The 69,513-nt window shown below is 61.0% G+C and overlaps 2 protein-coding genes across 2 annotated transcripts; both read right to left on the bottom strand.

Annotated features, from left to right (window-relative positions):
- Window positions 1-28,775: 28,775 nt before the first annotated feature.
- On the bottom strand, window positions 28,776-32,125 carry SMIM38 (small integral membrane protein 38). Its single transcript, XM_032594948.1, has one exon. It carries the CDS (start codon window positions 31,635-31,637, stop codon window positions 31,482-31,484), a length of 156 nt encoding a protein of 51 aa, XP_032450839.1. The 5' UTR covers window positions 31,638-32,125; the 3' UTR covers window positions 28,776-31,481.
- LOC115525129 lies at window positions 31,801-35,098 on the bottom strand. The gene is made up of 4 exons (XM_032595096.1): window positions 33,493-35,098; window positions 32,756-32,860; window positions 32,141-32,320; window positions 31,801-31,992 (listed from the first exon to the last, which is right to left on the bottom strand). Exons 1-4 carry the CDS (start codon window positions 33,925-33,927, stop codon window positions 31,801-31,803), a joined length of 912 nt encoding a protein of 303 aa, XP_032450987.1. The 5' UTR covers window positions 33,928-35,098.
- Between the last annotated feature and the right edge of the window lie 34,415 nt (window positions 35,099-69,513).

Here is a 69,513-nt window from a genome sequence, read left to right as displayed (position 1 = left end):
CCTGGGAGGAAACGAGATGCCTGCTACCAGGGCTGTCTGGATATAATTTGGGGGACAGGAGATCTCACAAGCCCGGGGCGGGGGTGCACGTGAGATGCGTTCCCCGCGAGGTCCCCGGAGAGGAAAAGGACCCGCGCAGGGTCTATGGAAGGACACGGTCCTGGAGCAAGGCGGGGAGCTGGGGGCTGGGGAGGAAAGCGTGAGGAGGGTCACCGACAGACAGCATCCCGGCTGAGGGGTCAGTGAGAGCATGGGTCCTGGCCGTCCCGAGGCCCCTCTCCCGACACCCGCCTTGGGGGACGTTGGGAGCCACAGCTGAGGAGGGGAGCGATGTGCCACGCATCGGAACGGTTAACCTGTCCCAAGCTCACGACCCAGAACTCCAGATGCTTCCTGTGGCCCGCGAGAGACCCCTGGAGGGGACGCTGTCTGCAGATGGGGAAACCGAGGTTCGGGGCGACCGCATCCGCCAAGGGAGGCCACAGCCCGGCAGGACCCTCCGGCCTCCACCTGGCCGCGGAGTCCAGAGGAGTCTAGAAGCGGCGAGCGGGCAGAGAAGCATCCCAGGCAGGCCGCTCGAAGACGGCGGCGAAGCGCGCGTGTGCCAATGTCTGAGCACATCTGCACATCCATGTACTAGTCGGGAAGCGCCTTTGAAGAAAAAAAAAGTAATGAAATGACTATGAGCAATAAGCCAGGTGCCTGGAAAGGAAACAGAGGGAAGATGAAAGGCAGGAGGCCCCCCCCCGCCCCCCCTCCGCCCCCCCCCCACCTCCACGCCCCCTTCCGGAAGCTTCCGTGGGGCCGAGGGCCTGCCGATGGCTCCCATTTGTGGAAGCCGGCCCACTGGAGCCGCCGCGGCAGAGGGGACACGTCGAGCGGGGGGCCCGTGACCCGGACGTGGCTATCTGGGCCCACGATCTGAGTACCAGATGGGCCCCGTCCCGCTCCCTACAAAACAGGAAATCCGTCTGAAAGGCAAGACGAGTGGCCGTGCCTGCCTCCTTCCCATCTGCCGCGGCGTGCGAGCACCTGGGCTGTCACCAGCGAGCGCTGATGATTCTGGGGTATTATGGCCGAGGGCCCGTTATCAGCTGTGCTATCAAAGGCTTGGGACCGGCTTGACCCCACCCAGCCATGTCAATATGCCGCGCCTCTGAGACATGTCCAAGCCTCTAATTCAAGGTGACGCGATACGATTTCGTGTCAGGCCCAAGAGAGACGGCTTCCTGTTTTGCCAACGAACTTGCGCTTCGGATTTCAAGGCAAATTCGAGATAACTCCCGGGAAACGTCGCCCCCCACCCCCCGCTCCACCTCCCGCTCGCAGGGCCAGAAGGGCCCACGGCAGGCCCGGCTCGTGGCCTGGGGTTTCCACTCCGAGGCCCCAGCTCAGATCGGAAGCTGTTGGAAGGCCGCCCCCCCACCCCCCGCCGCCCGTGCCGGGGGGAGACACCGAGTGACAAGCGGGCTTCCGTTCTCCCAATTTGCGTCCAGAGCGCTGTGTGATGGGGCAAAGCAGCTCGCCCTCTCTGTTCTTGTCTACCTTTTGGCCGTTACAAAAGCTCTTCTGTGCTGTGATTTAAGGTGACCCTCCTCAGCCCGGACTTCCAAAGCCCCAACAGCCTAACCTGGCCCCTTCCCACGCGCCTGCACCCCAACTGCCCCGAACACCTCGCTGGTCTCAGAGCCGGGCCCACACAGCGCCACCGCCCGGCCTCTCGTGGTACGACACTAACCCCTGACCCCATCTGTGGAGGGATGAGCACCGGCCAGGCCCCTCACCTGTGCATTCCCGTTTTACAGATGGGGAGACTGAGGCTCGGAGTCGTGCAGTGAGAGCAAGCTGGTGGTGCCGACAACCAAAGGCAGGTTCTGCTCGGCAGGCAGAGCCCTGTGAGTCTTACGAGAGGGTGTGGGAGAGACAGAGACAGGAGACAGAGATGCGGACCGGTGAGACCCTATCACAGCCGGACGGACGGACGGACGGGGCTCTGCGTCGGCGGCCGAGCACAGGCAGCAGCGGGGGAATCGTCCTCTGCGGCCCCAGACGTCGCAGACGAGGTTCCGAGCTGCAGGGCCAGCACGGGTGGTCCCGGACGGAAATGCAAGAAGGGGGACCCAAGTCCCCTGGAGGAACCAGCCCCCCTGACAGCCCGGACTCCGGCCTCCGGGGCTCCCACAAACCCCTACCCCCGACCACCTCCACGAAGGTGTCTCACCTCAATATCATGCGGCTGGTCAGGGCTGCGACTCGGCCAAGAACCCAGCTCTCGCCCCCGGGAAGAAGCCGGGGCCCGTTGTCCGTGGTTTCAAATCGGTTTCTGTAAAGGCTCCAGTGAAAAGTTTCTAGGATACGTCAATTTTATTTATTTATTTTTTTTTAATTTTTTTTTCAACGTTATTTATTTTTGGGACAGAGAGAGACAGAGCATGAACAGGGGAGGGGCAGAGAGAGAGGGAGACACAGAATCGGAAACAGGCTCCAGGCTCTGAGCCATCAGCCTAGAGCCCGATGCGGGGCTCGAACTCCCGGACCACGAGATCGTGACCTGGCTGAAGTCGGACGCTTAACCGACTGCGCCACCCAGGCGCCCCTTGGATACGTCAATTTTAAAGGTTATTCTGTTGACATTTGCAAACCACGGTGAATGGTGACGGTTCTCCCCGGAGGGGTCTGCTGGGGGGCCTCCTGCAAAGGCTGGGACGCTCACCTTCCCAGCTCCAGCCACGGCGCCCCAGCGTGCACTCCTAGACGGGCCCACAGGCCGGCTCGACCAGAAGGGCAGGCGGGGCTCCCAGGTCACCTGCAGGCGCGCACGCATCCATCCAAGCATTCGGCAAGCACCTACCTGCCAGGCACCGAGCAGACGGGGACAGCCCTCCCCCGTGCCCTCCCCTCCCGCCCCGCTGTACCCAGCCCGTGGTGTCACCTCCCAAGACGCCTCTGATGTTCGGCGTCAGGCTCCACAGCGGCCGGGCACCGACTCCTCGGGTGAGACCAGACAGGCAGCCTCCGCCCATGGTCCGCCTCGATCCCCAGCCTCCTGCCTTCTTTCCCACCCACCGGGGCTCGGGGACTTAGGGTCTGGGAAACGAGGTCCCTGCTGGAATCCGAGCCCATGTAGCCCTGTCTGTCTGTCCCAAACCCAAGCTTGGGCACTCGCTTTCATTCCCGCACGTACCTGGTCCACCCGCACCGACGAGAACGGGGCCGCGGAGCAGTGACGCTGGCTAATGCCACTGAGCTTCGTGACCCACCCATCACTGTTCAAAATACTCTCCAAGCACCGACTCTCAACCCAAGAAGGCAGATGCTGGGGCATCCGGGTGGCTCAGCTGGTTAAGTGTCCAACTTCGGCTCAGGTCATGATCTCTCGGTTCATGGGTTCGAGCCCCAGGTCGGGCCCTGTGCTGACGACTCGGAGCCTGGAGCCTGCTTCGGATTCTGTGTCTCCCTCTCTCTCTGCCCCTCCCCAACTTGTGCTCCGTCTCTCTGTCTCCCCGTCTCTCTCTCTCTCTCTCTCAAAAGCAAACATTAAAAAAAAGCACCAGGTGTTATGGCCTCCATTTTACAGATGGGTACACTGAGGCACAGAGAAGTTAAGGAACCAAGGTTACCCAAGTAACAGGCGCCCAGGCCAGGACTCAAACCCAGGGGTTCCTACGGCCCTGAGCTGCCTGTCAACAGTGGGCAGCGGGGCTCCAGGCATCTCCCAGCCCCCTTGCTGTCCCCCACCTCCTCTTCCACCTGCAAGCCGTGCTCCAGGCTCCCCTCCTCTCCCGGTCTCCCTCCTTCTCTGTGCTGGTGACCCCCGACCCAGTCTCCATCCGGGGCTTTTCCCCCCAGGGTGTGCTACGTCCAAGGCTTTCTCAGCTGGGGCTTCAGGGGACGTAGGGGGGCGGCCTTGACAAATGACCACAGGCTGGGGGCTTGAAACAACAGACAGGTGCTCTCTCTCAGTACTGGGGGCCAGAGTCTGAAATCAAGATGGCCCTGGGGTCGGGCTCCCTCCAGCCTCTGCCTCCGTCTCCACGTGGCCCCTCCCCTCCGTCTGGGTGCTCTCCTCTTCGGACAAGCACACTTGTCCCCCGATTGAGGGCCCCCCCAGTGCATCGAGGATGATCTCAAGGTCCTTCACTCAGTGACACCTGTAATGATCCTTTTCCATGGGGACTCGGACATATCTTTGGGGGCACAATTCAACGGGGGCCCAGTATTCACTCCGCTGGAGTTCTGAACCCTTTAGGAAGTGGCACAAGCTCTGCAGGCAAAAACTGAAGCGTGGCCTCCATCACTGAAAAGCTGGATTCAGATCGCCCAAGGTCATAGACATGAGGGGTCACAGGCCGATGAAACCCAGGCCCCCAGATCTGAGCAGGTCTACCCCTGGAAGGTCAAGGTTGCGCTGGGACAGCAGCCTTGCTGCCCACGGAGCAGACCCACATGATGCGAGGCGGAAAGAGAGAGGGGCCGGAGCCCCCCAGGTCTCCGTCACTTAAGCCCCCCGTTCCTCCCGGGGGGAGGAAGGAGGGACCCGCAGAGGCCAGCTACTGCCCTTCGTGTCCCTCACACAGGCACCGCCTCTTAGTATCGAATTCCATCTGTTCCAGGGTACATTTTGCATAACAAACTGTCCCCAAACCCGGTGGCTCAAACGACAATCACCTTGTATTTTTTCTCGCGGTTTCTGTGGGTCGGGGACTCAGGCAGGCACAGTAGGGACCATTGCCCTCTGCTCCGTGACATCCCGGGGGGATCGGCTGGCAGCTCAAAGGCAGGCTGGGGGTAGAATCATCTGGAAGTTCATTCCCTCCCACGTCTGGCGGCTGAGGCTGGTGTCCACTGGGGGCTTACGGGACTATGGGCCAGAATCACGGGGGTCGGCGGGGGTGGGGGGCCCCTCCGGGCGGCTTGGGCTCCCTGGCATCATGGGAGGCACGTCCCCAGGGCGAGCTCAAGAGGGAGAGCCACGCGGAAGCCACACCGCCTTTTCCGCCCCGGGCCGGGGAGTCACGGGGTGCCGCTCCTGCCACACACTCGGGGACAGATCCCTGCCGGGAAGGGCAGGTGGGCATCGGCCATACCGCGAGGGCAGGGCAGGGGGCACCGGTTCCCCGGCCCCCCCAGTCCGAACGTGGCCCAGGCAGAACTCTCCAGTTTTCCCCAAGCCCGATCATGTGTCCATGTCACTTGGGGGCCAAAGCCTCCCCTCGCCCTCCCGGTGGCAGGCCACACGCTGTGTCCTTCCCAGGGAAGCCGCCCCAGCCCCTGAGGATCCGGACGGGCCAGCAAGAGCTGCAGGCCCCACGGGCGGGGAGACAGTGAGGCAGATTCCCTCCCCCATTGCCTCATCCCCCAAAGGGCTTTGATAAATGGAGAGATAGGCCCACTCATTCTTGGGCGCCATAGGGAGGGATGCCCTGTCACTACCACGGGCCCGGACCCCTTATCATGCGGTCACTCCACAAATCACCAAAGACAGGCTGACGTCACCCCCTCGGAGGGGCTTCAGAGGGGCCGCTAATCCTAATGGATTTGCCCCAGTGGAGATAAAGAACCTTCTCGTTCCTCCTGTATTGTGGTAATTCACTTTACGAATAGATTCAAGGAAGGTGGCTGGGGGCGCCGGGGGCGGGGGGGGGGGGACACGGTCAGCCCCAGGAGACAGCATTCTGGAATAGTCTCCTCAGGCCGGCTGACGGTGCCGTTCCGGGGAGGCCAGAGTCAGGCCGGGCTGGCTGGAGCCCCGACACATCATCTGAGGGGCCCAGTGCAAAAGGAAAACGGCCCAGCCCCTAGTTCAAAATCTGTCAATAATTTCATGACAGCGACAGTGTTAAGCCAAGCCCGGGGCTCTTGCCTGAGAGCAGGGCCACGTACGGCTGCACATACTACACAAGCCACACATCCGGGACACCGGCCCTGCCCCCCGGTCCCCCTGGCGAGAGCTGCCAGCAACCCCACATGCTCAGGAAGGTCAGAGTGCACGCCGCTGGGCCCAGGGGGCCACTTCCGTGGCCTCGAGTTAGCCTGAGGCCACCAGAAAGGGGCCTGTAGTTCTGAGATCAAATCCCAGCTCTTCCCTCCTCTGAGCTATGCTGCCTTAAGTGTATCACTTGACCTCTCTGAGCCTCAGGTTCCCCACCTGTAAACTAAGGTGGCCATCACCCCCTCCAACAGGCTGATGCGGGAGTTCAGTGAAGGGGTGCATGTGAAGGGCGACGCCCAGCACTTAAAGAATGGGCGTGGGGGAGGGGCAGGCCTGTTTTGGGGAGGGGGGACACAGAGGGCAGAGGAGGATGGGGTCCAGTCACCAAGAGGGCCACCCCACCCCGTGGGAGGAAGTGGGAACACCACGGCGGACTCAGTCCCCCACTCCAGTAAAGCAGCCACACCCAGGTGGGGACGTGGAGGAGGGGTGAAGTCAGAGGCCACGGAGCAAATTCCCGCAAAATGGCGAACACAAAACTAGGCACGCACTTGAATGTGAGCTGGCGGGAGGGAAGAAATTCACCATGCCCGTGTTGCCAAGCGCCCAAAGATTGCCAACGGCACAAAACCCAGCAGAGTACCCGCGCTGTTCTGTCTGGCCCATTTCTGCGACACCTTTGTTCTGTGTTCGGGGCTGCGCACCGTTCTGTCGCCCCTCAACACGACCCTCCTTCGGCGATCGTATTGTCTTTTCCGTGAAGAGACTGGAAAGTCTTGCAGAATTGCTGCCGTGCGTGTAACCGGAATGTGTCTATTTTTGGCGGATTAGGACAGTTTCCTTCACGATTCCGACTGTCGGAGGTTTTGTTTCTGTTGTGACACAGGAAGAGGGGTTTTGTTTTTGGAGCTTCGGGGAGCCGACGCGTTTAGGCTTCTGCTAAGATTGTTCCTTCCCATCACAGTTAATTTTGGAATAATCGATAACTCGGAAAAAGCAGCAACGATGTGACCTCAAGGCGAATGCAGAAGGAATTCAAATGAACTTCTTATGTCTTTTTCATTGTGGTGAAACACACAGAACATAAAATCTACTGTCTCAGTCATTGTCACGTGCCCAGTTCAGTGGCATTAAATCCACTCACCTTGTTACGCGACAACCACCCCCCCATCCTCCTCCAGAGCCTTTTCATCTTGTGAAACTGAAACTCTGTCCCCATTAAACACCAGCTCCCCGGTCGGTCCTCCTCTCCAGCCCCGGCCACCATTTGACTTTCTGTCTAGCCTGACTGCTTCAGGTACCTCCTATAAATACCTCGGAATCACACAGCGTTTGTCGGTTTGCGTCTGGCCTGTTCCACTCGGCATAGTGTCCTCAGGGTTCATCCATGCTGTGACAGGTGTCAGAACATCCTTCCTTTTTAGGGCTAGAGAATAGTCCGTGGTGTGGATGGACCCCGTTTTGGGCATCCGTTCATCCATCAACGGACACTTAGGTGGCCTCCACGTCTTGGCTGTCGGGGATAACGCTACTCGGAATGTGGGTGTGCAAATATCTCGTCAAGACCCTGCTTTCAATTCTTTGGGGTATATGCACCCAGATGTGGGATTGTCAGATCATACGGTAATTCTGGTTCAGTTTTCAGGGAACCTCCGTATCGTTTTCCACAGCAGGAGCACCACGTTATATTACCTCGGGGGGAAGGCCTCCAATGTCTCCACATCCTCACCACCGCTCGTCATTTTCTGTTTTCTTTTTTATATATATATATAGTTTATTTATCTATTTTTGAGAGACAGCGAGTGCATGAGAGAGGGGCAGAGAGAGAGAGAGAGAGAGAGAGAGAGAGAATCCCAAGCAGGCTCCACGCTGTCAGCACAGAGCCTGACCCGGGGCTCAAACCCAAGAACCTCGAGATCCTGACCTGAGCCGAGATCAGGAGTTGGGCGCTTAACCTCCTGAGCCACCCGGGCGTCCCTGTTTCCTTGATACGAATCTTCCTAAGGGGCGTGGATGGGCTTTGACTCACAATTCCCTCATGGTTCAAATGCATTTTCACCTCGTCGTGACGTTCTACTGGACTACGTAGGTCCAACCCCTGCTTACTCTTCTGTACGACGCGTTAAGTTACTGATGGGCGTGTGTCCCAGTGTCTTTAGGCCTCTGTGCTGCACTGGGGCTCCCTCCTGCCCTCCACTACCGGGGAAGCACCAGGTTTCGTGAGGACGAGATGCATCCCGAGCTCTAAGAAGCAAGCTGATACCTTGAGAGGCACGAGGCGTGCTTCGTTCACACAGAGATATTCAGATGCACTATGCCGTGCCCTGCAAATCCAGGGGTCCTGCTCAGCGTGATTTTGCCAGGATTCCCATCCAAAAAAAAACGACAAAATGCCTATATGACAGCGTGGTCTGTTTAGAACCACAGAGCCCGCATTATCGAGAACATTCTTAAAGGAGAAACCTTTCGCTTTTACTAGATTTGCTAAGAACTGAATCCCCTCCTCACGACGTGACTCGTACCATAATTGAACAAATTTGCCAGAAACGAGCTCCTGGCTCCACGAATGTCGAGCTTCATTTCTCCCGCCCGCACACGCACACCCGGGGCCGAGGGGCCACAAGAAAGGCTGGCAACACAGTACAACCATCGCAAGGGATCGCCCCCCGTGGGCGCAGCTGGGTCCCCAGAATCCAACCTGAGCCTGGAGTCTGCGGTATCTCAGCTGTCTCGGGAAGGGGACACACCCCACCAAACCCGTTCTGCATCACCTGGACCCCACGCGGGGGCAAGTCGGAGAAGGAAGGAACGACAGGTATACCGGCTGTCATCAAAATATCTCACTCCTGCACGTATAAAGAAATACGGGTGATGGTGTGAGCCCATTGCGCGGGCCCTCGCGGTGAGGGCGCCCCTGGAAACGCGCTCACGGTAAACCACCAATGCAGGAAGACCTCCGTGTTCCGGGTGTGGATTCAAGCGGCTCGAATCCCAGGGTCCCTCCTGGTGAACACGGTCTGTGCTGTTAAGACCCAGAGGGTCCCCTTCCCAAGCCTCCCGATGGCCCTGGGCCAGATCACCTGAGGGGTCAGTGCAGGTCGAGATAAATATATGGCAGGCCCCCCCACCCCCGTTTCCCACCCAACCTGATGCCAAAACCCGGGGGCCGACCCCCGACACCTTGCCCGGACCATGGAAGTGCCAGGAAAGTTCTCACCTTCCCCTCGGCCAGCCCAAGCTTGATCGCGCAAGCCCACCCAAGCCACTTTCCCATGGCTTCCGGTTCCCGGCGCGATGAAGCCGCAGGCCTCCGTGGCCCCATCTGGCCACCCCCGCCCTGTCACCCCCTCACCCGCCCTGCCCCTGCCTCAAATTCCCGGCCTATCGGTTCGGAGGAGGTGAGAGACCAGAGGGCACTGCGCACCCCCACTTGCCAGAGGAAACCCCTTCCCCTCTCGCCCCCCGAATTGTCGGGAAGGCGGCAAAACCGTCACAACCGCTTTCCGTCGGGCCTGTAAAGTGCAGAACTTGGGTCAAGGTTCTCTCTGTTCCGCAGCAGGTGTAAACCTAGCCGAGTGTTCCTCGAGAGGGAACTTGAAACGAGGGCAGCCAGGACATTGGGTAACCAACGCTCAGCCGGCCGTGACCCTCCAGTGCTCCCAGCTCAAACCACCCTGCCTCCCCCACCCCCCGCCACCCCGCCCCCCCGCCAAGAACGCGCCAAGCCTTCCTGCAGAGTGCAGCCCGCCCGGGAGCCGAGGCTGAAGCAGCTGTGGGTCTCCTTATCATCGATAATGAATACGGGTACGTCTGGGGTCAACACGGATTCGGAGAAGGATACCCTTCTGGGTAGGAACCCCGCGCATGGTTTGAAATTGGAGAAAATGATTGGCGGACCGCGGCCGCCGCACCGTCCCTCCCAGAGAGAGAAGCCCAGGGCGGGCTCTGGCACTAGAAAGACTTTTCTCCCAAGTTCCCAGCGGCTGGAACCATCGTCCTTCCTGTCATCATCCCGGGAACAAAAACTCAGTCCTCAGGAAGCGTCGCCCGCGCCGCGAGGGGCTCCTCGTGACAGGAGCAGCTCTGGAAACGATCAGAAAACATTAAAGGAGCAAAACGCATTTGGCCGCGTCGCATCTGTGGGGCAAGATTCCACTCTGCCCCAGACTAAGCCTCCGCTCACTCAATTAGGTCGAGGAAAATGGACAAGGGCTCAAACTCATCGTCGAAAAGATCTCATTTCTTAGCAAATGCGGTTTACTGTTAAAAGGGGGAAGTGGTCTGCTTCTTCCGTGAATAAAGACAATTTGGGGAGATCCTGGGCACGGGAGCCAGAGATAAAAGGGAAGACATATCTTGACGTATGAGTTCACCGGCCGATGCCCGCACACACGCGGAGATCTGAGATGAAATCACGGAGCTAACGACGACTGAAATGTTGCAGGACATCGCGAATGACATCATGGGTCCCCGGCTTCGTCGCTAATGTGTAACGGGCCAGCTGATAATGCAATCAGAGACCGGCTGTCAGTCTGTGCGGTGAGATACGCTCACAAGACGTCTGCTGGGCCAGATTCAAGCTCCCCCGGGCCTCAGTAATGCCGCAGAAATGACAAGACCCACTTGCCGGCGGGGGGAGAAGCCGGGCGGGTGAAGAAAACTTACCTGCAGCGAACAAGGAGCCACACGGTTTGAAATGTGAGACCTCAGTCGGGTAGAGAGCACCATCCCAGGGACGGTCAGGCTGCTGCACAGTCCGAAAAGTTGGCCGGAGTTTCGGCAAATTTTACGAAGCACAGGCCGACCGAGAGCTTCGGAGGCACCATACCGGCGGTCGGTCCTTTGGGTGTTTTCGTAACGGGACCGCGTGGGGGGAAACAGAAGGGACCCCAGAACGCTTGCAATCTTGTCGACCCTCTGTGTTCCCGATGTGTGACTCAGGACACAACAGGGTGCTCTCCCCAGCGCTGCTGAGCAGGGCGAAGACAGACCGCGTGCGCCGCTGGGCAGTTTAGCAGAACCCCTTCGGGCCGGGCGGGGGGAAGAGGGAGCTTGGGTGGGTCTGGCAGGGAGGGTGGCCAGCGGGGAAGAAGAGGCAGGATGAGCAGAGTCACGGGAAGGGGCCCCGAGTATTCGGAGGGACCGTGAGGAACCGGGCTTGGCGGATGAAGGACGTGGTTCGGGAGAGCCCGATGTCACCGGGGCCCCGAGGGCAGAGAGGAGAAAGGGAAGGGCCCCGTACCTATCCAGCCGCCTGGACACCCGCGTCCCTGCTCGGCTGGGCTCGACACGCCCAGGGTGTCCCCAACGCCTGCTCACGTAACCTCAGCACCCCTGCCGGCAAGTGGGTCATTTCCTTCTCCCTGCCCCCTTCCCGGAAACGGCCCTGGCACTCATGCCCAGAGGGACGGAGGTCCTGGAGGGTCCGAGCTGCCAGCACGGTTCCTGGGAGTCTGAAGTATCCTGGCTTGGAGCTACTTCTCCCATAAGGGGTTCTCAGGAACCTCTCCGCCTCGTTGTAGAAAGTTACACTGGGCTTCTGAGCACAACTCAGAAGCTTCGAATAAGTATACTTTATTTTTTTACTGTTTATTTATTTTGAGAGAGAGAGAGAGAGAGAGAGAGAATCCCAGGCAGGCTCCAAAGCTTCGAATAAATATACTTTATTTTTTTACTGTTTATTTATTGAGACAGAATCCCAGGCAGGCTCCAAAGCTTCGAATAAATATACTTTATTTTTTTACTGTTTATTTATTTTGAGAGAGAGAGAGAGAGAATCCCAGGCAGGCTCCGCACTGTCATCGCAGAGCCCGACTCGGGGCTCAGACCCACAGACCGTGAGACCGTGACCTGAGCCGAATCAAGAATCGGAGGTTTAACCAACCGAGCCGCCCAGCTGCTCCCTGATAAATATACTTTAGTAAAATACCGTGCAAACATCCAGAAGGGGGAATGTCACTTGCCGCCTTTCCCACATGTGCCTGCCCAGGGAACCCTTCCGTGTGCAGAATCCCTCAGGGTGGGGATCCAAGGAACACACTTTGGGAAAAGTTCAGGAGAGCTTGGTCCCAGGATCCTGGCGACTTCTAGAATTCAACCTGCTATCATTTCCTCCCCAGGGCGCATGCCCGGGGCACAGGCTGCCCTCCTCCGCCCCTCAGTCGGGGTGACCGGGAAATGTAGTCGGGGGTTCAGCGCCACGTTGAATCAATCCTGAGCCCACGGAGCCCGGTTTAGCTTTTTTTCCTTGTTTTTGTACAGAACGTGAGTTCTCTTTTGGTTTCGCTGTGTATTTCGACACAACCTCAACGGTGCAGAAAAGCTGCAGAGATCATGACCCACCGTCACCCTGGGCATTTCGCCCGCTGGCTTTCTCGCTCAGCCTTTCTTTATACACATGCGTATCTTTGTCTCCGAACCACAACATTGCCGACAACCCGTGTCGCTGTGCCCGTCTGGTCGGCTCGCGGGACCCGAGGCCTTCACGTGGGAATCTGGGGCGGAGGGTGGGGGGGGAGGGGACTCCATTCCACTCATAGCAATCCTTAAATATTCTGGCGCATATCTTTTAATCACAAGGACGTTTTCTCACGTAGCCACAGCACAACCGTTCTTTTTAAGAATGAATGGGGCTTTTAGGGGCGCCTGGGTGGCTCAGTCACTTAAGCGTCCAACTTCGGCTCAGGTCCCCGATCTCCCTGCTCATGGGTTCGAGCCCTGTGTCGGGCTCTGCGCTGACGGCCCAGAGCCCGGAGCCTCCTTCGGATTCTGCGTCTCCCTCTCTCTCTGCCCCTCCCCTGCTCATGCTGTCTCTCTCGCTCTCAAAAATAAAATTAAAACATTAAAAAAAAATTTCTTTTTAAGAATGAATAGGGCTTTTAAGGAGGTTTACGGCAGCACAGTTATTAAATTCTGACAACTGGCCATTGAAACAATATCCTCCGATGCGTGATGCCCACTCAGATTTTTCCGGTCACCCCCAAAATGGTCTTTCACAGCACTGAATTTCAGAATACGACCAACCATGGCATTCAGCAGGATGCCTTTCTGAGTTTCCTTTATTGTGGACGCATCTTCCGTTTTTCCTTTGTCTCCGTGACGCTGGCACCTCGAGGGCAGCTACGGGACTGCGGCTGTGCCCGCGGTGCTGCCGTCGGGAGGCACACGCCGTCACTGGGTCCCCACGCTGGCGCCGTCGACGCGGATCCCTCGGTGAGGGTGGCCTTCTCCGGGTTTCTCCAATCGCCCCTTTGAATGGAGTTGAGTCCCTTCAAAGTGTCCCGTGGAAAGATGCCAAGAAGCTCGATCTACGCTCCACTTTCGCCCGAGGGTCTCATCTCCGTCGGTGAGCGTGCCGCTTGCCTCAACCACTCCCTGCTCCCATGGTTCCAAATTTGCAATTTCCGGAACCTACCATTGCGCCCACATTCGTCAGCTGGTGTTGCACCCTAAAGAGCTTTCTTTTCTCCGAGGTGGGTTTACCTATCCATCTACTAATCCACTCTCACGTGTGGACTCAGGGATCCCCACTCTCACGATGGGATGACGATCCGTTGCTGGCATTGTACTCTGTGATGCTGGAATGCTCGGCCTTGGGGAGCTCGAGTGGGTCCTGTCCTCGTACGTGTCCCTGGATAGGGGGGCTCATATATAAATGGTCTGCAGGGAGCACACGAGCTGCCTGAAACCACACCCGAGGATGGCTTGTCTGTGTGCTTTGCGAGGGGGGTGAAGGTCCAGTAGCTTCCATCACATGTGCAAAGGGGCCGTCACCTCCCCCAAAACGCAGAGAGGCTCCAGAACTGTCCATGTTACGGCAGCCGCCTCCGGGTCACAAATGAGCACAGGCCGTGCTCACGGTGTAGCGCTCACATGGGGGGGGTCCCCTGAAAGCCCCCACGCGCTTCAGCGTCACATGATGTCTACAAGGCAGAAGGTGGCTCTGTCGGGTCACAGGGGAGCTTCCCCGAGCGGGGAGGAGGAAAGTGGGGTCGTCACTGCCCCCGTCCCCTCGGAGCCAGTCAGTACGGGCCTGAGGGTGTCTGGGCAGCGAGCTATGAAATCGGAAGCTACCTGGGCAGGACTCTCAGAGCAAACCTCGGTTCTGGGGCCGCCACAGGGCAGAAACGGCTTCAGCCGTAGTGAGCAGGGAGGCCAGGGGCCCGCACGCCCTCTGGGCACGAACGTCCAAAGGTGTCACCGTGGAAGACGCCCCCGCATGGGGACCTTGCTGCAACACTCCCAGTGGTTGCCATGAGGCAGGCGCCTCCCCCCCACCCCGCCCGGCTCACTCAGCACTGGACACGAGCTCGGGTGTGGATGAACACCACCCCCATTCCACACCCCAGGAAACTGGGGCCCAGACAAGCTTCGCCCGCCATCCCACAGCTCGTAAGTGGCCCAACAGGCCTTGAACTCAAATCCGCCGTCCCGTCCGCACGGGCCAGACGCCCCGCTCAGGGCAGAGTTCAAGCTCGAAGCCCTGAGAAAGGGGCCGTGGTCGACCACAGGAAGCACCCCTAATTCCACCCCTTACCGGTGCCCCTCGCCACGTGACTGCAGTCCCCCCCCCCAGCCCTGCCCACGGCTGCGGGTTCAGCCACGTGACTCACTTGGACCAGGAGAATGTCAGCTGCACATGCAAACAAAGGCTTGAAAGATGCTTTGGGGGGGCGCCTGGGAGCTCAGTCGGCTGACCGTCCGACTTCAGCTCAGGTCACGATCTCGCGGTCTGTGAGTTCGAACCCCGCGTCGGCCTCTGTGGTGACAGCTCAGAGCCTGGAGCCTGCTTCTGATTCTGTGTCTCCCTCTCTCTCTGCCCCTCCCCCACTCGTGCGCACGCGCTCGCTCTCTCTCTCTCTTTCTCAAAAATACATAAATATTTTTTAAAAAGGATGCTTTGGGGACTGGGCTAATCACCTGCACCTCTGCTAGGGCTGCAAGAAGGCTATGCCCACAGGAGCCCTGTGGTCCCCGGAAGAGTGGACACACGGAGCATGTCCTGGCCCAGAGCCAAGCCCAGCCGAGTCCACTGCAGACCAGCCAAACGCCGGCCGGCCACAGACCCGCCCCTCGGACCAGGCAGCAAGGCAAGAAATACATTCTGACGGTTGTGTGCCCTGAGTTTGAAATGCTTTGTTACACAGCACTCCTGGGGCAATCGCTGACTGATACATCGATGTTACTGGGGACCCCCGATCTCACGTCACCCTCGCTTTCTACATCGGACCGATCGCCTTCCTATTTGTGAGTGCCTGCGTCTCTGAGCAGGAACCTCATGGTCTTCTCCTGTGGTGGGGGGAGTCCGGGGGAAACAGCTGGACGAAAGTCACAACCGTAGAAGACAGGATGCACTTTCCATCTGAGTAACGCGTCAGTCTGGCCCAGCGCCCGAGGCTAGAGAAAGGGACAGAGAAGGGCACCCAGGAAGAGCACATATAAGGGCTTTTGTGGAAACGGCCTCTGTGAAAGAAGCAGCCCCGGAAGACTGGGAGGTTAGGCCCTGATAAGGGCTGCAGCCATGCCGGAGCCAGCTGGGCCTCGTTATTGGTCTGATTCTCTGACTGGAGGCCTCCTGGGGACGACCAGGCCAATTACGGGATAGCGCTGAGAACAGAACAGGACAGAAATCCCTGGGACGCTCTCTGCTTCCCCAGGAGGGAGAGCGGCTTCCCAGAGAATGGGTTCCCAGTGACCTAAATGCAAACGAGGTGGCAGGTGTGGGCTTTCCTTAGGGCACCTTGGCCATCGTGCCCGGCTTCCGCCCTTCAAAGCATGCACGGTAATGAGGAAGGGCCGTGGTTCAGAGCTGGGAGTCTCACCCGGGCCCTCAAGGGGACCTCGGCATTCCGTTGACCTCCTTGGCTCCCCTGCGGCCATCTTTCATCGGGGGCTCTCGAGGGAAATACCACACGGGACTGCCCGTCTCTGAGTGCCAAGCTGGCATGTGGCTAACCCCGACAAGGGTGAGCCCTGATCGCTTCCCCATCGTCACTGGCACCTCCCACACCAGGGCCCCCGGGCCTCAGACGAACACACCCCAGCGATCCAAGAAAGGAGGTTCAGGCCGAGTCTGCAAAACCAACACTCCCAACTCAAGGACTTCGGAGAAAGATCTCTTGTTCTGAGAAGTCCCACAAAACGGCTGTGGGTTTGGGCGGGAGGAGAGCTCTTGCCAAGGGGCGCGTGGAAAAGTGGGAGCCCCGGGCCCACAAAGATGGCCCCGAGGGGCAGGGGAGCCGTGCCCCAGGCCTGTCGGAGTCTCCCGACTGGGAGCCCAGCGGGAATTTCCGGCCGAGGCCATCCCATTGTCTGGGGGATTCTTATCTGCAAAGGCAGACGGCCCCTTTCACAGACATCTGCCAACCCTCGTCCCAGTCTGGATCTTGGGTTTCCACAGGCAGGCGAAGGCCAGTGTCGGAAGATGGGGCCACACGAGAGGGGCAGGCTCTGTTTACACACAGCAGTGCTGGGCGCCAGCTCCCATGGGATCGTGTGTCTGTGCACACAGGTGGCCGGGAGGGCCATGCTCCGCTCAAATGGGGCCCGGGCAGCTGGCCTCCCTCCCTCCTTCTTTCCTTCCTTCCCTCCCTCCCTCCTTCCCTCCTTCCTTGCTTTCTTCCTTCCTTCCCTCCTTCCTTCCTTCTTTTATTCCTTCCTTCTTTTCTTCCTTCCTTCTTCTTCCTTCCTCCCTCCCTCTTTTCCTTCCTTCCTTCCTTCCTTCTTCCTTCCTTCCTTCTTCTCCTCCCTCCTTCCCTCCTTCCCTCCTTCCTTCCTTCTTTTATTCCTTCCTTCTTTTCTTCCTTCTATCTTCTTCTTCCTTCCTCCCTCCCTCTTTTCCTTCCTTCCTTCCTTCCTTCCTTCCCTCCTCCCTCCCTTCCTTCCTCCTTTTCTTCCAACAGATCAAGTGCCTTTTCTCTCCAAACCACAGTAGGATTTTACCAGTCAGTAGGACTCCCTTCCAGCCCACGGGTAGTTTGCCCGCCAGAGAAAGACTCAAGCAGGCAATTGTAATATATGACAACAGGTGATGTGACAGGAGCAGGGGACCATGGGAGCCCACAGGAATCATCTCACACAGCCCGGGCCCAGCGGCTCTTGAAACGGTCACCTGTGGGGCCCAAAGAGGACCCTTGCTACCGCTCTCCAGGAAATGACGGCAAGGCCGGAATCCCTTGGGAAGCACCGTGGCCTGACCATGTTGGTCTTTGAACGCACCCAGACCTTGGGATCGATTATAGCTGGAATTACAGTCCTTGGAATTATAGTCCTTGCGGTTACCCTTCTCAATCGCAAACCAGAGCCTCTTTTCGGGCACTCCTGCCACCATTGGACGGAACACGCCTGCGCAAAGAAAAGTGCTGTGTCGCCATGACGACCATCGTCGCGGGGACTCCCTAACAGCGCCGGAAGGTAACGCTGAATGGGGAAGAGCGACGTGGGCTCCTGAAGACCGACACGGACCATTGGTACCGGAGCTCGCTCCCAGGCTACGGCAGAGGGATTTAAGGGCACACACCCACGGGGATGCGGAGGGTGGAAAGGCGAGAACAGCAGCCACTTCCGGAAGGTACGCAGAGTTGGGAGGAGGCCCTGTCCCTGCAGAATGACCTAAGAAATTTGAGTCCCGCGGCCCCCGAGAATCGGGTGTAGAGAAGAGCTTACCGACCTGGCAGAACCCTCCAGAAGCCAGACTCTGACCCAGAGAGCCTCCTCAGCCTGCCTCTGCAGGTCATGCTTTCCCACGGTGCCTTCGGCTGTGGGGACAATATTATCTTTTCCTTCCTCCTTTTTTCAGAAGCAAACAGGGTGCTGCTAGGATTGTGGCAGATGTTGGCCAGAGGGTCACCAAACCTGTTTCCTCTTTCTCCCGGGCACCCAGAGGGACACGCTGTCCAGCCCTCTGCACAGGCATGTGACTGAGCCCCTCCCCGACGGAACATGCCGGAAACACTGCATGCCGCATCCAGGCAAGGCCTGTGCAACCCACCCTGCTCTTTCCTCCTGTTCGCCCTCTGCCAGCCCCCTGCGGGCTCCAAACGGAGGCCCCGAGGCTCTGGGAGGAGGGCAGAACCCCTGACGCGGAGAGGCCTGGGTCCCCGCGTGACCGCGTGGAACAGAGCCCCCTACCCCGCCTGCCCCGCGCAGTCTCGGACGACAAACACACCCTGGTTGGATTGGGTCACTGCAGTCGGGGACTGATGGCCACGACAGTCAACACCCCCTGATTAATACGGGGTCCTGACGTGAGTCGTGAAACCCAGGGAAACCTGAGCAATTATTTTTCGGAGCACAGCCCCTCATCCCGAGCAGGTAAGTAGTTAAGCGTCTGCTGAACAAATCAATGAACAAACAAGACTGCTTTTTGGCTGTGGTTTCAGTCATGTCTGCACGGGCAGATGGCCTGGAGAACAGGAGACCCGCACGGTTGATTCGTGAGGGTAACGGACGCGGGTGACGTCGTTCCTGTTATTCTTGGGATGAGGTTATTTTGTGAGAGACACATGGGGGGCGGGCCTCTCCCACGTTATACCCGGCACGCGTAAAAGCATCTACGCACACGACTTCCAGACAGAAGCTTCTTTTATTTTTCTAATTGTTTTTTTAACGTTTATTTATTTTTGAGAGACAGACGGCGTGAGCAGGGAAGGGGCAGAGAGAGAGGGAGACACAGAGTCTGAAGGAGGCTCCAGGCTCTGAGCCGTCAGCACAGAGCCCGACCCGGGGCTCGAACTCACGAACCGAAAGATCATGACCTGAGCCGAAGCCGGACGCTCAACCAACTGAGCCCCCCCCCCCCGGGTGCCCCCAGATGTTTTCTTGCAAACAAGAGATCATTTCTCCTTGAGCAGGCAGGATCCGGAGAGGGGACCTCCCCTCCCAGTGACCCAGCTCTGCAAACCCACCCTCCCCGCTCCCCACCTACTCAGCCCTGCTCCCCTTGGAAGGCACCCCTCCCACCCCACCGCCCACCGCAAACGCCCTCTGCAACCTTCAAGGCTGAGCTCAGATGTCACCAGGCCAGAATCCCCCACCCCTCCCGTGTCCCTCCAGGACTCCAGCACTGTGTTGTGGCATCTTCCCACTCTGCCTCACGGCGCCCAGAGGACAGCAGGCCTGGGGGGGAGGGGCTCAGCTCCCCTGCGACCGCCTGTGACCACCACCCAGATGCCCCCCCTTGCTAGCTGGGATGATAACAGCGCCCGCCCATAGGAGGTTTGTGAAGAGTAGAGTTAAGGATGCGTGGAAAGTTCTTAGAAAGGTGACCGATCCGTACGGGTCATTGAATAAGGCTTGGCTCTGCTGCAAAGGCCGTGCCCGCATCCGGATCTCACGATGCCTCGTGAGCCCCCGAGGGCAGTGCCCACAGAGCCTGGCACTTGACATCCTGCGCGTCGGACAGACCTGAGAGCTCGACCAGCTACCAGGGAGCCGTGACGAGGCCGTGTGTGCTGATGGAAACCGCACGGCCAGCTGGATTAGAGGCAGGATGTCCTGCGACCTCGGGACTGTCCCCGCCATCAGCCCAGCCTTGCCGAGAGCCCAGCCAGAAACTCAGGCCCGGGGGACGGCGGAAGGAAGCAGGGACCCGTAGCCGGAGAAGACTCAGGAGAAGGGTCAGCCCCCCCAGAAATGGGGGTGAAGCACCCACTAACCGCCAGGTGCCGCTCTCACGTGAACAGGGTAAGGAACTCCCTGCCCTCCTGGACTTGACGTCCAGACAAGCCAACACATAAAAACTAGAACCAACCCAGCCAATAAAGTAAGCACACAAAGCGACATCAGCGGGTCCTGAGTTCTAGCATGAAAACTAAAGGCCCGTACGCGGGGATGAGGTGCTGAGCCGGGCCGGGCGGGTGGGGGCGAGGGGCCGTTTTGGTGTCCGGGAACGTTTTCCTCAGCACGTGACTTCACGGCGGACGCACGAGTGGGGCGAGCAAGCCACCCTGTGGGTGTCTGATGCTTTGTTCTCAGGTCCACTGCCGACCTTGGATCACGTACGACGTTCCCCAGCACACATGCCACGTGCCTTTGGTTGTGTCTGGGGGGCCTACCCGGTCAGTCGGGGACTGCGCTTGCTGTGAAGACGGGACACGGCACCAACCATCGCTGCGATGGTTCATGTTAGGAGTCGACGTGGCTGGGCCACCGGGTGCCCAAGTAGTTGGTCACACGTTACCCTGGATGTTCCTACGAGGGTGTGTTTAGGTGGGGTTAACATTGGAACGGGTAGACTGAGTAAAGCAGACTGCTCTCCCGCTGTGGTGGGCCGCGTCCAATCCGTTGAAGGCCTGGGTAGAACAAACAAGCAAACAAACAAACGAAAAACAATTCCCCCGCAGGCTGCCCTCGGACTTCTCTGCGACATTAGCTCTCCCTCGTTCTACAGCAGACCGCTTTCCAACTTGAACTGGAAAATCGACTCCCTTGGGTCTCAGCCTGCCAGCCCAGCCCAGCCCAGAAATTTGGGACCCCCCAACCTCCGTGACTGTGCGAGCCAATTCCTGTAATAAACCTCCTTCTATATAAACACACATCATATCGGTTGTGTTTTTCTGGAGACCGCTGGCTGATACGATACTATATCGCCCAATAATTTGGAGGCGAAGCCCCTGGGAGCAATTTATTTTACAAATTAAGGGCTAAGGACTCATTTACTGTCCCTGGGGAGCAGTGTGCTTTCCCCAAGGACCATATGAACTCGAAACCTTTCCTTCTTTCCCTGCTCCCTTTGGCCGCCAGGAATTCGCGGTGCCATCCCAACAACCCTGGAGGACGTCATGGGCAGCAGAGGTTTTTCTAGTCCCACCTCGTCCACAGTTTCTCCTTCCCTATTTAATGTGTGCTTTCCCTTGACCCTGACTTCTTATTTTCGGGTGTCTGTTACTTCTGCAGAGTGCTGGGAGCCGATGATGGACGGCCGGGCCAGGGTTTTGTCTGGAGGGTTTTCTTCCCCTTCCCACTGGCCCCCAGACGATCCGCCGGGAAGGAGCGGGCTGACAATACGCACTCGGGGGCTGGCCAGACCACAATCGGACGGCCGTCCATACCGCCGTGGTGAGAACTCACCAGATAGTTTGGGAGGCCTGAAGACAGGGGTGAAGATAGCCTGGAAGGACGGCTTCCGCAGGCATCGTGAGCAACCTGCCGTTGGCTTTGGTTAAGGTCATCTGCCTAAGCTGCCCATCGCCAGGACCACCCGAGCCGCGGAAGGCCACGCACTCAGGCCCGAGACCTCGGGGAACCAAGGAAACATCTCGACCGCCCCAGCCCACCCCGGCGGTGAGCGCTCCTGCGAGCAAAAGGCTTTTACCGAAGGCAGATCCCAGAACACTCCACCACCCGAGAGGATGCCCCCCACACACATCAAATAGCAGCCATTCCCGCACGCGTCCCCGCTGAGCCCACCCCTACCCGTCCTGCTATCGCTGGTGATAAGAGAGTGGATGGGACGGGGCGGTCATTTCTCTCTGATTCTCCTGCTGCTTGATTTCCCTCTGAGGACACGACGAGGGCAGCTGAAGGCCAGAGGGTTCGTTTTCCTGACAGGCAGCAAATGCTCCGTCAGAGGCACGGGGTGAGGCCACGGTCTGGCCTCAGAGGGCTTACAGGGAGGTGGGGAGGGGGGCAGGCATTTAGGGAAAGGGGCAGCCCTGAGGCACACCGGGGGCATCTGCGCGTTCAGGCACCTCCCGGCTCTGCGCTGTAGGCGGGGCGGTCGGGGGTCTCTTTCACAAGTGAGAAGGTTGAATGTGACGGGTCCGTTGAAAGGGTGCACCAGGTAGGATACGGGCAAAGCTGTGTAACAAAGAGCCCCCAGACACGACGGCGGGCGCAAGATGGATGGTCACCTCTCCCTTTCGCGACAGCCTGCAGTTTGAGGGCGGTGCGGGGTGGGCCAGGGGCTCCCGGCCGCGGGACTGCCCAAGGAGCCGGGCTCTTCCCACCATGTCGCTCCCCCGTGCCCAAGGGCACCAGTGTCCTCTCCATTGTCTCCGCCAGCTTGCGGTCTAGCCCGACAGGGAGAAGCAGAGAGGGCCTCCTTCCCCAGGGCGCGGCTGACCGCTGCGCGCCTCCCTCCCTCCCACATCCCGGGGCCCGCAACTCAATCCCACGGCCACACCGGCCACAGGAGCGCTGAGGAAATGGCCTCTGGCTGGGTGGCCCTGCGCTCAGCTAAGCAGTTCGGGGTTCCGGCACTAGGGGGCCCGAGGGGGCAATGACCTGACCCTGTGGGAAAATCGGGAGCCTCTGCCAAGGTTACCCATACCCGAGGGGGCCGGCAGGTGGCCTCACGGCCCTGTTCTTCATTCCAGCCCCCAGCCCCCTGAGCTCACAGGGGAGAAGCAGGTACCAATCACCACGCCCAGGCACGACCACCAGGTCCAGGGAATCACAGCCAGGCTCCCAAGTCCTCTCCCGCCCACCGCGTTCTGGGCCCACAGACGCCCGCGGACCCCTCCGGACTCCGGGCTGGCCAGAGGAGAATCGTCTGCACTGCCGTGGCTGTCCCCTACGTGGGGACCCTCAGGCGCCCCTCCCCTTTCCCACTCCCATTCAGGCTGGAGGTGGATGATGGTGAGCCCGACAGGACCGGGAGGGCCACACCCCTTCACGACGCACGGCTCCTGTCCCCTCTCCTCCTCAGTTCTGTGGCTTCGGCCACACTCTTGGGAGGACCAGAAAAGTCCCATCCGACACGCTGATTCACGCGCCCCCCCCCCCCGCCCCCAGGGAAGCTTCAGGGCCTTCCTGCAACCCGGCTCTCTGTGCACGGGTTCTGCTCTTCAGGGCTTCGTGCGACGGCCATGCGGCCCCCGTCTTGCAGATGGGCGCCTGGGCCCCGGGGAGGTGGAAACGTGTGCCCGGGTCAGCGGGGAGGAGGAGAGGCTGTGGCAAACCCGGCAGGACGGCTGGCCCAGAACGCACACCCGGAACGGCCCCCTCAGCGGGGCGGGGTCCCCTCCCGCTCTCCCCGGGCACCTCCCGCACCCCGGCTGCTTCCTCCAGGATTTCCTCAAATGCCCCTCGGTCCCCCCAGCCTCAGTCTTTGCGCATGACCACTGGGGATCTCCAGAAACACTCCGCCCATGGCTTCTGCAGCCCCACACCTGCCCTCCTCCTCCCTCCCTTCCCTCCTCCTCCCTCCCCCTCCTCCCCCTCCTCCTCCTCTCTTCTTCCCCATCCTCCTTCTTTTCCTTCTCCCTCCTCCCCATCCCCCTCCTCCTCCTCCTCCTCCCTCCCTCTGCGGATCCTAAACTTGCCTTGAGCTTTCCAGCCGTGGGACCCTTGCTGTTCTTCCTGCCTGGAACGCCACTCCTCCCCTGTCTGCCGCTCAGAGCCCCTCCTAGTCCTACCTCTGGTGACACCTCCTCCGGGAAGCCTTCCCCAGACCCTGAGAGACGATTAATGCCCCTTCCCCTATGTGTATCCCTGGGGCGCTCTGCCCCCTTAGAGCCCTGAGGACCATCTGCCCGGTCGGGTATTATTTACACACGGCTCGTTTTCCCCGCTCAACCGGGAGCTGCCGGAGGCAGGGACCACGTCCTCGTCCATCTAGCCCTGTGCGGAGCCTGTGCAGGTGCAAATATCAGTGCGGGGGTGGAGGGGTGCGAATGGGGGGCAGGGGGTGGGGAACGGAGCCCCCAGCGACCCGTGCGGCGGAGGCTCCAGACCTCGTTGAGGCTCCTGGCCCTCCCCACAGCGCCAAACTGCTGGGGGTCCCTCGGCGGCCACATCTGGCTTAAAAAGGAAATACGCTGCTTCGGGACTTAACTCTTTTTATTTTTAGACCCGGTGACTCATCTCCGTCACGGGGGCCCTGCAGGCCGCTCTCGAGGGAGATGGCGGAGGCTGGGCGCCTGTTCCCCGGCCAAGAGGGGTTGGGGGGAGAGGGGCAGGGGCCGGGCTGTCCTGCCGCACCGGGGGGCCGATGTCCAGCTGAGAGGTGAGCGGTCACTCGCCTTCCACCTGCTCCTCTAAAACATCTAGTCTCAGGAGGCCGGGGACACCGGAGGGGGCGGCTGGGCAGAGGTAACGTGTGTCACGTCCCATCCGGGGAATGAAGTCAGGGCCGGTGAGCTGTCTGGGGGGGTCTCCCCTCTGTATCCTGTTCTCACACAGACCGGCCACGGAGGCTCCCCGGGGGTCAGGGCACCCGCCCGGCCGTGACCTCCTCAGTGACCCTCCTCCAGGGGAAAGAGCTGGGCGCCAATCCCCGGGGCGCGAAGAGTGAGCCAATTCCCACGCTGCGAGGCCTGGTGGGACGGGAGGCGGGACGGGAGAGCATCTCTGGTGACGGGATTAGCACACAGACCGCCTCCCTTGTGCTCCAGGCGTCCCTTCCTTCCCTACTCACCCCTGCCCCTATACACACAAAGACGGATCCTCCCCAAGTCTCTCCCCCCGGCCCCTCCCCTCACAGATTCTCACTCGCTGCCCTTTTCCAACTTGTATAACCTACTTGTTTCTTTAGTTCTTTCTTAAAAAAAAAAAATACATGCACCTCAGGGCACCTGGGGGGCTCCGTCGGTTAAGCATCCGGCTTCGGCTTAGGTCACCATCTCACAGTTTGTGGGTTCGAGCCTCGCGTCGGGCTCTGTGCTAACAGCCCAGAGCCTGGGGCCTGCTTCGGATTCTGTGTCTCCCTCTCTCTCTGCCCCTCCCCCACTCATTCTCTCTCTCTCTCTCTCTCTCTCTCTCTCTTAAAAATAAATAAAACATTTAAAAAAATTTTTTTGAATACACGCACTTTACAGAAAAAATAGAAAACCCACAAAAGCTGATGTGGAGCTCGAGAACAAGACAAGGAACGTGGGAGGGGAGACGGGAGAAGGTATTTGTGTTTTCTCGCAAGTACGCGGACGGGCTCCAGAGAAGACACAAGAAAGCACCACGGCCGCACTTGCTGGTGGGGGGGGGAGGTATGTGGCTGGGGGAGGTGGGGAGCAGGCTGGCTTTGGGGGGATGCCCTTCTGTGGTTGTCGGGGGGAAGGCGGCGGGCAGGGAAGGAAGGGGCAGGCGTCAGGAACATCCCCAAGGCCACCCTCACTGCTGACCCCAGCTGCACGTTCAGGGGTCCCCAGGCCACCCCGAGGTGCATCACTCCTTAGAAGGGCTCCTTACCCCCCGGGGGATCCATGCTCAGTGTGGTGGTTTATTGCAGCAAAAGGGCACAGCTCAAAATCAGCCAAGGGCAGAGGTGCGTGGGGCAGAGCCCGGGGAAGCTCCGTGCAGAGAGCTCCTGCGTCCTCTCCTGGTGGGACCACGGACAGTGCCAGCCCCACCCGCAAGCATGTGTAACACACACAGCCAACCAGGAAGCTCCCCCCTAAAGCGAGCTTGGTGTGCAGTTTTTGTCGGGCTCGACCCCCTAGATACGGCTGACCCCCCACCCGTCCAGTCTTCAGTCTCCCCGCCCCCTTCTGGAGATGGGGAGGAAACTGCGTGGCCAAAGCCCCTGTACGAAGTCACCTTGTTAGACCGACTGTCCCACGTGGCCCAAGGTCCCAGGCTGACAAGGACACTCAGAGCATTGCCAGGGCCTAAAGATCCCCTCCCAGGGCAGAGACCAGAACTCCCTGTGGGTACTTTATTCATTACTACCCAGCAATTCACGTAAAGGAGATGACTCGCCACGCCCACGACGCTCCTGATTGTGACACGACCAACCCCGTGGCACAGGGAACCCCTGATCCCAAGTAGATCCCGCCCCCCGTGACGATTAGCCACTCGACATGTGAGCAGCCTCCGTGCTCCCCACAAAGGCGGTGGCTGCGTTCTGTGCGTCTGGGCTAAGCTGCGGTGACATCTGTCAGAGCGCGTGGCCCAGAAGCTTGCTCCGGAGGGGGCCTCGGTGTCAGCTGTCTGAAGGTCCGAGCGGAGCGCCAGGACCTCCCGCAGGGTGTGGGGCATTGCAGCGGGAAGTGGGAGGGACAGACGTGGTCAGGTCTGCCCTCGGGGGTCCGGGTTGACCCTCGTCTGCCCCTGCCACGTTCCGTCCCCACGGCCGGCCTTGCGTGGGCGTCCCCACCGGCCCCTTCCCTCCCTCCCAGGGTCTCCCGTCCCCGGTCAGTCTCACCTGCGGCATCCAAAGTGCGCCCCGAAACCGACAGAAGGGAACAGAAGGGAAGGGAAGCTTCCGAGCGGCTGACACAGGTGTTCTGTTCGCTGCTCTTATAAATGGGGTTTTTCATGCCAACATGTGCCCGTGCAGTCGGTGGCTTAGAAACCAAGCCATCCATCTCACTGCCAGTGACCCGAGCGCGTCCTTCTCCTCCCCAGGGCTCCTACCCCTCCTGTACCTGCCACCTCTCTCCCAGTCCCTCAGGCGACGCCCCACCCCGGAACCACGTCCAGCCCCCGTGAACGTCTCCCCCTCGACTCCAGGGTTGGGTGATGATGCTGCTGGTACTTCCCTACCCATCAGGATAGAGAACAGCTCCCTGTTAGGAAAGAACTTCCTTTTCGGGTTAAAAACGTATCAATCTATTATCTACTTCTGTTTTTCATGAGTTTTGAGGTTGGATGCGCCTTTTATCCCAAGACCTTTGGAAATACCCCGAAGGAAACTATCAAGTTATGTTTCTCTTTGGAGCTATTACTGTGGTTAGTTGTATTAACTGACTTTCTGGTATTCAACCCTCCCTGCATTTCTGGAACCCACCCTACTCGGTCATGATGTTTTATCCCTCTGAGGTGATACTTAATTCAGCGATTCGTACTTTTGCATCAATATTTCTTTTTTTTTTTTTTAATTTTTTTTTCAACGTTTATTTATTTTTGGGACAGAGAGAGACAGAGCATGAACGGGGGAGGGGCAGAGAGAGAGGGAGACACAGAATCGGAAACAGGCTCCAGGCTCTGAGCCATCAGCCCAGAGCCCGACGCGGGGCTCGAACTCACGGACCGCGAGATCGTGACCTGGCTGAAGTCGGACGCTTAACCGACTGCGCCACCCAGGCGCCCCTGCGTCAATATTTCTAAGTGACATCGACAGGCATTTCCTCTTTCCGTGTGTCGTCGGGGGACTTGGGTCCCAGTGAGATGCTTACTCCATGGAACTGAGAGCACTCCTTCTTTTGTGAGCTACAGCACTTTAGTGTTGAGTATGGGCAGTGGTAGGGGTCCTCCGCTGAAACATCCTGGGCCTTCATGCCTTGTTTTGAAGGAGACGTTGCGCGTGGTCTCAGCCTGCCAGTAACCAAGGCTGTGGTTAGACCCGCCCCCGGCTTCCTATTGGGATTGTAAGATACTCTTCAGCAGCAACGTCAGGAGACTCTGAAGAAATGAAGGCTGGAGCCACAAATTACACGGCACACCTGGGGCCACACAGCAAGGTCGCAGCGGGAGAGACAGAGAGCATATGACCTTTCGTTCAGGTCAACGGTGGGGGGCTAGGGTTTCAAGAGTTCACTCTTTAGTGATGAATTTAAAACATAGGAATGGGATCGATTGTTAGGGGTTTTTTTCCCCTCTAAAATGCCACTGAGATACACACCTAAAAATGATTAAGATGGGGACACCCGGGTGGCTCGGTCGTTTAAGCCTCCAACTCTTGATTTCGGCTCAGGTCATGATCTCGAGGTTCGTGGAATCGAGCCCGGCATCGGGCTCTGCGCTGACAATGCAGAGCCTGCTTGGGATTCTCTCTCTCCCTCTCCACCCCTTCCCCGCTCTCTCTCAAAATAAATAAACATTTTTTTAATGGTTAAAATGGTAAATTTTACCTTGTGTGTATTTCAACACAATATTTAAAGAGAAAAAGGAGAAGGAAATACATAAGAAATGTTATTTTTAAAAAATCCAGGACTTGGGGACATTTGTTAATTCTATCACTTTGTTATTACACTAATTTCCTCTCTTCATTTCTGTCTTCCGTTTCTCTTTGCTTTGTTCTATTGTTCTCTTTTCAGTTTATTGAGTCATATACTTAATTCATTGATTTTCATTCTCTCTCATTTGTATAGTATTTACGGCAATGACTTTTCCTGTAAGAACAGCTTTGGCTGCATCTCATAAGCTCTGCTGTGTAGTACTGATGTTATAACCTCAAACCATACTCCAGAAAGCTCTCTTTCCGATGACACATGCGTTCCTATAACACACAGCACACCTGCCCACCAGGGCTCATTCTCTCTATTATGAAGTTCTGGCACAACGCTGGCAATATAAAAATAATGTGAGCTGCACATGCGCTTTAAGATTTTCTAGTAGCAACATTAAAACGCATTAAAAGAAACAGGTGAAATGAATTTTAGTATTTTATTGAACCCAGTCGTGTCCAAAATATTATTATCATTTCGGTAATGTATCATTTCAATCAGTATCTCTTCATTGGCACTGACCACCCTTCCAGTACTTAATAGCCACGTATGCCTAGCGCAGATCCAGCATCCGTGACCAGGGTCCAGGTTTCTCTGCCCACTTCTTAGCTCCCAGCCTGCAAGCCGCTGTGTTTTCTACGTTGTATCCACGGTGCTTTCACATCGTGAGGGCTGAACAATGCTTGCCGGGTTGAGCACAACATCTCCCCCTCCATTTATCCGTCTGCTGGCCCTCGTTATCATTTACCCATCAGCATTTCGTGTCCCAAATGAGGACAATTGCAACGAATGGCAAAGGGTCAGTGGCAGAGACGGCCAGTTGCCCATCTAATATCCACGTAGCCTTCCTTTATTTAATTTTTTTAATGTTTTATTTATTTTTGAGACAGAGAGAGACAGAGCATGAGCAGGGGAGGGACAGAGAGAGAGGGAGACACAGAAGCAGAAGCAGGCTCCAGGCTCTGAGCTGTCAGCCCAGAGCCCAACGTGGGGCTCAAACTCACGAACCGTGAGATCATGACCTGAGCCGAAGTCGGAGGCTTAACCGACTGAGCCACCCAGAAGCCCCTATGTAGCCTTCCTTTATAATAGAATCCTCACATGATCTAGGGTGGCAATGAGCCCCGCTAACAAACTCCACTTCTCAGCCGCCCCTGCATGTAGGGGTGTCATGTGACATGACTCCGGTTTATGAGATATAAACCTAAGGGTTTTAGGTGTCAGAGAATTGCCTCTCCCTCTCTATCACCCTTTTTTCTCTTCCTGCCTGGAACGTCACTCAGGATGCCTGGAGTAGCAGCAGCCTTTTTGTGACCGTGAAGACCGAAGCTGCACGTGAGAGCAGAAATATGGAAGGATCTGAGCCCGTGATAATATCATGGGGCTGCCATACCCCGGTCCGGGAATCCCAAGTGCCAGACCTCTTGCTACATGAGAAAATAAACATGAAGGGGGAACAAAAGGCTTCTCTCGTTTAAGTCACTGTTTACTCGTCTGTCACTTGCAGCTAGATGTGGTTGCTGCCTGATATCAGGCCAGGGCACATCCTGTCATTCACTCAGACGCCGCGGCTCGAGTGCCTGTTCTGAGCCGGGCAGGCGTCATAAGGCTGTAGATGGCTGGCCTGGTGCATCGCTGCAGAGACCCGCGCCCAGCAGAAAGTATCGGCTGTGAATCAAGACACAACGCAAACCGGCTTCGGCGGCGGGGGGAAGAAAGGTACCGACCAGTGTAACTCCAAAGGGGCTCAAACAGCCCTGGCAGAATCCGGTTTTCTTGCACGGTCCCACTTGGCAGGAGCCTCCGGCTTCTGTCCCCTCTGCCAGGCCACCCCAACAGCAGGGGCGGCGGTGAGAGCCCCAGCATCCCGGCTCACTGGACCAAACGGGGCACCTGAAGCATGGGCCGAAGCGCCATCACACGCACCCGTGTGCACACGCAGGCTGCACGCAGATTACACGCAAGTCCGCAACTGGTCCCGTTAACACGCTGTGTGCAGGGATTTTCCTCCCTCGGGTGGGGGCGGGGCCGGCTTTGCGCGAGGTAGAGGGGTCTCCCGGGACGGGGAACGTCGCGTTTTAAACCTGGGTCCCTCCCAGGCGAACCGGAATGAATGGCCACCCGCCCTCCTTTGATACCCGATCCTGAGAACACACGTGGTTCTTCTTAAAGAGACCAGTAAAACCACGCGTGATTTTAAAAGGGCATTGAACGCCGTTTTCCTTCAGGGCAACGAGAACACCTCCTCCCCTGACCCCTACCAGCAGGTTCTGGACGCGGTGGGGGCGTGAGTTCTGTTGCTCCCACAACCCCCCAGGACAGCCGCCCTCCAGCCCCTGATGAATCAACGCACACCAAGCCCCTCCCACCACCACCACCACCACCACCACGACCGCGCAGACTCTCTGGACCCTCATCCAGAAGAAAAGAGCCTCATCGGCCATCCGCCCCCAGACACCCCCCCATCAAAATCTCTTGTGTGGGTCAGCCCCGCCCCCAGAAGGTCCCCGCTTCCGCCAACCGGCTCCCCGGGCCCTGAGGTTGCCTGGAGCACGGCAGGTCCTTCGGGAGCAAATCAAGATCTCCTCGGTGCCGGTGAGTTCATCAGGTCCCGCCGCTCCCCCGGCTCGGGCCTGCGGTCCCTCTGCCAGGACGCCGCAAGGCAAGACGGGTGGCGCCGGGCCGGGCCTTCCCGAGTCTGCTCGCCCAGGTCAGCAACACCAGCTCCCTAAGACTCTGCTGTGACAGGTGTCCCCGGTCCTGTGCAACCAGGCGCCAGCCTCCCAAGGACATCTTGTCCCTGCCCCTGCTTCTCCGTCTGGGGAGCCCGGCCATCGTGTTTGCTAAAATCCGCAGGGTGATTAGAAGGAGCCACCAGGTCGAGAACCTCAGAGCCACCGGGTGCCGCTCCGAGGCGGGGTGTGACGGGCAGGCGCCGGCTCCTGGGGCCCGAGTCAACCCTCCCGCCTGCCCGCCTTCTGAGGCGTGTCTCAGCCACACGCTTCCAAGCACCGAGGGAGAGAGGCACTCTCTGGGTCCCTGGTTTCTCTCCTGCACTGTCCTCCACGAGTCCAGCAGGGTGCAGGCTGGGGGGGCTGCCGCCCCGCCCCTCGTCCAACCCTCCTCGTACCCTTCTGAGGAGGGAGGGATTATTGCGCCCATTTTAGAGACAGAGATTTCCTTCCCCGCGGCCAACCAGAGCCGGACTCGAACTCAGGTGTCGAGCCTGTCCTGAGACCCTCTGGGGGTCTGCTCTGGGGAAACCAAGGCAGCCGTCTGAACTTACTATTATCCCTCCGGGGGGCAGGAGGAAGCCGAGGGGCAAGGCAGCGTTGGGTGGCAGGGCTGGCTCGTGACGTGGCCACGTCTGTCCCCTCGGCGCCCACCCCAGCCCCTGTGGCTCATCCCCACCTCCTCCCGCAAACATACTTACGAGCCCCCCACGATCGCTCCCTCCAGCTGCGGACCCCAGACCCTGACGGACGGACAGACAGGGCGTGGTGGCCCCTCTATCCCGACATGGGACGGGCTGGTGACCAGGACAGCTCAGGGCCAGTGGGTGGGGCGCCACGGTCCATCTCTGCCCTGCGGGTAGGAGCCGGGGGTCTGTGGCCTGGCCCTCCCGGCACGCCCTCGGCTCAGGAGAGGACACCTCTGGGGCAGCGCCCTCCTGGAGGGGCTGGCGGGGGGAGGGTGACGCTCAGAGTCCCCGGCCGGCAGAGGCCCTAGTCCTCCTTGGGCTTCTGGGGGTGCCGCCGGGCCAACTTATAGTCTATGTAGGTCCCGAGGCAGGACCAGAGAATGAAACGGGCTAACAGGACAATGACCAGCAGGACCAGGAGCGGGTCAGGGCCCGTGCTTCCCTCCCACCAGGAGGCCATGCCGAGGGTGGGGGCCCCCCCTGGGGTGCGGGCTGTGCCTGGGGGGGGGAGGGGCCTGCTCCCCTGCTCCCCCCCCCCGATCGGAGCCCGGGCCTCCCCGGCGGCGAGTGACAGGCCAGAGCGCGAGGCTCGCGGCCTCCCCGGTCAAGAGGCCCGGCCGCATTCACGGGCCCACAATGGTCGCATTGTGGCGAGGCCGCGAGCGCCCCCCTCTCCGCCGGGCTCCCCGCTCGCCAGCGCTGACGTCACCCCCGGGCGGCTCCGGCGGCAGCTGCCGGGCGAGGCCGGCCACCTTCTCGGCGCTTCCAGCCGCCCACGCCCGCGCTTCCGGCGCGCAGACAATCGGGCCCTTTCTCTGCCCAATTAGCTATCGCTCGGCGGCAGGGGGGGGCGTGGCGCGGGGAAGGGGACGCGGGGAAGGGGAGGGGACGCGAGAGGACCCCCCTTCCCCCCCTCCGCCCGCGAGGGGGTCCGTGGGGGTCGGCGCACCCGCGCGCTGCCACCTGCGTGCGGCGGGACAGACCTGCTCGCTCCCCGCTCCCCCTGCGGAGGCCCTGGCCGAGCTGCCCCTCCCCCTCCCCCCTCCACCCCGCGGGTCCCTTCTCACCCTCACCGTGACCCTCGGCCTTGATCCAGCGGGCTCGCGGCTGACCTGGAGCCTCAGCCTGTCTGGGCACCGACCCCTGGAGGGAAAGTGAGGCAGGTGGCTGGGGCCTGACCCGAAGGGCGCGGTGAGTGCGGGTCAGGGGACCAGGACAGTGCTGGGTGCCCGGGCTCCAGATCCCCGACGGCCCTCCCGCCGCCAGAGAGGATGCCCCGAGAAATGTCCCCACACCATCACCGAAGGGACAGCCTCCACCTGCCGTTATCTGCCGGCCACACACACACACAAGCCCAGATGTGCACGCACCCACAGCCCCGCACCTCTGCACACCCTGCCCACCCCCCACCTCGGACCTTCCCCAGCCAAGCTCTGCCTGGGGGAAGAGACAGTGTGGGCACCTCCTCAGACCCTATGGTCTCATAAGGCAACGGGGCCCCACCTGGAGCTCAGAGGGCCCGGCGGCAGGAGCCGAGGTCTCTGAGAACGCGACCTGGGGGGCCCAGCGCGTACTCACCCCGGAAAGCGTGCCGTCCCCCCGCAGGTTCCTGGTCAGGGAGAAGGCTCGGGGGCCTCCGGGACTGCCGGCCACCTGACGCCCCTTCCTGAATTTCTTCTCTATCTGCAAAATAAGAATGTGCTCCTTCCAGCCCTCCCAGAAGGTTCTAAGGAGTAAATGCAAAGGCTCTGACAAGGAGCGCAGCCTAAGATGGGCAGTGGGGTAGGGAGGCAGCCCTCCCCTGTGGTTTTCCTCAATGAGAAGCCAAGCGAACGTGTGTCCCGTGCTCACCACGGGCCAGTCCCAGGATGAGTTCCACCGGCGCCCTCGCTCAGCGCTCACCCCCCACTGGCTCAGGTATCAGCCCCAGTGAAAGGGCACCGTGCCCTGCTTTGCTCTCTGGGTGGCAGATGACTTTCTCTGCCTCCGTCCACAGGGCGAGCGGCCACCAGCGGACCTGGCCAGGTGACCCAGCACATTTGCTGACCCCGACTGTCGCAGAGGTACGGACGTGGCTTCAAACCTACGTGAGAACTTAGCAGGAGCCCAGCGTGGAGGCAGGAAGCGCACAGGGCGTTCCGGAAGACGTGGCCACTTGGCAAGGGCTTCCAGAATGTTGCAGAAAGTCCTCAGGGGTGTTCAGGAGCCACCTGCCTGGACACACCCGTCTGCATCTGGAGCGAGGTCCCAGGGGGAAGCAGCCATGAACGCGGGGAGGGAGAAGGGACCGGTTCCTGAGCAGGCATTTTGCTCACCTGAGCGGTCAGCGTCTCCAGGTGGGTGTTCTGGGCGAACCCAAGGCACCGAGCGCACGCCAGCTCCCGACCTGGCAGGTGGGGACAGGGTGGCCTTGGGTAAATCCCTGTGTTTGCCAAGCACACCATGGGACCCGCAGAGTCAACAGCGTCCCGGTCACGTGGCATCCATGCACCCAGAAGCTCTGGGATCACGGAGGACTCCCAGATCCTGCTCAGATGCCCCCGGGCCCCAGAGTCAGCGAGGCCAAGGTCAGCACGCCCTTCGGGAGAGGAAGTGAATGTCCCCAGCCCCCGGACAGTGTCACGGCTGTGCCCCCCGCTGACTTCTCCCAAGAAGGGTGTACGTGACACACAGCAGGTGCAGCAGACCCTAGATGGATAAGGTGGCCGTCGCCCAGAAGGAGAAAATATTTCGGCGATGAGAAAGTGCATCAGACAGGCCAGCTCTGATGTCACGCAGTTCCCACCGTGTCCCGTGGGGTGGGCACCACGTGCTCCCCACTCTACTCATCTTACAACTAGCAGAGGTGATGGGCTTGGGGCACGGTCGGGGCTGCACCCTGGTCTCTGGGACCTTTTACCCACCTCTGTGCCCCCGACCCCTAGCTTCAGTAGCTCTTTACTCCTCCGGGGAACATGCCGTGGGGGCCGCCCAGCACCGCGACCCAGGACCGGCTGGGGGCAGGGGGGAACGAACGCCCAGCTCCCCTGCAGATCAGGACAAACCCAAAGGTCAAAACAGGCCCCAGAATTCCGCTCCAGATCACCGTGAACTTGGGACATCTTCCCGGCTTCCCCCTTCCCTCCTGCCCTCCCCCTGAACACAACCCGTGACAAAGATGACGAGTGTCCCCCTTAAAGGGAGTCAGAGTTTCCCACGACGCACAGAGCTGGGCAGGGGCGACCCCAGCCCGGGGGGGTCTGGGATGGAGGTGTGGCCCAGTCCGCCCCCCGCCCCCCCACCCAGACCAGCTCGCACTGCGGGTGACAGCACCGGAACCAGCCCCGGGGGCCCCATTTCAGTTGGCGGCTCTCATCGGGGCGTCCTGCGATGCCCCGGGCCTCGGCTGCCTCCTCCGTAAAAGGGGGCAATAGCCCCTTCCCCGTGTCTGCGGGTAAGGCCGGGGGTAAGCCTGCTTTGCCGGGGAAGTACATCACTGCTCAAAGGTGGCAGGCGGCCAGCGGGCTTCAGGGACTCCAGGGGAGGAGCTGGTCAGTGACGCTGGCCCCTCTCCCCCCGGGGTCCATCCGGCATATCACCCTGGTTTCGGTCGGTCGGTTGATTCTGTTTTCCACTTTGACCACGGCGCTGACGTCCTCTGAAATCTCCGACGTGCGTCTAGCCCGCGAGCTCCCACCAGATCCCCCCCGTCCTGGCACCTAGAAGGCGCTCAGCAGGAAGGTGTCCCGTGTACCGGGGCCAAGAGCCCAAAGGGAAGGAGGCCCCTGTGTCCATGAGATCGGCTTCCGCCCAAAGTATAAAACCAGCAGCCACAACTGTGCCGAGAGCGAGGCACTCGGAGGTGTTGGCGGCTGACCGATCAAGATCATCATTTTTCCTTTGTATCCAAGCAAGACACGCTTGCGCTCACCAAAAGGAAACGTGCGAACCCCACAGAAATACGTGAGTTAGGAGAGAATGAGCGTCAACCACTTCTGCACGACAGACACGAGGCGGGAGAGACGCGAGGACCGGTGCGCAGCGGGGGCGAGCACCCTGGGACGGATTGAGGCCGGTTTACCTCTCCCCCCCCCCCCCCCCCCCCCCGGAAGACTGCGTCTCAAACCCCTCAAGCCAACAGAACACGCATTTCGAAACCGGGTTTCCCCTGAAACGCACCGTTCTGAACTCACAGACGGGCGGAAATTAATTTTCTTTCCTCCTGCACCACAAAAGCAGATTCGAATCCCAAACAGAGGGACGAGTGGGGGGAGGGGGCAAGTGGCCAAAGCCGCCTCCTCCCTGGAGGGGCACTGGGGGGGGGGGGGGGGCCGCGCCGGCCGCCTTGTCTCCCGAACCGGGGATGGCCCCGGCCGTTTGAAACGTCCCGGCTGCAGGCAGGAAGCTGGGCCCGGGGAGAACGCACTTGAGCTGAGTTATACCCCACCGCCCTTCCAACATCTGAAAGCTGGCGTGTAACTTTGCTCGAGGTGATCAAACAGCTAGTCAAGGACGCTGTCAGGAACAGAATGAAATTCCAAATAAATTAGCCATGTCCGAGAAGCCAATACAACACCGGATTAAGGCTCACAAAGGAAACACAATTTATTCAGCCTACCTTGTCAGAATCCTTAATAACCCTGCCCCCTCTTTCTCACCTCGGGCCGAGCCCTCGGACGGGAAGGGGCAAAGCGGACCCCGCTCGGAACGCGGGGGGCCACGCGTCTGGGCGTGCGTGCCGCCCAGGTGAGGGTTACGTGGTCACAAAATCGTGCTTTTACGAAGGGCTCGGCGGAGACCCCGCGTGCCGTGCGAGGGGGCGAGATGTCGCCGAGGCCGGCCGGGAAGCATATACGGCTGGCTCACGTCTGAATGCGAGTTCATACATTAGAATACGGGACGCGGGGGCCCAAGGGAGGAATAGTAACCATTTCTGCTTAACTCTTTGGGGTGTGGGAGGGAGAGGCATCCTTCCCGCCTCTTCGGCAAGGCCCGTTCCGGCAGGGGGCCTCTGGTCCCCCCCACATCGCTCCATTTTTCGCAGCCTCGAGTAGGTCGCAGGGACCCAGAGCCCCTTGCAAATACTTGGTATCGTCTGGTGGCATTCGTTAATACCGACGACAGCGCTAAAAACAATACCTTTTTTTTTTTTTTTTATCAACGAACCCAGACATCTTTCACAGGCCCCGGCCAACGCTCTTGGAAAGAGTTAACCGTTTGGCAGCTTTGGGGAGGCACCTTTGAAGGCTCTGTGGGGATGTATCTGCTTTGCCTAAAGACCTCAGTCAGCCCTTTCTTCTTCACAGGGAGGCAGGGGGAGAGGCCGGGGAGGGGGGTGGGGGGTGCTTGGCCGCCCCGAGGCCTTTGCAAAAGAAGAACAGTGGGCATTCTGACGGGAAACTGGAAGGAAGGGATCCTCCGTGCGTCTGAGGCAGGGAATATCAAGATGCTTGAGAAATACACAAAATAAAGCTTTTCCCAGAAATGAAAAAAGAAAAAAAAAAAAAGAGAGATGACCAAGTATTATTATTATTATTTTTTAAACATAAAGGAGGGGCGCCTGGGTGGCTCAGTCGGTTAAGCCCCGCGTCGGGCTCTGGGCTGACGGCTCAGAGCCTGGAGCCTGTTTCAGATTCTGTGTCTCCCTCTCTCTCTGCCCCTCCCCCATTCATGCTCTGTCTCTCTGTGTCTCAAAAATAAATAAACGTTAAAAAAAATTTTTTAAAAAGTAAAATAAAATAAACATAAAGGAAGTGTAGTGAGTAGGGCGGGGAGAAAGATGGCAGCCGTTTCCCAAGCGCCCCTGGGCCTCGGTTCTCTTGCTCTTACCTATTTGTAAATTTAAAAGGGAAGCAGAGGATGGGGACCGGGGACGGGGAGACGCTTGTGAGGCCCTCGGCACAGGCCAGAGAGCCACAGGCGAGAGGACACCGTGGGCTCCCAGAGTTGGACTGAGCCACGGGAAGGTGCCACCAAATGAGGGTCACAGGAGAACCGCCCACAGCCACCCCACGGGCTCGTGTCCTCGTGCCTCCTGGAGTCTCCGTGCTCACCAGCGGGGGCTGGTGATCGGATCCCAGGGGCAGGATGGCTCAGGCTAGCCCGGGCCGGCCCCCAGCCCCCGGCCCGCTCCGGAGACTCGTGCTGGCACCCGTCGGCAAACACGGTTCAAGTTCTTCTAACCCCCGGCTTCCCCCTGCCCCCTGGCTTCCTCTGCTGCGCCGGGTCGGCCCCGTGACGCGCGACTCACGGCCACAGCGGTCCAGTCGCGGGGACAGAATAGGGCAAAGGCCAGTATGTGAGGGGAGAGGGGCCCAGCGGTCTTGACAACTTATGAAACACATCGGTGCACAGACCCAGACATCCCGGAGTCCAAGGTCACACAAGTGGCCTAAAATGTACCTGGATTTTGCTTTAATCAGGTACGTCCCGCCTTGAAAGAAGAACCTATTAGCTAGTTGCCTCGCAGGGCCACACGGAGAGGCCCCCAGGGCTGGGCAGCGCAGCAGGAGCGAGGGCGGGAGTGGCCGTCACCGCCGTGACCAGAGGTCACCTAGTGGGGTGTCCCCTATGCCGCAAAAGGCAAGACAGGCGCTGGGGTTTGCGGAGGTTTGTCGGGCGACGCCCCAAGCCCAGGACAACTGGGAGCGGCTTCGGCCGTTAGCGTGGCTCGTGCTTGCCAGGATTCAGATCTGCAGTTACGGAACGTCAAGAAGGACTGTCGCAGGAGAGAGGGTCTTAGAAGCAGCCGGAGAGGCGAGGCAGAGCTAAGGTCCGGGGCACAGGGGGACCCTCCACCGGCCTCTCAACAGCAACGGGGAAGCAGAAAGCACACGTTCACATGTTCTGGGTGTTGGAGTAAATCAGCCACCTAAAAGTATACGTTGAGGGGCGCCTGGGGGGCTCCCGTCGGTTGAGCGTCCGACTTCGGCTCGGGTCATGATCTCGCGGTTTGTGGGTTCGAGCCCCGCGTAGGGCTCTGTGCTGACAGCTGGGAGCCTGGAGCCTGCTTCGGATTCTGGGTCTCCCTCTCTGCCCCTCCCCCACCCACTCACACTCTGTCTCTCTCTCCTTCAAAAATAAATAAACATTAACAAAAAAAATTTTTTAAACTACAGGCAAAACACGTGGGGGAAACCGGGGGAAATATAAACAAGAACACTGTAGGAAACCAGGAAAATCAGGTCCAACTTGGGGAGGTTAAAATGAGAAGTCAAACGTATGACAGAGGGCTTATCAGTCGGAGAAGAGGGGACACGTTCTAGGGCCTCGCATCCTTGGAAGGAACGTAAAACACCGCTTGACTTAGGCATGTAAAAATTTACGACGCCCGGTCACAGCCTCTGGGGTCCCCACTCGAAGAACAGAGACTGAACCTCTGAGGTGCAAAGCGGGAGAGGAGAGAATCAAATGAGAAAAAAATAAACACGGTAAAAGACGCCGTGCTGACCTTTATACAGCGTTCCGGGGCTGTCTCCGCCTTGACTTTCAGGTTTCGGCTTTAATTCCGCCTTCTGAGAGAGGCCCCCCGAGGACCTCCCCATCCAGGGCTCCGTCTTCAAGGCTGAGGCACAGTCCACGCTCGTTATTCGTGGACCCCTTGTTTGCAAAGTCACCTGCTCCCTGAACTGTCCTCCTCCAAAATCAGTCCCTGTGGCACCTTAGTGATCTCTTGCAGACGCACAGCACCAAGGCTTTTGACACGCGCTTTCCCGGCCCAGGGCAGACAAAGCTCGAGGCTCGGCAGATGGCCTTGCACTTACCCCCGGGGGCCGGGAGGTCTTTGTAACACACGAGAGCGCAGAGAAGTGAATCTGAACCCACGAGCGGGGTCTCCAAGCTCTGCCACTGGTTCCCGCTCCGCCAGCTTGTCCGAAGATGATGTTCACGTTGCCTCAAGTCTCCTCCCAAATCCGTCTCCACAAATGCCCCTTCTGCCCCTACGTGACCTTGACGGGGCCTGACCCAGCTTCCCAGCTCCTTCAGCACCACTGACCCGAGAGCATCTATGCCAACTGAGCGGAGTCACCGCCCTGGGAGCAAACCCCTCTCTGGGTCCCCCAGCCCGTGGGCTTGGACACCAGCCAGTCACGGTCCTGGGTGCGGAGAAGACATCGCAGACCTCGAGGGCCGGCCCCTTTCCCAGAATGCACGTGGGAGCGTGGTGATGCCGCGGGAAGGCCGCGCTTAAGTGCGGGTGCGCACAAAACCCTTCGTGAGACGAAAGTCGCCACAGTGGATGGGAAATCCGGCCATCACTGGGGAGAGGACACCTGCCGAGAGGACTTCCGCTCTTCCCCCGCCCCGACCGAGCCCCCACCTCATTTCTGACATTCCTCACCCAGATCATCTGAAATTACACACGGGTTAGGCTAAGCCCGGATGATGGGTCTAACGTTTCAAGTGAATCGGTGCTTCTCCGTGGCCGCGGGTGGGGGACGATGGGGGCGCCCCGGCTAAGCCTCGATACCTAAGGCCCAAAGGACGGCTTCCCCTCCATCAGGAAAGGAACCCCTTCGGTCACGTGGGAGAGCTTACGAGGCCAGCGATGCTTCCCGCTCCTAAAACCTCTTTGTTTTCTGTTTTTTAGTATTTATTCTGAGCTTTGTTTCAGGAGCAGAAGTGGCCCTAGGAAGAGAAGCAAAGGAAAGCGGGGATTAAGATAACCCTGGCAAGGGGAGCCGTCTCTCCCGTGACCCTTCCTGTTGAGCAAACATCTGGGGTCCCACACGGGCCTGGGCCGCTCTCCCCGAACGCGGGTCGGCCCCAGAGCCCCCGAAGTCCCCAGTCCGTCGGGGCACTGGGACCAGGGAAGGCATCGGAAGGCCACGGGGGCTGCGGGCGTCTGGGCACCGCTGCACCCCCAAAGGCAGCGGGAAGACGGGGGCATCAGCTGCAGGCGGGCAGTGGGGAGGCCCAGCCACCTACTGGGAGGACATACTGGACAGGGGCCAGCAGAGGAGGCCGCGGGGCCGGAAGGAGCACTTCCCCATCCACTCGGCACCTGCCAGACCACAGCGAGACCGCTGGCTGGGCTGGGCCCGGCCCCCAGGCCCTCGATGGGCCGGTCCAGAGGCGCCACACCCGGCCCAGAGCAGCCCGTACTGCCTCCGCTTTTGGAACAACCACCAAGTACATCCCGTCCTTCTTCCTTCACACAACCCTTGCAACCCCGACGTTCTGCAGGAGAGAAAACTGAGGGTCAGAGACACGAAGCCACCCCCCCCCCCACCGAGACCCCACAGCTAGCTGCCGGTGGTGCCGTGTCCACAGTCGGTGAGGCCTGAGGGGGGCGAGGTCTGCGGGCCACTCTGTCCCACGGGACAGAGCACAAACCCCTGCGCAGCCGTCCAGGTCCCCCCGCCGTCTGGCCGTTCTGTGCCTCACCCCTCCTGGGCAATGTCGCCCGCACGAACCGGGCTGCTCTCCCCCCTCCCAGGCACACCCCCCTCGCTCAGCCGCCCCCCCCACCTGGGTGCCTCCCCCCGCTTGGTGCAGCCAGTTCCCCGGACGGCCCCCGACAGCCCTCGGCTCCTGTGCTCACGGGCGCCCTGTGCGGCCCCCTCCCACTCTAAACAGGACCGCCCTGGGAACTCCCAGGGGACTGTGGAAACGCTGGCGTGGGATTTCCGAGCTGGGGTGGCTCACCGAGGGGAGGCCGGCCGCCCACGGCCCCGGGGAGGGGTCGGTGCGGTGGGGAACTGAGTTCCTCCCACCGCCAGCCCTCCAAACGCGGGGAGCTGCTTGGGAGCACAGCCCCCGGCCGGCCCCCAGCTGCGGCCTCCGGAGAGACCCCTGGCCACCAGCTAAGCCGCTCCCGATTCCTGGTCCACAGACACCGCCAGTGTTGGCTGCTGCCGTAAGCCCTCGATTCTTCTGGAAACTTGTGGTGCAACGAGAGACACCTGAGCACTCCCCCTGTTCTTCTGGGCCCTTCCCTTCCCTGCAGGCCAGCCCTTTCCCGAGGGGCCTGCCCTCGCACTCTGGGCGCGGATTTGACGCTCCCCGGGGCCCGCTCGGGAAACCCTGAGGGGGTCGCCGGTCTCTCTTGGGCCCCCCGTTCCCTCCTCTCTACAGTGGGGGTGATCTCGCCCATCGAGGGGCACCCGGTGACGTCTGCACACGTTCTTGGCTGTCACGTTGCGTCGGGGGTTGGTAACCCTCGCAGACACAGGACCTGATCCACCCAAACCGCCGGCGGTGCCACAGCCCAGGAACCTCGATCTCGAGGATTTGGCGAGACGCCCACGACGGAGAGCCCGACGCGCGGACGGCCCGTGACAAGGGTGGGTCCCCTTCTCTTCTCCTTTGCGGGGCTCCTGTGCCACCAGGGGTCCCCCAAGCCCTCCAGGCCCCCAGCGGTTGGCCCGGCCGATGGCACAGCCTCCCGCCTGTCCCCCAGGTGCCAGGGAAGGGACACATGGCCGCTGGGCCCAAAGCAAGATCCCAGAGCAGGAATAAAGCAGCCTGAGCCTCTCTCTTACCTATCTGCTGGCCCGAAGTTCACGGGGAAACCAACAGGACCCCGGCCTCTCCTCCGCCAGGTCGGGGCGCCCTCCCCCACCACGGCCACCCGAGCCTTCCTGGCCTCCCAGCTAAGGAGCCTGGTCTCTCCCCCCTCGGGAGCTGGGTGGCCGCACTTCCCCACCGGAACACCTCTGGCTTTAGCACCTGCCGGTCACGGAAAGCGTTCGGGTCGGAGAGGGAAGGGTCAAGAACGTGCACGAGGAATGTCCCAGCCCAAATCCAGAAGCCCCGACTCTGGTGCTTCGTGGGATCCTGACCCTGGAAAACAAAACAGGCCGATAAACTGGCTGTTTCTGCGAAGAGCTCGCCGGGAGCTCCAGACCCAAGGTCTCAGCAGGACCGCCTGCCGCTGAGGGACGCCAAGAGCCTCCCCTGTGCTCCTGCCCCGCCCGCCCCTGTCCCCCAGACGGAAGAGTCTGCACACGGGCTGCCTGGCGTCCCCTTGTCGCCCCCGAGAGCCGGCAACAGACAGAGTATCGGGCCACACCAGGCCCTGTACTCGGGCCGTCCTATCTTCATTCACAGTGAAACCCTCTCAGTTACGGGCAGCATCGGCAAGGGCCCTGGGACAGCCAGCCCCCGCTCGTCCTGGACCCCAAATGACCCCTGGGTGATTTTCCCTGCAGCACGAGCTTGGTCGCCCGACCGGGCATTTTGTGAGCAGCCCCAACGGCCTCTCTTCATCTCCCCTCGAGATCCCGACCCAAGATCCTGGGGGACCCAAAAAATCACGTCATTCAACTCTCAAATGGCCCCACTCAGCCTCAACCCTGCTTTCCATGGTCCCCTGGGTTTTGTTATTTTTTTTAATGTTTATTTTTATTTTTGAGAGAGAGACAGAGCATGAGCATGAGCATGAGCAGGGGAGGGGCAGAGAGAGAGGGAGACGCAGAATCCGAAGCAGGCCCCAGGCTCTGAGATGTTCAGCAAAGAGCCCAACGCGGGGCTCGAACCCACGAACCGTGAGATGGTGACCTGAGCCGAAGTCGGACGCTCAACCGACTGAGCCCCCCGGGCACCCGCATCGGGTTTTGATATAATTGGTGACACCCACTAGGTGGATGCCTCCGAGGTCATTCATTCACACTGCAAACATTTATTGAGTGCCTATTGTGTGCCAAAGACCATACACAGGGTCGCTATGACTCCCAAATCCATCAGGGGCCTGGGGAGTCTACCCATCACCTTAAGGAGCATTGTGGGGAGTCGAGGCCGCGTTTAAAAGACTCGCGTACAGGCTCGTTCTCACGCGCAGCTGACACCGCGAAAGTCCGTGGGCGTGCACGACCACACTTCGTGGGGAGAAAACACAAAACGAGAGAAATCCTTGACCAAGAGGAGCTTACACGCCAGAGGGCAGGCAGCCCCCTCACTCTGAAATAACCACGCGCCAGCCATCATCCCAGGTCCCCGCGGGACTGCGATTTGAAACGGCCCAACGCGGAGAGAGCAGACCTGGGAAAGCAACACGGTGCCGGGGGAAATTGGGAAGGCTTGGTTCCGTGCTCAGCTCTGCCGCTCATTACGACACATAACTTATCCCTCTAGAGCTCGGGTTCCCCACCTGAGAAATGAAGCCATAGACGGAAACGTGAAACCTACAGTTATGGAATGCCGACAAGAAGGCAGAGGAGAGGGGCGCCTGGGTGGCTCAGGTAAGCATCTGACTTCGGCTCAGGTCATGATCTCACGGCTTGTGAGTTCAAGCCCCGCGTCAGGCTCTGTGCTGGTAGCTCAGGGACTGGAGCCTGCTTCAGATTCCAGATTCTCTCTCTCTCTCTCTCTCTCTCTCTCTCTCTCTCTCTCTGCCCCTCCCCTGCTCACTCTCTGTCTCTCAAAAATAAATTAAAAATTTAAAAAAAAAAAAAAAGAAGGCAGAGGAGAAACTCTCTGTGACTTTGAATGGGACAAAGAGCTCCCAGAGAGGACTAAGCTCCTAAAAGGGTCCTGAGATACGGACCTAAAAGAACATATCGCACATTCGACCTCATCAAAATGAAAGACTTCCGCTCCCCAAACAATGCCATTAACAAAATGAGAAGACAAGCCAGCGGCTGGGAGAAATATTTGAAAAAATACGCATCTGATCAATATCTTAGGTCCAACATATACAAAGAGTTCTCATGACTCAATAAGACAAAACAACCCAGTTTTCTAAGGGAGTGTCACCGAAGAAGGAAACTGGGCGTCACATAGGCAAGTGAGCGATGCAGGAAGCATCGTTCGATCGCAGGAGATATTTAGGAAGGTGGCTAAAGTTTGAGGCGGACGACATCAAGTGCTGACAAGATGTGGGGGGAGTGGGGCTCTCAGACGTTGCTGGCGGGAATGAAATGCGGTGGCCGCGTCGGCAGAGTTTGGCAGTGTCTTATCAAGTTGAACATTCATCCCGCCTTCTAGCGCGTACCCGAGAGAAAGGAGCCCACGTCCGCTAAGACCTGGATCCCGATGTTCGTAGCTGCCTTATTCGCATTAGCCACAACTGGAAACGACTCAAGTGTCCAAAAGCAAATTACCGTGTGTTCATATGACTCAGCATCCAGGCAACATTCAGGAATGTTCAGGAATGTTCAGGAACATTCAGGAACGTTCAGGAATGTTCAGGAACGTTCAGCAGTAAGAGGAACTAAGCACAGACACGAGGACTCAGATGCATTATGCTAAGTGACAGGAGCCAGACAGCAAAGGCTGTGAACTTACACCTGCATGAAATTCTGGAAAAGGCAAAAACACAGACACAGAAAACAGCCCTGTGCTCTTCAGGGGCTGGGTGGGGAGAGGCCTCGCCTGCACCTTTGGGGGCAAGGGTCCGGTCCGATCCCCTGATTGTAGTGGTGTGTACCTTTATCGAAAGTCATCAGGGGCGCCTGGGGGGCTCGGTCGGTTGAGCGTCCGACGTCGGCTCAGGTCGTGATCTCGCGGTTCGTGGCTTCGAGCCCCGCGTCGGGCTCTGTGCTGACGGCTCGGAGCCTGGGGCCTGCTTCCGATTCTGTGTCTCCCTCTCTCTCCGCTCCTCCCCTGCTCTTGGTCTCTCTTTCTCTCTCTCAAAAATAAACATTTCAGGGGCGCCTGTGTGGCTCAGTCCGTTAAACGTCCGACTTCAACTCAGGTCACGATCTCGCGGTCCGTGAGTTCGAGCCCCGCGTCGGGCTCTGGGCTGGCAGCTCAGAGCCTGGAGCCTGCTTCCGATTCTTTGTCTCCCTCTCTCTGCCCGTCCCCTGTTCATGCTCTGTCTCTGTCTCAAAAATAAATAAACGTTAAAAAAAACAATTTTTTTTAAATAAATGTTTCAATAAACTTTTAAAAAGACATTAAGCCATCAAAAGGGTGACTTTTCCCCTACGCGAAGTACATACAGCTTGAGAATTCCCCCCCCCCAAAATTCATCGCCCTCTTCACTGGAAGTCATAAAGTCACGGTAAGAAGACGACCACGTCCCGTGTGGCACACGCAGTGCTGAACGACGGATGTTCTGTGTCCCCAGCGGTCACCTATCCCACGGGGCCCGTGTTCTCCCCATTTTACAGAAGAGCAAAGGGAGGCCTGGGGAAGTGCAGCGGGCGGGCATCACCAGCAAGGATGTGACGGAGTCAGGCTTTCTATGCCGGCCTGACTCCAGTATCCACACCCTAAACCGCTGAGGCCGTCCCGGGGGACTCCTCCCCTCGTTCGCCAAGCTGCCTGTCAGCTTCGCCCACTTTCCAGACGCAGGGAGGAGGCCTCAGGGGAACTGGCTGCCCAGACTCACAGGGAGAGAGGGAGCCGGGTCTCAGCCGGGTCAGCAAACACTCTTCCCCCCACAACAACCTTGAGGATGGAAAAGACCCGAGATTCGGCAGGAGTGAGGCCTGGGGAGAGCCAGGCTCTGCCCGCAGGAAGCTCACGGCTCCCTCTGGCCCAAGGTCACATCCTAGACCAGGGCGTGTGGCTGCCCAGACCACTTCCACCGGGGCCCAGTGGAACGGAGGCCGGCGGGGAGAGAGGGGGGTTCGTGGCCACAGCTCAGGTCGGGGGGGGGGTGTTGGAAGAGGACAGGGGTGTTGCCTCCACCCTGCACCCCGCGGCATGGCCGAGGGGTCTGCAGGAACAGGCTAACAGCCCCCAGCAGTTCTGGAAGCCCGGCCGCTCGGTGAATGCCCGGCTCGGGGTTCAAAGCTGCACGTGCAGAACGCCCCATCTAGAGGCAGGAATGCGCCGCGTCCCCGTGGCTTTGGGAGGGGGGGGGCGTCCCTGGGGGACAAGACCCTCTCCTCCCCAGTTGCCTCAGAACGGCCTCCTCGGGACTCGCGCCCCGGCTGCGCCCCCCACGGGCCAGCCAGCAGCCGCTCTGCGCCTCGGGTCCCTCCCCTGCAAGGTGAGAACTGAAATCCTGTCTGCACCCCCGTGTCTCCGAGCGGCGTCAGGGCGACCGAATGTGCACGGCACGGTGACGGAGGCCGGGCGCACCTGTAGCCCCAGCTCCACCCCGTGAAGGCCGAACAGCGGTGCCAGGAGGCCGAGGTGGCCCGGCCCGGAACCGCTCCGAGCGGCCGCGGGCGGCCGGACGGCACTTTGCCCCCCTGCTGGCACGTTCCAGGGCGCACACAAGGCCATCTCGGTGGGAGACGCAGGGGACGGCCTCCTGGGTCTCCACGCAGGGCCAGCACAGCGCTGAGCTGACCGTGAGGAGGACCTACAGGGATGGGGACCCCAAGCCGGTCAGGAGGCAGGAGGACATCCGTTCAGACCCGCACAGGTGGAAGGAGGGCGGCTCTCTCCCAACGGGGATGGAAAACGCCACCGGGCCTCCCGTTCCGGCCTCCGATTCCCCCCAGCCTCAACCCCGCCCGGATATCGGGGTCCATTCGCTCAGGAAGCCCCCGGCGTGGGCCCCCCCACGGTCCCCAGGCCGGGAGCTGAGTTCCTGGAAGAAGGACGGGGCCGGTCGCCTTGAATTAAGACTCGTGGGCCTTTGGGGCCTTTGCTCTCAAGGGTTCCTTCTCCCATCAAATGCTAACGCTGCTAATAATTTACATTTACAAGTGCATTGCAATGAAGACAAATTAATCTACTTTGCATTCCATTCCCAGGGGCTGCCGTAACACAACACAGAGACCAGAAATTCATTCCCTCCCGGCTCTGGAGACCAGAAGTCAGAAATCAAGACGTGGGCAGGGCCGCGCCCTTCGAGCTTCTGGGGCTCCAGGCGCTCCTGGGCAGTGGCCGTGCCCCTCGGTCTCTGCCTCCGAGTCTCTGCTGGGCCTTCTTAGAAGGACACCAGTCATTGGAGCAGGGCCCAACCCTCGTCCCCCATGACCTCACCGTAGCGAATTACTTCTGCAAAAGGCCCCGTTTCCAAGTAACAGCACAGCCTGGGGGCCCCAGTGGACGTGAGTTTTAGGGGGACACTGTTCAACCCAGTACATCCATTAAAACGTTTTCTGCGACCCAAAAGTTAGCTTTCAAAATTCTGACTTTAAAAGAAATTAGGAAGTTTTCACGGGCCCTCTGGAGACGCCACCTGGGTACCTGGCCACCCCCAGCAGCTGGCACGGTCCCGGTGGGCGTGCGGTAGGACGGGCACTGGCCCCGGGCCCCGGGCCGCGTGGGCTCGGCCGCTGCTGAGGGAGGGGTCAGGCCCGGCCCGCGTTCTCCGTTCTCGGTTAGTCCCTTCTGCCTCCTCCCGGGTGCTGGGTGGATTGCTGTGGTCTGTTCCGTCCCCGGGCGCCTTCCACTGGCCGCCCTGCCCGAACGGCTTCACTCGGGCAGCCACCGGCCCGGCTCCAGGATCCCGATGTGAACGCGGAGGTTAGAGTTTCCTGACACGGCTTTAATTTTTCAAATAGCAATCCGGTTACCAAGCACATTGGCACCTGGGCCCAGTTCCCCCACGACTTGGCAGGGCCCGCGGGAGCCGCTGGCAGTGATGGATGCCGGGGGGCCCCGTCACCCACCCGCCCGGCCACCCGCGCCAGCCCGGGGACCGCGCGCGGCCAGCCCCCGGCAGCTGCGAGGCCTGAGTGCCAAGAGGCAGAACGGCTTCTCCCGGCGTCGGGATCCGGCTGGGCAGGCTGCCTGGCCTGGCCTCCGGGAGCCGTGTGCAGGGAGGGCCTCTCCCCGCCCCCCGCGTCTCACGCTCCCTCAGCCCCCGTCACCGAAGTAAAATCACTTCGAAACCAGAAAACAGGAAGGGATTCAGAGACCCAGAAGTGGAGGGAATGTCACCGTTAGAGGGTCCGATCCTCTCAAAGTACGGGTGGGGACGCCGAGGCCAGGGCCGGGACGGGACCCGGGGTTCTGGCCGTCAGTGGAGACGAGTACTCAGCCGTCCCCAGGAGGGTGGGAGCCAGCCTGGCTGGGGTCAGAGTCCACCTCTGCAACTCTGGGCGATTCTGGGCCTCGGTCTTCCCACCCGCGAAATGGGGGCGGTGCAGCACCAGCTCCCCAGGGGCACCATCAGGATGACAGTGTTCAACGCGAGCCCAGACAGAGGCAAGCCCCGGGGACTGGCCCGCGTCGCCCACAGGGGGGACGCGCAAGCCCGGGACGGGGGAGGTCCCGGAGGAAGGTCGGTCAGGCCCCTGTGGCAGGAAAAAGAAAAGGCGGTGCCAGGCAAGCCCATCTGGTGAGACCATCACCTTGCCCTGTCCGTGCACCAAGCTTCTATTAAGTGCCGTCTGGACATAAGCCCCCGTCTTGGTGCCACCAGCCTCCCAGAGGCGGTCCCTGGCTAAATCGAAGACTTCGACTTCCGGGAGAGACCCCAGGGGGGACGCAGCCAGCTCCGGGACACAGACCCCACTCGGGCCCGTGCCCTTCTTGTCACACCCCAGCAGGGCGACGGGGCTCCAAAGGGCGACATATCCTCCCCCCTGCCCGCCTCCCACGTAGCCTGGAGACCACCCCTCGGATGCCTCCAAACCTCCATCCTGCAACAGGTGGGGCCACCCAGGCCAGACAGGAGGGGACTGGACAGGCAAAAGGAGGAGGTCCAGATGCTTCTAGACCCGGCGCGTCCCCTGGCCGCACGCGGCCGTTCAACGCTGGCATGTGAGACCCCCGAGGTGTGGGGGCTTTTAATGGATTTCACGTTGGTCAGTGTAAATTTAAAAACCGAAGCCACGTAAAACGGTTTTCTGTTGACCGTAACTTTATGGCTTTGGCGGGACGTTTATTGATTTAGCATCTGAATGGAGATGTGCCGTCAGTATAAAAATAACACCTCGGACTTGGGAGAACGAAGTCCGTGCAGAAGAATGGAAAATATCTTGTTAATAATTTTGACATGGGAGCGCCTGGGTGGCTCAGTGGGTTGAGTGTCCAACTCTTCTGTTTTTTTTAACGTTTATTTATTTTTGAGACAGAGAGAGACAGAGCATGAACGGGGGAGGGGCAGAGAGAGAGGGAGACACAGAATCGGAAGCAGGCTCCAGGCTCTGAGCCATCAGCCCAGAGCCCGATGTGGGGCTCGAACTCACGGACCGCGAGATCGTGACCTGAGCCAAAGTCGGACGCCCAACCGGCTGAGCCACCCAGGCGCCCCGAGTGTCCAACTCTTGATATCGACTCAGGTCCTGATCCCAGGGTCATAGGATTGAGCCCCACGTCGGGCTCTGGGCTGAGCTTAGAGCCTGCTTAAGATCCTCTCCCTCTCTCCCTCTCTCTCTCTCTCTCTCTCTCCTCCCCCCAAATAAAATTTAGGAAAATAATTTTGATTTGATTGTATGCTGAAATGATATTTGGGATAGATCGAGTTAAATGAAATGTGATTCAAATCCATTTTACCTGTTTCTTTTTACTTTCTTAACGTGGCTACCAAAATTATGTATTTCACCCACAGATCCTATTAACAAGGGCCTCCCCCCAGGTCCACAGGGTGCAGGCAGCCGCAAGGGGCCCACAGCTGGACCTCTGGAGTCTTCCTACAACACTCGCTAGTCTGTTCCCCTTGGGGATGCCTGTGAAGTAATGACATCGAGTAATAGGGGAACCTCACTCAGCACCCTTTGGGGACGCCTGTAATGACATCGAGTAATAGGGGAACCTCACCCAGCACCGGGCTCCGTGCAAAGCGCTAACTGACTCTCCTGCCTGCCCCCAGCACCCTGACAAGATAGGTCCCATCGACCCCCTCTCAGAGCCCAGAGAGTTGAAGTTACTTGCCCTGGGCCACACAGCAAGCCTTCAGGACCTCCAATCCAACAGCCTTTGCGTCGGAAGGCAGGGAAGCTGGTGGTCCTGGCCTCTCCCTGCGTGGCCCTGGCCACGCAGCCACCCTCCGTCCAGGATTTTCAGGCCACCATCCGCGCCCCTCGGTTCCCCCAAACCCAGGAGAGTCTCCGCGGACCACTCTCCATGGAGCACGGGAGCACGATGGAGGAACAAAGGGGCCCCTGGAGTCCTTTGGGATGGGGAGAAGGCAAAGGCAAGAGTGGGTGACAGGTGAGCCGGTCAGGGGAGTGAGGGGAGGGGCCGGAAAGCGGAAGGGAGGGCCGTCGGCTCCGAGGGATCCGGGAGCTCGGCTCTTGCACAAGAAAGGAGGAGCGAGACGAGGGGCAACAGGGACCCCACAACACCCACCCGCAGTCGGCAAAGGGCTTCTCCAGCACCTTCCACGCGCCAGGCTCTGAACTCGCACAAACACCCGCGTCCTTGACCCCACGGAGCCGGCTTCCGGCAGGGGGCACGGGTGCCGACAACCTCGTGTTTCGGTGGCAGGGTTGCAGAATCCGGGGTCCTGACGGCCAGGGTTCAAATCCCCGCGGGGGCCCAACCTTGACCTTGCGCTGCAGCGGGGCGCAGCGGGTCAGCGTGGGGAGCGACCTCGACGACTGCCCGCTGGAGGTGATTCAGGGGCCCCGGCGGCACGGGACCTCAAGAGCCGACTCTGCTCTCCGCCAGCCCCCCGCCCCCCGATTCAACCAGAGCGTCCAGCTCAGCCGTCTGGACTGGGACCGCACAGAAGAGGCCAGCAGCAGCGGGGCCCTGGCCACCAGGGAAGAGGCTTGATTCGCCCCGGTCGGTAGCCAGCAGGAGCAGGTGGGGGGCTCCGGGGCCCCCCGTGCCCCACCCCACCGTGGGTCTGGAGGAGAATGGAGGAGAACTTCCAGGGGAGGCCCAGAGGCCCAGCCATCAGCCTTTCTGAGGGCCCAGAAACAGGCGCACGCCGTCACCACGGAGGGGCATGTGGAGGATGATGGGTGTTTCTTGGGGGCCCCAAACGCGTCCTCCTCGGGGCACGGGGCCCCGCCCTGTCGTCCGCCAGCGCAGAGAGCCCCGCTGCGGGGTGAGGGTTCGGAGGGTTTACAGGACGCATGGCAGAGCCGTGAGTCAGCTGAAGCCGAGAGAAGGCGGACTCGGCCGGGCTGGAGGGTGGGGGGCGGACGTGAGGTCAAACCCTCCATGCAGAGCCGGGGTAAACAGCAGCCTGGAGCCGGTCCTCTGGCATCGTCGCCCACAGCCCGGCCAGGCACGGTGTGAGCGGTGCCCAGAGGAGGAAGCGCACGCCAGGAGGGGAAGGCACTCCTCGCACAGTGCTCTCCCTCCGCCACCTAGCGCCGCCCGGGCATGGCCGTCTTTGTATGCAAACTGAACTTTGTACATTAAACAGCATTTTAGCCGCCCGGGGGCGGGGGGGGGGGGGGGGGCCGGGCCGGCTGCTCGGAGGGAGTGTCATGCCACGGAACGTGGGGTCAGATAAACCTGTTCCAGGACCTGCCCGGCCTCGCGCCGGCTGCGTGACCTGGGGCAGATGCCCGCCACGTTGGAGACGCGTTCCCCGCTGCGGGGCTCCCCGAGGGCCCCGGGATCACCTTTCCGCCTGTCCCCGAAACCCAGCTCGACTCCTACTTGCTTCGAAAAGCCTCAGAGCCACCTCCTCCCGGGAGCCTTCCCTGATCTCCCACCACCAAAGCCCAGACAGAATCGCTTGAGTCCAAATTCTCCCGCCTCGAGGAATCATTCTTTTCCTTGACAGCCCAGGGGTGGTCCGGCTGCCGTGTGAGCGGGGACGCGGTCGAGACGGACGGGCGGGGGCTCACTTCCCGCCAGCTGCTTCTTGGCTCCTGCCCTGGCCATGCCTCTCTCAGCTGACCTTGCCCCCTGCTGGACAAAAGTCACGAACAGCAAAGGGCAGAGGGCAGAGGGCAGACACGAGGAGCTAAGGACACAGAGAGAAGCTGTGGGAACAGAGGGCTTGGCAAGACCAGGGCGTGGGGGCCTGAGACAAGAGTGTCCCTAAACGTCCCCACGGGGACGGAGATGCGACCGCGAGGTCCAGGCCAACGGAGACGGCGGGGACCAAGCGCAGGTTCGTAGAGCGGCGAGGGCGAGAGGACCAGGGAGAGTTTGCTGATGGAGGAGGAGGGGACAACAGGTGTCTAGGGCAGGGAGGGCTCCGGGGACCGAGGTCACGGCCCAGTGCCGCGTGGGGAGACAGGCCAGGGCCACAAGACTCGCCCGAGGACCCTCTCTGCTTGTTCCCTTCAAGGAAGATGAGGCCGCTGTCAGGGAGGAAGGTCACCACGCCCCTGGGGAGAAGCCCCAGGGGTGACGGTTCCTCGGCAGACCCACGGGGCACAACCGCGAAGGGCAGGGCAGAGGGGAAGGTCCCCACAGCCCCGGACCGGCCAACTCCACCTGTTCAGACCTTGGTCTCCCCTCCAGCGAAGCTGCGGGAATGACGCGGCCCTCCTGCCGGCTAGAGTGTCCTTTTTGCATGTTATTTAAAACTGTTTCGCATTTATTTATTTTTGAGAGACGGAGCACAAGCAGGGGAGGGGCGGAGAGAGGGGGAGACACAGAATCGGCAGCCGGCTCCAGGGTCCGAGCTGTCAGCGCAGAGCCCGACACGGGGCTCGAACTCACGCACCGTGAGATCGTGACCTGAGCCCAGGTCGGACGCTTCACCGACCGAGCCACCCAGACGCCCAAGATTGTCCTTTTTTTAATGTTTATGTATTTATTTTTGAGAGAGAGAGAGGGAGGGAGAGAGAGAACCCCAATTAGCACAGGTCCCAATGCGGGGCTCGAACCCACCACCCCGGGATCGTGACCTGAGTCGAAAACAGGGGTTGGATGCTCAACCAGCTGGGCCACCCACCCAGGCGCCCCCAGAGTGTCCTTTCGGGGGTCAAGATAATAAACGTAACCTAACTCTGAGAGGGGCCGACCCCCACGACTCCGGCTAGGGTCCACTCACTGTCAGCCACCTGAGGACGGGCCACGTTCTGCGCCCATGTAGGTCGCCTCATCCCCCCCCCCACCCCAGGAGGCCCCACTGTGACTCACTTGGCAAAGAAACTGAGGCAAAGGGAGGGAAGTACCTGTCACTGGCACAGAGCCCGCAAGCAGCCGGCCAGGACCGGAGCCCGGAGTCTTGGCTCCTACGACCCCACCTGCCGGCAGGTCCCACTCCGTGCAGCGCTCTGACTTCTGGGGTCTCGGGGCTCGTCCGGCGCAGGCAGGGACTCGGAGACTATCTGGTGGGGGGCAGCGAGCGAGGGGGGACAAGCAGGTGGCGGTGTCCCTCTGCTTCCCCGAGCACGTCCCACGTCCCCAGAGACGGCTCGAGGTCGCGCCCAGTGCCTACGGTCCCCGCACAAGCAGGTAGGGACCTTCCGGACCGTGTTTTGATAGCAAACATGTCCCTTTCCGCAGCCTGACATCGGCCCTCCCGGGAACATGTCACCGGCTGAATTGTGTCTCCCCAAAAATTCCCGCGTTGAATGAAGTCCTAACCCCTTAGTGCCTCAGTCTTTAAAAAGGAAATTCAGGTAAAGTGAGGTCACGGGGGGGGGGGGGGGGGGGGGGCCTGATCCCACGTGACTCAGGTTCTTATGACAAGAGATCCACCGACACGCGCGGAGGGACGACCCCGTGAGGACGCAGGGGGAGGACGGCCGTCCACACACAGGGAGAGAGGCCTCGGGAGACCCCGGCCCCGCCCACGCCTGGGCCTCGGGCTCCGGCTTCCAGGACGAGGGGACAGCCCGTCCCGTTGTGTGAGCCCCGGGGCTTTGGGAGTTCGTTACACTGGCCGAGCCGCCACAGGGCACATGAGGCCAGCGCCCCTCGGAGCTGCTAATGTAGCCACACGAGGAATCCTGGCCGCAGCCCCGTGCAGGGCCCGCAGGTCACGGCCGAGGAACGGGTCACCGCGGGGGAGCGGCCCCAGCACGGTGGGGCACCCGTGTCCCCACTCCACAGGTGAGACCCAGGCCCCGAGCGCACAGCACATTTGCTCCACGTTCGTTACCCAGCAAACAGGTCGCTCACGCGCACGCTGCCCCCGGGGAGACCCCCGGGCCTTCCCAGCAAGGCTGCCCTCGCCCAGTCCTGCCTCGGGGCCGGAGCCACATCCCCAAGGGGCCGAGGGTGCTCGCGAGGGCCAGCCCGTGTCCGAGCCCGTGCGAAGTGCACAAAGTCTGCTCTGCTCACACCGTCTCACCCCCTCAGCCCCAAGGAGCCCGGCCCCCTTCGAGCCGCCCTCTTCCCTGGCTTCGAGCTCGTCCCCGGGACACCCAGGCAGCACTGAGAGTCAGCTCAAACCCTCACGCTCTGGGAGACGGGAGCCTCTGCCAAATGCGTCAGTTACAATGAAACGGGACCACACGTAACTCTCGTATCCTGTGAGACAAGCCCACGGACAGGCAGGCCAAGGCTCTGAGGAGTCGGCCAGATGCCAGCCTCCTTTGCACTCGCCGATTCGTCACCCCGAGGGTGTGGCTCTCGTCCGCAGCCTACGATGGCTGCAGGAGCTCCAGCCCTCACATCCACATTCCAAGCAGCAGGATGGAGGAAGGGAGGAAAGGGGGAGCCCTTTAAGGACACTTCCCGGAAGTCCCGCTCTGCTTAGACCCGCTTGACCGGAACTGAGGCGCACGTTCAGCGGTAGAATGCGGCTGTATGCATAGCAACTTGACCTTGTCACCTGTCCCGGGAAGGGGTGAAGTCTATCTCTCCAGCCCTGAATCTGGGCTTGGCCCTGTGACCTGCGTCGTCCTACCTACCCCCAGACAGGAAGAGGGATACAAGCAGAGGTTTGAGACATTCTTACGCGTTCAGGCTTGCTCCCGGTGCTGGGACCCCTCTGGCAGCACGTGAACAAGCCCAGGCTCGTCTTCTGGAAGGTGAGAGCCTGGGGGGGGAGGGGGGAGCATCAGCCATCTCCAGCGTTCCTGCCATCCTAGCCGATGCCCCGAAAACAGGCCATCCTGGATCGCCCAGCCCCAACCAGGCGAGCTCACATCCGAAAAGCCCCCCAGCCAGCTCACAGAACCACAGGAAGTAATAAATCCTTGTTGGGTTAAGCCACACGGTCTACACAGTCCGGGGTGCTTTATTACACAGCAAACACTAGCCGATACACTTCTCCAGCTGCGGGAGGCTGTTAACTGGGCCACGAAGTCCCACGCAGGGTTTCCGTGTCTAACAGGAAGGACAGAGTGAACATCGGGACGGGCCGGGTAGCGGCCCCTGCGGCTGGCAGAGTGGCCTGCTCCCCAGGGCCCAGAAGACAGGCACGGCCCCACCCGCCCACCTCCACCGCGTTGCTGACGGATTCGGTCCCTGTGCCACCAGGACGTGAGGCCACGGTTAGGAAGGAGGCCCTGAGCTGGCCGGGCCGTGGCCCCGCCACCCGCCTCCCTCTGAGTGCTCGGTGGGGCGGCCGCTCGCCCACAGGTACCCTGTCTGTCCACAAGGCACCGTCCATTCGGGGCTCAGAGCCCGCCCAGGTCCTGCCCACAGCTGTCCCCGACGGCCCCGGCCACTGCCCGGCCGGCCCCGCACGCCCAGCAAGCACCTAGAGCCCCGACCTCCCGGGCAGCACGCGGCAAGCAGCTCCCGGGGCCGCCCGACGCCCACCGCTCAGGGCCGGCCGCGGAAACCCTTCCCACCTTGCGTCTCAGGGTCACGCACGCGACAGGGGCGCGCAAACAGAGGAAACTAGCAAATGAGCTCTGGGGGCTTCGAAGGACGCGTGGGGCGCAGCTGAGGAGGGAGACGGAGCGTCGCGGACGTGTCTTTCTCCGGTTTCCAAAACGTGTCCACGTTCTCTCACTCGGCCTCAGATCAACACCGCTGGGGAAGGAGCGGCTGCGGGACCCCAAAGACACGGGCCCACGCTCGATCACCCTGCGGCGTTACCAGCCCAACAGCAGCTCGCCTTGGGGACGGGGAGCAGGGATCCTACCCACGGAGCCTGCGGTGACAGCGTGGCCCCGACTGACCTCGGAACGTCCTCCCTGACTGACCTCTGGTCTCCAGCCTGGGAAACTCTGACTTCTGCTGTCCTGAGCCACCCCATTCGCGGTCCTTTGTTACGGCGGCCCCAGGACACTGACACATCTCCCGGACACACACGTGCCCTGGCTCATTTCTTTTATTATTACTACAGGAACCAACGTGCCCACATCGGCGGCCCCCTCGCCCTGGGGGCCCTGTCGGCCGGGCCGGGACTCCAGACCACGGTGCCCAGGGAACCGTGTGACCTTGGGGGTAACTCAGTCCCCAGAGCCTCACGCCGCCCTTTCCCTAACGTGGAGCTAGACCGTGGCCACGGCTCCTCCGTGGGGCAGCCACAGGGCCACTGGAGGGGACCCGGCCGCGGAAACGGTGAAGCGCATCTCCCGGTAAACGGCGGGAGTTACAAAAAGGCATCCGGGTCCCTGCGCCTTGAGTGCGGCGAAGCCCCTGTGCCCGCCCCTCCCGCCGCCTCCCCCACCCCCACCCCCCGCCCCGCTCCCTCGACCAGAAACGGCAGGTGTGGGCACAGAGGCCAGGCCCGGAAGGGTCAGCAGACGCGGGCACCCCGCCGGCTGCACCAGCCTGCCCGGAGCGCAGCGGCCGTCACATGTCCAAGGTGCCAAGCTGGTGAAAGGCCGCCGCCCGCCCCCGGCACCGCCGCCCTCCGCAAACGCCCGGCCCGAGTTGGTGCCGAGCAGCTTGCGGGGTCACGTGCCCAGGCCGCTGGCGGCAGGCCGGTCAAGGGGCCCTGCCCTCCCTCTCCCCCTTGGCGCACCTCTGATTCGAAGGAATGTGTGTGTGTGTGCTTCTGACTCCTTCAAGGGGAAAAAGCTCGCTCTCGGCAGAATTCCTCCCGGGACCCCGGCCGCTGGCCGCCGGTGAGGGATCCTGGGGGGCTGGGGCCGAGGCAGGGACCGCGGCCCCTCAGCCCTCCCGCCAGCGCCCCCTGAAACCACAGGCGCCCTCGGAGGCATCCCCTCGCTCGGGAAGGTGCGCAGGTCGGGGTCACGGGCAGGCTGGAGAGTCGGCCCCCATCGGCTTCAGATCCCACCCGTGGGATTTGAAATCCTAGGAGCCAGCCGTTGACCTGGGGCAAGTCCTCCCCCCCCCCCCGAGCCTCAGATTGCTCATCCACAGAATGGGAACGTTCCCCAGGGCTCTGCCAGGGGCTGCACGCGGGGAAACCACCTCCTTCTCTTTCACTCCCCAGGGGGACAGCTGACGGGGACACCAGATGGCGGGTGTCACCGCGGCTTTCGGGCAGGCCCGGGGGGAGTGGCAGCCTCCACTTAGATAAGGTGGCTCTCGGCTCGGGTCGCCTGGGACAAACCCTTGATAAACTGGCACCGGGAGCTCCCGTTTTCTCCAAAGCTCGGCCGTGCGCCCGGCCGCCCCGCAGCCCCGTCAGAAGGGAGCGGGGTCACAGCCTCCCCCCAGCATCGCGTGGAGGTGCGCCCCGCCCAGAGCCGGGGTCCCACGAAGGAAAGACAGCTTCCTTAATTCGGCGTGGAGCAATCCCGCTTTCGGGCCCCCCTGACACAGCCTTTTTGTTTCTGGCACTTTCCCTCCGACCCAAAGTTTGGTGTCATCGACTCCTGTTGGGGCCACGTTCCCAGGTAGGGGGGGTGTCTGTGATCGGGCCATCGTTCCGGGGGACCTGGAGGTTTTGCTGCGGTCACACAGTGGCCGAGGGACTGCCTGACCCGAGACCCTGGAAGGCCCCACCGTGTCCCCGACGGCAGCTCCCAGGGAGCCCCAAGAGCACGGACGCGGCTCCCTCCTGGAAAAGTGAAGACAGAGGCCCGAGGGGCCAGGCTCCGGCCCCTAGTCACCCAGCAACAGGGGGGCAGCAGACAGGAACCCAGTGCCTGACACAGGTCCCCCCCATCCTGTGTGAGGGCTCAAGGGAAACAAGACAGCATCTTCCCACAACAGCGCCCCCCGGGGACTGGGTCTGTCTTTACTCCCATCCTGGGCCCCATCCTCCACCAGGACCCCCGGCCACCACATTCCCTGAGCGCTCGCCAGCTGGGCACAGGCCAGCGACTTGTCAGTCCCTCTGGACGCGCTACTGTTTCCGCGAGTAAAAAGCCGGGTTCAGAGAGGTTAGGTGACTTGCCCGAGGTCACACAGCCCAGGCCTGGCTGCTCCCCTGCCCGCCTCTGCCCGTGCACGCTTGGCCCCCGGCGCCGGCCGCCTCTGGGTCCATCTCCCCCGGGAAGTGGCACGTGTGTTCCCGGCACCGTAAGCCCGAGGAGCGTCCGCACGCCGCCATGCCCGCGACCACCCGTCCGTCCTCAGCAAAGGTGCTCGGAGCCGACTCTGGCCCCCAAACACACAGAAGAGGAGGGACGCCTGGGGGCGCACAGGCGGCGGGGACGACGGGTCCCAGGGAAGATGCGTCGCCAGAACCCGCTTCCCGAAGAGGGGGTGTCCCGGCCAGGTGGGAGCAGCAGGGGCGCAGGCGCGGAGCAGGGTGGCGATGCCATGCCCAGGGATGTCCTTGGAGCCACCTCGTGACAGGGGCGGGGAGAGAAGGAACGGGCTGTGTAGGACCTTTTAGGATCGAACCAGAGGCTGGAGGCTGAGACTCTTCCCCTTGAGGAGCCATAGGAAGTTCCAAGCCCCTGGTGAGTGACGGACGTGCCATCTGGAAGTGTCCCCTGGAGACCAAGGTGCCCCAGAAGGAGAAGAGGTGGGGGGCGGGGAGGCCCGGCAGGGAGCTGAGCCACGGGTGCTTGTCTTGAGGACAGAGAGTTGGTGGAACGAGCCGGGAGTGGTCTCGGGGGCACATTTTTTTAATGCCTGGCAATTGCCTTTGGCTTCTGCAAGAAAAGGACGTTTCTGGAAGCTTGGCAGAGAATTCGGTGAATGCAAAAAATGAGCATCTAATTACAAGTGGGCCCCCCCCCCCAACTCCCACCTGGACCGATGGCCCCCACTCTGGTATTCAAGAAGCCGTCGGGGAGACCTTCAACCCCACCAACGGCTGCACCGGGTCAGGAACCTTCTGTAGGAGAGAACGTCCACACGTGGCTGCATCCCCGGCCAGGCCTGGCGGCCAAGCCGTGGAGGGGAGGGCGCCCAGGCCCCGGAGCGAGCATGGCCATCGCCTTAGGAGGACGGCGGGGCGGGGGGGGGCTCGAGGGGCGGCGGGACCCCAAAAGGGCAGGTGAGCATTGGTGCCGGGGCCCGAGCCCCGGCTTCGGGGAATGCGCCCCACCCGCCTCCAGCCATGGCCCAATGGGTAGGCGGAATCAGCACGCTGGACTGAGCTATCTTGGGCCAGAATTTGGAATGCCACACGTAGCAAACAGTTAATGATCAACTATCCAAAAGGCCTAGAACTAATAGCACTATAAAATGCGTCAAATATCTGCCCCTGACCAGACTAGACATGACAGCCAGGGAGGGAGCGCCTCTGGGTTTCCCCTCCCCATAACCTTGCTCTGCGAGGCGGGCCTGTGGGGAAAGTTCCCCTCGGCAAGCCATCTATCTGGAAACGACTCCCACGTGCTCGGTCACACCTCCCCGCCTCACGGCCGAGACCCCTCTCCCCTTGTGGCCTTCGCTGAGGGGACACATGTTCCTTCCCGAGTTGCATAGCTTGGGAGAAAGCCTGGAGTTTTTCTCAACAGAGCGTGTCTGTGCCCCCTTGAGGGAGAACAGGGGTGGGACGGCGGGTTTGTCCTCGAGGGGTCCCCCACCCCCACCCCCGCCATCGGGCCCTGACGCCCAGGGAAAGCACCTTCTCCAGAGCTGCTGACTTTTGACAATTTATATGCTAATTCCCAAAATGATTCTTCCTACATTAAATGAAAGCTGAGGAATGTTCCAAAGGTCTGAACAGATTGTACCATTAACAGACAGAGGAAAGCAACGCAAATCTGCCCACAGGAGTTGTGAGCGTGTGAACTCGCTCTCAGCACACACACACTTGCCTAATTTTAGGCCCACGTGCTCCTTCAGCTGACTCGGTCCAAGTAAAACTGCTTCGGCATCCAAAGCCTCCCAGTGCCCATCTTGACCTTGACGTCCCCTCCCCGAGCAACCTTTTGAGAGTGCAGAAGAAGGCGGAGGTCCCACATTGAGCCCGCGCCCCCCAGAGCGATCGTCTGCCTTGGATCGCGTCAGCGCCATCCAGGACCTAGGCCCCCCCACCGCCGATCCAGGACCGAGGCCCCCCGCCTCCTGGCCAGCCTCCTCGCGGCGTCCCACCGCCCCCCAAACACACTGGTTCTCTAGACGCTCCTCCCGCTTCAGCAAGACCTTCTTGCGTCAGAGGCTTTTGCACATTCTGTTCCCCCTGTCGGGGTGGCTCTTCCCCACTCCCTCGAGCAGGTTACCCCAACTCATCTCAGCTTAGAGCAGCCCACCCTGATCATCAGATGAAGCGAGGCCCCAGCTATACACACAGCGGGCACTACATTTCCGTCCCTGGTGCTCCTGACAATTCTAGTGGGATTAGCTGTATAACACTTTGTTCAGGGTCTGTGGCCATCATTCAGGTCTATCCTATATCCCCAGTCTAGAAGAATGCTTGCCATAGAATACAGGGAATGGTGGGGAGAGATGGAGGGAGAGAAGGAGACGGACGTTTGGATGGATGGACAGAAGGAAGGATGGGTAGATTGATGTTGGCTGGATGGAAGGAAGAGTGAATGGATGGATGGATGGATGGACGGACGATGGATAGATGGATAGATGGATGGATGGATGGATGGATGGGTGGAAGGCTGTTGGATGGATGAATGGATGAATAACACAAGTTATCCTCCAAAAAGACAATTGTCGTGGTGGGGTAGTTTGCATTTTCTGGAGCCAAGCAGACCCCAGGAGGCCACGTCTCCCTCTCCCGGCCCCGGAGGCAGACGTTCCGAGCAGGCCGCCCTCTTGGCCTCGTTTCTCCATCGCTGGGCACTGTTCCCATAGCTCCCCCCTTAGAATGTCTGTACCCCCACATCAAACCCCACCTCCAGCTCAAGGCCTCCTGTCCAGGGACCCTGATCTCCCCCAACACCCGGAGGCTGGGGTGCCCCAGCCTATCTTCCTTTCCTGCCAGGACAGGTGCATTGAGGGGGGCGGAGTTGGGCACAGAGACACATAGTAGCTGTGCCCTTGAACACACACAGGCCCAGCGCCAGGCTCGGCCGCTTCCCAGAGTCGGAACTTTCCTCCCAAACGGTAAGGATTGAGTCTGATAAAGCGTGCGGTACCTGGTGCGCACTCAACAAGTACTCGACAGGCACGTTAACTGACCGATTACTCGGTGCCTCTAAAGGAGCAGCCGTTCTCGGGGGAAACGAAGCCAGATTCCTTTCCAACGGCAGAGCCCTGTGAACAGAGCCCCCTCCGTCCGCATGACCACATCTCCGCTCTTGGCTGGTGGCTCAGCCTTATCCCGCCTCTGAGTGGATGAGAAGGACCACCCTTCCAGGCTTTGTTTTCCGTATTTTATGGTGCTTCATCAAAGGGGGAGGGGTTGCTCTGGTGTCTCCCCGAAATCCCTGCAAACTCTGAAACATTCTGGAGCCCAAGGCCAGGAGTGGTTCCCGTGAATGCTCGTTTCCAGACCGTCCGGCTCAAAGGCGACGGGTGCCACAGCCATCGGGGCAAGGCTTAACCACGGGCATCTCCTCTCATCCCTCCTCTGCTCGAGCCTGCAGGGGCCCAACTCCCTCACACACGAGCAAAGTCCTTACGCCGGTCTACAAGGCCCCCAGCGCCTGGCCACATACCCCCCTCCCCTGAGCGCCCTGATGTGGCCTCCCGAGCAAGCCTGAGCACCCAGGGCAGGCTCCCCTCAGGACCTTTGCACATGCCGCTCACTCTGCCCGCAAGGCTTTTCCCCCAGATCCCCACATGGCTTCCCCATCCCTTCCTTCCTACAGGTCTCTGCAGAAATGGCCCTTCATCCAAGAGGCTTTCCCTGACCCACTACAAACGGCAGCTTCCCTGCCCCAACCTGAACCCCCACTGCCAGCACCATTCGGCACAGCAGTGACGCTTCTCCCGCTCAAGCTCTGTTCTCTTGTTCTTGGTCCCCAGTGGGCGCCCAATTAGTGGCAATTGAGTGGATGGAGGGATGGGGAGGCATTCATTCACCTATCAATAATAATAATCAACGGTAATCATCATCATCGATAAGCGACTGTGCATGAATCAATACGGGATCAGTGAGTGCAGGGTCACGCGTTGTAGCGGGGTTCCTACAGGGGCAGGAGCAGGCGCTCCGATGGGCGTCGGGGACCTCCTCTCTCAGGAAGCAAAAAGAAGTTGCCGCCTGAAAGATGTGTGAGGGTAGGGAGCACATCAGGCAGAAAGAATGTGTGCAAGGGTCCTGGGGCAGCGGTAACAGATGAGCACACAGAAATGCGTCCTCTCCCCGTCTGGGGGCCCGAAGCCAGAAGTCAAGGTGCCTGGGGGAGGCTCCCTCCTGCTCTCCCACCTCCTGGGGCTCCAGCGTCCCTGGGCTCCGTGGCCACGTGGCCTCTCTGTATGTTCTCTCTTCTCCTAAGGACACTTGCCCTTGGATTTAGGGCCCACGTGGGTAATCAAAGATGGTCACATCTCGTGATCTCTTAACTCGATTACACCTGCAAAGACCCTCTTTCCTAAATAAGGTCACACTCACAGACGCTGGGGGTTGGGACTCGGACAGATCTTTCCGGAGCCACGACAAACATCCCGATGGGGTGCTGTCTGGGTGTGACCAGATGGGGAAGCTGGGCGTGAGCGGGTGTGACCGCCCCACCGCGCCGAGAAGTGGGGGCCGCAGGTGCCCTCACAGCCGTGGGCTGACCCGGAGGAGGCTGAGTGGCCTACGTCCCCGGGCCAGCGGAGCGCTCGGCAGGCCCCCGGTGCTCAGCAAACACATCAGCGTGAATCCCCCGGGCCCCGAGGTACGCTCTGTGAGGGACCCGAGGTGCCCCCCAAACGAGCCCAGGGTGCTCCTTGCCTCGATGGATTCCCCAAGACAAGAGGGTCCAGCGTGAAGGTCTCCACGGGCCCTTCCTGGGAAAAGCTCTCCAAACACACCGAGGGGCCTACCCGTCTGGTCATCCGCTCACTGGGCAGCAGGTGCCTCAGCCCATTACCGCCTCTGCACGTCACCACCCCAGCCACACACACACACACACACACACACACACACACACACACACCAGGGCCCCCTTCTTCCTCTCCTCCTGGACACACCCTTTGCAACATCCCCGCTCCGGAACCCTTTCTTCCGCCCAGAGGCTGTGATCCCTGAAACCCCCAGAGCTGCCATTCGCTGTCCCCGCCTGTCTACGGCCAGGTCCCTGTGTCACCAGACACTGCTCCTGCCCGCACCCTGCCAGCTCAGCAGAGGGCTGGCCCAAGAGGGAGGCGGCCTCCATGTGGCCCCCAGCGGGAAGACAGAGAGGAGGAGGCCGGTCCCCACCGCAGGCTCAGAGGATCACCCAGAGGCGCCTTCCCACAAACGCCTCCCTAGGCGGACGGGCCCGGGAGGCAGGGCCAGCAGGCCTCGGGGGAGATGGACAGTTGGTTTTGCTCCGCGGATCTGGACAAACTGGAAATGCAAAGGCCCGCGCGCCGGGCGTCCCTAGCCGGGGAGACTGGAGGTGCTTCAAAGAGCCGGGCACGGCCAGTTCACACGGCCGCGGCCAAGCGCAGCTCGGTCGCCCATGCCGCTCACCCCCGGGCCCGGGCGCCCGCCCCGCCGCCAGCCGCAGCTCCCCGGACCCTGCACGCAGAGCGAGGCATCTGACCGCCAGCACCAAGGCCTCCTTCTACGTCAGATATTAATCAAACGCATCCTGACAATGATCAACGGAGGCGGCTTGGCAGCGTGGGCCTGGCGGGCCTCGACGAGGCTGACAGAAGCGGTCCTTGGCAAGGGACGGCACATTGTCCCACAGCTGTGGGAACGTGCTCTGTGCGCAAACATTTCCTTAAAACGAGCTTACGAGGAAATGTTCGCGACGGCCTTAGTAGAGACCATCAGCCTGGCTGAGCGGGGCGAGAGGAACGTCAAGCCCCGGCCACGTCCCAGACTCCAAGGGCCATGCGAGCGGCCGGGGGGTGGGGGGGGGGGGGGGATGGCTACACCGCGGCGGCGGCCGGGGAGGGCCCTGCGGCACTCTGAGAGGCTTTGTGGCTGGCACACGCTTCCAAGTTGGCTGGGGGGGGGAGGGGAGGGGGGAGGGAACCCGGGCCCCTCCCGCCTCCAGTGCACTGGAGACTCATGAGGACTCGGGGCTGGCAGAGCTGGGGAGTGGGCTGGGGCGGTGGGGGGCCTCGGGGCCGCCCTGCAGGAATGTCGGGGCCTGGCTCGCTTTCTGAACCTGCCATATGGCCCCGCGTCCTGGGACCCAGGCTGGGAGCCAAGGAGGGGCCCTGTGGCTGGGTCCACGGCCCTCCTGGCCGCTGCATGAAGCCATTTGTCAAAGGTGTTTCCCAGAAGCCCCTCTGGAAGGCGCTGCCCTTCGCGAAGCTGGCTTGGGCTTCAGCAAGGCGGAGACGTCTGGGGGCTCTTGGCCAAAGTGCCAGCCGTCCCGGGATCAAAAGTCCCTCTCCTGGTTATGCTTGGCTCTCGGCGGCAGGCGAGCTCGCCGCGGGGTCACCGACGGCTGGGCGAGTCCGGGGCCGCCTCTCCCAGACGACGGCGTGGCCGCGGGGGGCTGACCGCAGGCGTGCCCTGCTGATCCCCACATCGCGAAAGGTCCACGGCGGGGAGCTCCCCCCGGACACCCGGGTTTGTTCAGGGATCATTAGCTGTTTGACAGACAGGCCCAGAGCAGGGATACGAGACGCCAGAGGGAGGACGGGCCCTGCCAGCTGACACGATGTCGGCACCTGGAAGGAAACAGGGTCCACGCGGGCCCACAGCCGAGAAGTCAGCGCCCCTCCGCGGAACCCGCTTTCTGGAAAAGGAGCGCCTTCTAAACAAACGCACGCTTCTCGCTGGGCAGTGGAGGCAGACCGTCTGTCCGCTTACGGCGGGAGGAGCTGGTGGAGGCTCCGTGGGCGTGGACGTGGACGCCCCGCGGCCCCGGCATCTGCGACGAAGACGCGGGACGTTGCTTTTGCCGTGAAGCCCTGCGTGTCCCAGTCCCGACTCACCCGCCGCCGACCGCGACAGCCGTGGCAGGACAACTCCAGATGCGGCTGATGGCCGTACCCGTTACGGTTGCCCTCGATGGCAACTGCCGTTATCAAAGCCAAGAAGATGTGAGTTGGGACCGAAGCCGGGGGCGGGGGATGGGGCGCGTGCAAAATCCGCAAGACTTCCCTTGACCACCAGAGCCACACGCCCCGCGGGGCTGAGCTGCGCTGACGGCCGGCCCCGCACTCGCCTTCCGGCCGGCCTCCCACCCGCCCTCACGGCAAGCTGGCCGGGTGGGGACCACCCTGTTCTGCGGATCAGGCAGCCGAGGTGGAAAGAGTTTGTGCGGCCGGCGGGCAGCACGGGGACCCTCGGCCGTTCCCAAAGACTCAGCTCCGGGTCTCCCTAGGATGGTCTCTTGCCGGCCCCCCCATCCGCGTCAGAGAATCGGCAACTGACACCGGTGGGGTGCCGGGGAACAACAGACCCATTTTACAGACGCACACGCCAAGGCCCACGTGGCTTCGCTAAGTCGCCTGAGGCCAAACGACCACCAACCGGCAAGACCAGGACTGGAACCCGAATGGGACACCTGAGTCCCCCCCTGCCGCGGTCACGTCCCCCTAATGTCTAGCGACGGGGCCCCCGGAGACACGGCCGTGTTCAGGCGCCCACCGGAGAAGCCGAGAGAAGAGCTGCCGTTGGCCGGTGCTTGTAGGAGAGAAAACCCCTCTGCTGGGCTGGACTGTGTCCCCCAAAGTTCATGTCCCCCTGGAACCTCAGGGTGTGAGCTCGTGTGGAAACAGGGTCTTTGCACGGGAGGAGGGTGGGCCCTAAATCGAATGACTGGGGAGGAGCCCACGTGACCATGGAGATGGGGTCCATGGGGCCCCAAGACCAGGGACGACTGGGGGGGGCGGCCCCGAAAGCCAGAAAAGCAGGAAGGACCCTCCTCTGGAGCCTCCGGAGGCCCTGCTGACCCCTTGATCTTGGTTGGACTTCTCTCCGTCCCTCAAACTGGGAGAGAACTAATGTCTGCCGTTTAAACTCACCTCGCTTGCGGCCCCTTGTTTCAGCCCCCCCCAGGAAATTGTTCCAGCCCCCCCGGGGATGGGGTTGAATTTTGTTCTGGGAGCAAAAAGAGAACGGGTGCCAGAACTCTCCGGCAAGGGCACAGACCCCAGAGCCTTGGAGAACGGCCGCTCTGGGGCGGGCTCCCTGCTCGCAGCCGGCCGGGCGTGGCGTTCCCGCCAGGAGGGGCCCCTCTCTCCTCCCCACCCCCCGGCCCCGTTTCCCTGCCAGTGTCCGGCCTGGAGTCCCCGTCCCCTGGCCGCTGTCCACCACCGCGGGGCCGGAGCAGAGATCCTGTCCCCTGTACCTTCACCGCCGCGTGGTCAGAGTCACTGCCCTTCGGAAACGTAGCCAAACTATGTGGCCGGTGGAAAGCAAGACCTTTGGGTCCCGAGTGCCCCCAAACACATTCTTTGCATCTCTAAAAAAATGCCAACGGCATCAGATCAGAACGAGACTGTCTGCCAGGCCGTTGGCCGGGGCGTGCGAGGCCTTCCTCAAGCCCGAGAGCGGATGATTCTTCCCTGTGTCGGGCCTGTCTCCTGCCTGTGGCCAGCCCGCGTGGGGCCCGTCACCATGTGCCACCTTCAGACACCTCCGCTGGTGATCAGATGCCCCCGGCTCTGAGCTAAAAGCAGTCTCCCCGTCCTCCATCAGGTGACTCTCAACCCCGGACTGTCCCTGAAAGAAACACAATCCCTTTCGTCCATCGGAGGGGCCAGCGCTTTGGTTTCTGGAAGCAGCGAGCACAGACGTGCACGAGGCCTAGAGGGTGGGGCAGGGGTGAATGCTGGGGGGCGGGGGTGTATTCCAGAATGTTCTGAACCTCAGTCGCCCCCTGTGAGACAGAAAAGAGAATGATGAATGCGCATGGCTCACTGCCACACAGAGAGGACAGGAGCAGGGGTCCCTCAAGGTCTGCTCTGATGGTGGCCCCGCGCCCGGAGGTTTATTTGGCCATTGTTTCCAAGGACGTGGTTTTAGGCCCTTCTACCCCCCTCCTTGTGGGTGCCCCTGCAGCACCTGGCCTCAGAGAGAGAAAAGGTGGGATCTGGATGGCCTGCAGAGGACAAGGACAGCAGCCGAGCCAGCCAGGCTACGGTCAGACGCCCTCCCCCAGGGTCTCCTGGACCACCTGTGGTCCGACACCGTCCCTCTGCTAACCAGGCGTGATGGCGTTTGAGCCCCAGGTCCCCTGACAACAAGCCCCTTCGGCAAGAGACTTCGCGGACCCCGCATCTGAGTGCAGGGTGCACAGCCTTGGCGGATGACTAGCGGCCCTCCCTGGGTCAGGTGGCCACACAGCCCACAGTAGGGGACCCGGGAAAGGGAGGTACGGGGGTGGGGGGGCTCTGCCCTCTCACCCCCACCCACTGGCTGCCCAGAGGTAGAACGAGGCCTCGGGGGCTGGGCACAGGGTCGGGCATCCACTCATTCGCCTGTTTACTTAACCAGGCACCTACTATGTGCCAGGCAGTACTCTGAACCCCTGGAACTCAGCAGTGAATCCAATAAAGTCCTTGCCCTCCCGAAGTTTATATTCCAGTGAGGGAAACAGAGCGTATGCTGCACCAGACGATCAGACAGGGAACGGACACGGAGAAAGTCAAGGCAGTGGGTGAGGGCGGGGCGGGGTCTGACCTACCTAGCGTGGGGGGCATGGCACGTGTAAAGGCCCCGGGGCACACGTTTGAGGAGCTGTGGGGAGGGGTCACGCTGAGGAGATGTGGGCTGGCGGGGTAGCCCACTAAGAGTCAGACTTCCGGGGAAATAGGGCCATGTGAACACAGCATCCATAGAAGTGCAAGGTCTCCCGGGCCACGCCGGCCACCCCAGCACCCAGGTCCTCGCTGTAGGCGTCAGATGTGGACACATCTTGTGCCCAAGGAGACGGAAATGTCCCCCCATCCTGGGAAGAAGGGACCCCAAGCTGCCTTCGTGGCGGCCAGCAGGCGGGGCCGGGACGGAGACCACTCCAGACCCACCCGGAAGGGTCCCCCCAGCCAGACAGGGCCAAGCCACGGCTCTGCCCCGAGACGCTCTGCTGGCTGGCTCCATGGGGACTTGGCCCCCCGCGTTAGCGCTGCCACACCGCCTGCCCACCAGGCCAGGCTGTCTTCCGTCCCAGAACCTACAGGTCAGCAAAAGCCCGTGCGAACTCAGCAGCCCCAGGGCACTGCAGGCACACAGGTCTCACGTACCCTTTCGGCCGGTTACCACGGCAATGACGGAGCCCTGCCGGAGGCGACCGGAGGAAGTTCCCTGCACCGGCCTTGGGGTCTGTGGGAGGAGGAGACACCTTTGCAGAGAAGGGAGGGACGGGAGTTCCACGGGGGCGACTGCCCACCCCCACCCCGCCCTCCGCCTGGCCTGGTGTAGGAGCTGGGAGGGAGGGTAGGTCCAGGCTGGGCCTAAGGGGACACCTGCTGCTGGAGCTCTGCTGCCCCCCGCTGGCTATCCCCGGTACTGCATGTGCGTGCCGGGCAGCCTCCCTCCAGGTGTGTGCGTCCCACCCGGCCCTGCCTCCCGGCACCCAGGCACCCAGGCCTTCGGTCTTGGGTCCTCACCTGTATGCAAATCAGCTCTGGGGCCCCCAGCCCACTGCCAGCAGGGGCAGCGTGAAGAACCCGCATCCCCTGTCCCCGAGGCCGGCCGGCAGCTGTCCGGTGGACCGACAAGGTGGCCCCTCCGGGACCCCAGGAAGCCCGTCAGGTGCCGCCCCCCGCCCCCGTGCACCCCTCCCCCAGGGGCGTGTGAGTGGATGCTGCTGGGAGCCAGCCCGGGGCGTCCTCAGAAGGCGCCACCTCAGCCTGGAAACAAGGAGAGCACCAGGGCCGGGCACCCAGTGGGGAGGGAGACCAGCCCGTTGGGAAGTGCAGGGAGCCGCGCAGGGGCACCCAGGAGCCTGTCGGTGGGGCCGGCTACTCCCTCTGCACCAGCACGTCGTGGGGAAATGCCAGGCACGGCCCGAGCCACCTCCACTTGTCCCCAACCCCTCTAAGTCCTGCAACCCCTCAAGGCTGCTCCCGTCCTGTGTCACACACCGGGACACTGAGGCCAGAGGAGAGAAGGGGCCGCCCCCCGAGCGGGGTTCTGGAGAGCTGGGGCCAAGCCCATGTGACCTCCAAGCCCACTTGCCATCGCTCCGATCAATCAGCAAACCTGTTAGTCAGTCAGTCAGTCAGTCAGTGGCCTCCCGGGAGCCCGCCAGGCCACCTCGGCTCCCGGGGTCACACCAGGATGGCCGGTGGCCCCAAGGGGGCTGGACCACTCCCCACCTTGCAGCCACCTGCCTCCCCACGGACCCCCGCCCTCTGGGCCCAGAGCAGGCTGTTAGGATCATGCCACGGCCCCAAGGAAAGTCACCGCCCGGATGGCATCCCCAGCACAAACCCCCCCCCACCCGGTTGGCATCCCCAGCACAAACCAAAGACGGATGCCC

The sequence above is a fragment of the Lynx canadensis genome, chromosome D1 (assembly GCF_007474595.2).
Source record: "Lynx canadensis isolate LIC74 chromosome D1, mLynCan4.pri.v2, whole genome shotgun sequence".
Taxonomy (NCBI): domain Eukaryota; kingdom Metazoa; phylum Chordata; class Mammalia; order Carnivora; family Felidae; genus Lynx; species Lynx canadensis.
This window is presented reverse-complemented; position numbering and strand designations above follow the sequence as displayed.

What these genes read in the sequence shown, in the direction of transcription:
- LOC115525129 (XM_032595096.1), bottom strand. Translation starts at nt 33,927, where the DNA reads ATGCACTTTCTCATCGCCGAAATATTTTCTCCTTCTGGGCGACGGCCA. An exon ending in GGGACGGCACGCTTTCCGGG is followed by an intron (nt 32,321 to 32,755) that starts GTGAGTACGCGC and finishes CTTTCCCTCCAG; the next exon opens with GGGTCGGTGCCCAGACAGGC. An exon ending in GTCTGTCCCGCCGCACGCAG is followed by an intron (nt 31,993 to 32,140) that starts GTGGCAGCGCGC and finishes CTAATTGGGCAG; the next exon opens with AGAAAGGGCCCGATTGTCTG.
- SMIM38 (XM_032594948.1), bottom strand. Translation starts at nt 31,637, where the DNA reads ATGGCCTCCTGGTGGGAGGGAAGCACGGGCCCTGACCCGCTCCTGGTC.